Raw genomic sequence first — 72,089 nt, forward strand, 5'->3', positions numbered from 1 at the left:
GATTCAGTGATGGTAGTGCCATCACTGAATGAAGGGGTGATGGTTGGATTCTCTCTTGTTGGAGATTGTCATTGCTTGACACTTGTCTGGTGCGAATGTTACTTGCCACTTGTCAGCCCAAGCTGGATATTGGCCAGGTCTTGCTGCATTTGGACATGGACTGCTTCAGTATCTGAGGAGTCATGAATGGTGCTGAACATTGTGCAATCATCAGCAAACATCCCCACTTCTGACCTTGTGATGGAAGGTCATTGATGAAGCAGTTGAAGATGGTTGGGCCGAGGACACTACCCTGAGGAACTCCTGCAGTGATGTCCTGGAGCTGAGATGACTGACCTCCAACAACCACAACCATCTTCCTTTGTGCTAGGTATGAATCAAACCAGTGGAGAGCTTTCCCTCTAATTCGCATTGACTCCAGTTTTGCTAGGGCTCTTTCGTGCCACACTCAGTCAAATGTTGCCTTGAGGTCAAGGCAGTCACTCTCACCACACCTCGGGAGTTCAGCTCTTTTGTCCATGTTTGAAGCAAGGCTGTAATGAGGACAGGAACCGAATGGCCCTGGCGGTACCCAAACTGAGCCACAGGGTGCAGGTTATTGTTAAGCAAGTGCCGCTTGATAGCACTGTTGATGACTCCTTCCATTACTTTACTGATAATGGAGAGTGGACTAATGGGGCAGTAATTGGCCAGGTTGGATTTGTTCTGCTTTTTGTGTACTGGACATACCTGGGCAATTTCCTACATTTTCTGGTAGGTGCCAGTGTTGTAGCTGCACTGGAATAGCTTGGCTAGGGGTGTGACAAGCTCTGGAGCACAAGTCTTCAGTACTATTGCCAGAATATTGTCAGGGTCCTTTGCACTATCCAGTGCCTTCAGCTGAATCGAGTTGGCTGAAGACTGGCATCTGTGATGCTGGGGAACCTCTGGAGGAGGCCAAGATGGATCATCCACTCTGCATTTCTGGCTGAAGATTGTAGCAAATACTTCAGCCTTAACTTTTGCACTGATGTGCTGGGCTCACCCATCATTGAGGATAGGGGTATTTGTGGAGCCTCCTCCTCCAGTGAGTTGTTTAATTGTCCATCACCATTCATGAGTGGATGTGGCAGGACTGCAGAGCTTAGATCTGATCCGTTGGTTGTGGGATCGCTTAGCTCTATCACTTGCTGCTTTTGCTGTTTGGCATGCAAGAAGTCCTGTGTTATAGCTTCACCAGATTGACACCTCATCTTTAGGTATGCCTGGTGCTGCTCCTGGCATGCCCTCCTGCACTCTTCATTGAATGAAGGTTTATCCCCTGGCTTGATGGTAATGGTAGAGTGGGGCATTTGCCAGGCCATCAGGTTACAGATTGTGTTCGAGTGCAATTCTGCTGCTGCTGATGGCCCACAGCGTCTCATGAATGCCCAGTTTTGAGTTGCTAGATCTGTTTGAAATCTATTCCATTTAGTATGGTGGTAGTGCCACACAACACGACGGAGAGTATCTTAGATGTGAAGGTGGGACTTCATCTCCACAACCACTGTGCAGTGGTCACTCCTACCAATACTGTCATGGACAGATGCATCTGCAACAGGTAGGTTGGTGAGGATGAGGGCAAGTATGTTTTTCTCTCTTATTGGTTCCCTCACCACCGGCAGCAGACCTAGTCTAGCAGCTATGTCACTTAGGACTCAGCCAGCTCGGTGAGTAGCAGTGCTACCGAGCCACTCTTGGTGATGGACGTTGATGGACGGTCCCCTACCCAGAATACATTCTGTGCCCTTGTCACCCTCAGTGCTTCCTCCAAGTGGTGTTCAACATGGAGGAGCGCTGATTCACCAGCTGAGGGAGGGCGGTACGTGGTAATCAGCAGGAGGTTTCCTTGCCCATGTTTGATCTGATTCCATGGGACTTCACTGGGTTCGGAGTCAATGTTGAGGACTCCCAGGGCAACTTCCTCCCCACTGTATACCATTGTGCTGCCACTCCTGTTGTGTCTGTCCTGCTGGTGGGACAGGGCATACCCCGGGACGGTGATGGTGGTGTCTGAGACATTATCTGTAAGATGTGATTCCATGAGGATGACAATGTCAGGCTGTTGCTTGACTAGTCTGTGAGACAGCTCTCCCAATTTTGGCATTAGCACCTGAGGACTTTGGAAGGTCAACAGGGCTAAGATTGCCGTTGTCGTTTCCAGTGCCTAGGTCGATGCTGGGTGGTCCGTTCAGTTTCATTCCTTTTTTATGACTTTATAGCAGTTTGATAGTACTGATTGGCTTGCTAGGCCATTTTAGAGGGCATTTAAGAGTCAACCACATTGCTTTTAGTTTGGAATCACATGTAGGCCAGGCCAGACCAGGTAAGGATGACAGATTTCTTTCCCTAAAGGACATTAATGATCCAGATGGATTTTTACAACAATCGACAATGGTTTCATGATCATCATTAGATTTTTTATTGAATTCAAATTCCACCATCTGCCATGGAGGGATTCAAACCCAGCTCCCTAGAATATTACCCTGGGTCTCTGGAATACTAGTCCAGTGACAATACCACTACGCCAACACCTCCCCACTTGTTCCCATCAATCGCAGCATAGAATTTGAATGGTAAATATTGCCATGTGGTTTTACTTCTTGTTCTGCCTGGTTTCTGTCAGGCAGATGGTGTTAACAGCCCCAACCTAATGTGAAATCACCCTGCTGGCACCATGAATAAATGAGTTGTATCACAAGTAATTTTTAGAGCATTGCATTTTTAAGATATTTTCTTAATGTTTTGAATGAATGTTTTAACAATATAAAACATTTTAGAAATAAAGTGTAGCATTTAATATAAAACCAGAAAAGTGCTGGAAGAGCTCAGGTCTGGCAGCATCTGTGGAGAGAGAAACAGAGCCAACATTTCGAGCCCAATATGACTCTACTTCGGAACTCATTCTTCAGTTCTTCTTTTCACTTTCTCATCCAAAATCAAACTCCCAAATTTTCTAATGAAGATGGAAAGATGCCTGAGCACCCATTAGAGAAGGAGGATATTGCAAAGGCCAGAAAATCAATATTAAAGAACAAAGTCCCAAAAGAAGCCAGCTCCCTGATTGAGTTCTACGTCTATCGGGATTAAAAGTGTTTTGGAGGATGCATAGCAAAACAGTCAAGTGACAAGCCCGATTCAATTGGCATTGATCTAATTAATACCAAGAAAGGACTTGGATGCATTAAGCTGAATCTGTACAATGCATCTGTAAATTTGGAACATCAACTGGTTATTAAGAAAATTTAATTTGGATCACATTGGTTTGGATGGTTTTGCCAGAATAACACCGACATTTTTATGTTATTTAATAAACTTTACTCTCTTTATGAGTGAACTACAAAATATCTCCACTGAAAGCAAGTCCAGCTTTCTTAAAAAGGTACACTGTTGTAAATGCAGTTCTGACTTGATTTAAGCTCTTTGTGGGTGCATTTAAACACTTGATTCAAACTTTAATAGGTAGGAATGCAAAATGGCCACTCAATCTGTTAAGGACATCCACATACGAATACAGAAACTTACGAGTTAGGAGCGGGAGTAGGCCATACAGCCCCTCGAGCCTGCTCCACCATTCAATAAAATCATGGCTGATCTGATTGTGGCCTCAGCTCCATATTCCTAACTACCCCGATAACCTTTGACTCCGTATTTTTTCAAGAATCTATCTACCACTGTCTTACAAATATTCATTGACCCTGCCTCCACTGCTCTCTGGGGAAGGGTGTCCCAAAGATTCATGACCCTCTGAGAAAAAAAATTCTTCTCATCTCCATTTTAAATGGGAGATCCCTTAATTTTAAACTATGTCCTCTAGTTCTAGTCTGTCCCACAAGGGGAAACATTCTTTCTGCATCCACCCTGTCAAGTCCCCTCAGGCCCCTATGGGCAGAATATTGCACTTATTGGACTGGCATGCGCCCGGCCTGAATGAGAGTAAAATGATGCGCGATGATGTCGAGTGAGCATCCCGATGTCATTGCGCACTCGCGCGATATTCCGGTCAGTGGGTGCACACAGGAGTCGGCAGCGCATCCGTGACAATAAACAGGCCTATTGAGTTCTGCAATCCATTTCAACTTAAGTAATATGCTGCTTTTCTTTTCTCCTACCAAAGTGTACAAGTTCACATTTTCCCACATCATACTCCGTCTGCCAATTTCTTGCCCACTCATTTAACCTATCTGTCTTGCTCTGTTAGACGTGCTGGGCAGAATTTTCCCTCCCGGGACTAAATCCCACAGCAGGGGTGGTTTGGGGAATGTTTCCCGATGTGGGGATTGCTGTGAATTCGTGCCATATCGCTCAGTCCCGGACTCATTAAACATATACTGGGGGCTTTGCGACGTATCGCATGGAGGGGTGGGCTGGATGGCTTGCACCCTGCCATCATATCTGGGCGCCATTTTAAAAAGGCATCTGGACATAACTGACCCACCATGAAGAAAGAAGATGGACCTTCTGAAGGAAGAAGATGGGCCTCCAGAAGCACTGTAAAACTGGAAGATGGGCCTCCTTGAAGTCGCTGTGGCTGGAAGATCCATCTGGAAGATGCTCCCCCCATCCACTACTGTGTTTTCCAGGGTCCATGGTCGCTGGAGGCCTCCATCCCAAACTCCGGAGGCAACCCCAGGTCTTCCTCAGGTAATTGCCGATACTTACCCTGCCCAATCAAAAGACAGGAAATTACAGGCCGATTAGCCTGACCTCGGTCGTTGGTAAGATTTTAGAGTCCATTATTAAGGATGAGATTTCAGAATACTTGGAAGTACATGGTAAAATAGGGCAAAGTCAGCGTGGTTTCATCAAGGGGAGGTCATGCCTGACAAATCTGTTAGAATTCTTTGAGGAGGTAACAAGCAGGTTAGACATAGCAGAGCCAATGGATGTTATCTACTTGGACTTCCAGAAGGCCTTTGACAAGGTGCCACACAGGAGGCTGATCAGTAAGATAAGAGCCCATGGTGTTAGAGGCAAGGTGCTAGCATGGATAGAAGATTGGCTGTCTGGCAGGAAGCAGAGAGTGGGGATAAGGGGGTCCTTCTCAGGATGGCGGCCGGTGACTAGTGGAGTTCTGCAAGGGTCAGTGTTGGGATCACAACTTTTCACTTTATACATTAATGATGTAGATGAAGAAACTGAGGGCATTCTGGCTAAGTTTGCAGATGATACAAAGATAGGTGGAAGGACAGGAAGTATTGAAGAGGTGGGGAGGCTGCAGAAGGATTTGGACAGGTTAGGAGAACGGGCAAAGAAGTGGCAGATGGAATACAACATGGGGAGGTGTGAGGTCATGCACTTTGGTAGGAAGAATAGAGGCATAGACTATTTTCTAAATGGGGAGAGAATTCAGAAATCTGGAGTGCAAAGGGACTTTGGAGTCCTAGTCCAGGATTCTCTTAAGGTTAACTTGCAGGTTGAGTTGGTAGTTAGGAAGGCAAATGCAATGTTGGCATTTATTTTGAGAGGACTAGAATATAAAAGCAGGGTGTGCTGCTGAGGCTTTATAAGGCTCTGGTCAGACCACATTTAGAATACTGTGAGAAATTTTGGGCCCCGTATCTCAGGAAGGATGTGTTAGCCCTGGAGAGGGTCCAGTGGAGGTTCACGAGAATGATCCCAGGAATGAAAGGATTAACATATGAGGAACGTTTGAGGACTCTGGGTCTATACTCGATGGAGTTTAGAAGGATGAGGGGGGATCTGATTGAAACTTACAGAATACTGAAAGGCCTGGATAGAGTGGGTGTGGGGAAGATGTTTCCATTAGTAGGAGAGACTAGGACCAGAGGGCACAGCCTCAGAGTAAAGGGAAGACCTTTTAGAACAGAGATGAGGAGAAACTTCTTTAGTCAGAGAATGGTGAATCTATGAAAATCATTGTCACAGAAGGCTGTGGAGACCAGGTCATTGAGTGTATTTAAGACCAAGATAAATAGGTTCTTGACTGGTAAGGGGATCAAAGGTTATGGGAAGAAGGTGGGATAATGGGGTTGAGAAACCTATCAGCCATGATTGGATGGCGGAGCAGACTCGATGGGCTGAAGGGCCTAATTTTTGCTCCTATTTCTTATGGTCTTATGTTACACACCATGTTGGTCCAGGCGTGTTCTAGTCTTATGTGATTTCCCACTGGCAGTGCAGGCAATTGGGTGTGGGGGGAGAGGGTGCTTTGGTGATTCTAGTCAGGCCTTCATCTGCATCCCATTAGCGGGTTTGAGATTGGTTTCACACTGGCCTCTGGTAGGAATTGCAACCCACCGTTACGGCCGGGAGCAAAAAAATCTCGCTATCGTTTTATGCTGGTGTGAAACTGATTTTTGGAGCTCCTGCCACACTGTAACGCCCCCACCCCCGCCATTAAACTCGCCATGGGGTGGGGGGCATGGGAAAATTCCACCCATTATGTCCTCTTCACAACCTACTTTCCAACCTATCTTTGCGTCATCAGCAAATTTAGCAACCATTTAGCAACTTCCTCCAAGTCACTGATATAAATTGTAAATAGTTGAGGCCCCAGCACTGATTCCTGTGGCACTCCAATCATTACACCTTGTCAACGCAAAAATGGTCCATTTATCCTTACTCTCTGCTTTCTTTTAGCTGACAAAACCTCTACCCATGCTAGTATATTACCCTCTACACCATGAGCTCTTATTTTGCATAGCAACCTTTGATGTGGTACCTTGCCAAATGCCTTCTAATAATCTAAGTACGTCACATCCACAGGTCCATTTATTCACGTTATTTGCTACATCCTCAAAGAACTCCAATAAATTTGTTAAAAATGCTTTGCATGTCACAAAACCATGTTGACTCTGCTTGATTGCACTGAGATTTTCTAAGTGCTCCTTAATAATATATTCCAGCAATTTCCCTACAACAGACGTTACGCTAACTGGCATATAGTTCTTTACTTTGTGCCTCCTTCCTTTCTTGAATAGAGGAGTCACATTCATTATTTTCCAATCTGATGGGATCTTTCCACAATCTGGGGAATTTTGGAAAATTAAAACCAATGCATCTACTATCTTAGCAGCCACTCCTTTTAAGACCCTAGGATGAAGTCCATCAGGAATCATGACCCGGGATTTGTTAGCCTTTAGTTCTAATAATTTTCTCAATAACCTTTCCCTGGTGATTGTAATTGTTATAAATTCCTCTCTCCCTTTCACCTCCTGATTCACAATTATTTCTGTATCCCCTACAATGAAGACAGATGCAAAATATCTGTTCAGTTTATCTGCCATTTCCTTATTTTCCTTTACTAATTCCGCCTACTCACTCTCTAGAGGACCAACACTCACTTAACTTACTCTTTTCCTTTTCAAATACCTGTAGAAACTACTACTGTTCTTATATTTCTAACCGGCTTTCTCTCATACTCTCATTTCACCCGCCTTATTAATCTTTCGGTCATTCTTTACTGTTCTTTATATTCTGTCCAATCTTCTGATCTGCTCATCTTTGTGGAATTATACATTTTTTCTTACAATTTGATACTATTGTTAACTTCTTCAGTTCTTTAGTTCAGTCCCATCTTTTTTGGTCAATAAATGGAGACTATGCAAATCAATTTGCTTCACCTCCCTCCCCTGCCTTTGATTCAGATTCATATCTGTCTACTCCTTATTGGATTCAGAATTGGTTTCAAATTCACCTGATCTACAAGGGCTGATCATGAGCTCTTAACACTGTGGCAGTCAGAGGATAACTCTTAAGGCACTGCAAGACCCTGCAGTGTTGTGAACTGTTGTGATTATATAATACAAAGTAAATTTGTTTGGATTACATATATGAGAAAATAAAACTATATGGATTTCAACAGAAGCTTTCTGTATTTCCAAATCCATCTTTTACAAGGGCTTTTTGCTGACTGTTTGAATCCCTCCATTCCACCCTGCCACTGTACTGAAACAGCTCTTATCAAAGTCATAAATAATATTCTAGGCAGAATTTTGCCCTTGGCGGGCATGCGGGCTCCATCGGCTCGGCGGTGGGCGGACAGCTGACCCCCGCCACCAAAACGGGGCCCGCCGCCATTTTGAGTGGGCGGTCCAATTAAGGCCCACCCAGCGGCCTGCCTGACAGGAAGCTCTATGCGCTTCCTGTGCGGGGGGGAGAGGAGGGAATCCCCAGCTGTCAAATTGCGCTCTTTCGTGCATGCATGTGAAAGAGAGCACTGCTCCCTGAGACCAAGTGCTGTCTTAGGGAGATCAGAGACAGTCTAAAAAACTTAAAAAATAGAAAAATAAAAATATTATTAACATGTCCCCCTCACGTGACAATGTCACACGAGATGGGACATGTTAATAAATATAACATTACATTTATTAAAGTTTTTAAAAAGGAACATGAAACCCCATCCCACCAGTGGATGGGGTTTCATGTATTATCAGAAGCCCGCTGGGGCTCTGGCCTGCCCGCCAGCCTTAAGGTTGGACAGGCAAGGTCTTTAATTACTTTAAATACCCTGTCAATGGCCTCAATTGGCCATTGACAGGTTGGCGGGCGGACAGCTGATTTCACTGTCCACCCACCTTCCTAAAAATTTAAAGGGACCCGGATGACGTTGGGGGTTCCTCCTGACGTCATCCCGCGTCATTTTCCTGTCGGCAAATGGGCCCCACCTCCAAATCGCTGATGGGAAATTTCTGGCCTCTATGTCTGTGACAAAAGCAAACTTTCCCTCCTTGTCCTTACGAACCTGTCTGTAACCTGTGACTTGGTTGGCCAGGCCACCCTCCTCCAACACCTCTCCACTGCCACCCAGTTGGGTGCAACCGCACTTACCTGGTTCCATCATTATCCATCCAATCATAACCAAAAAATCGCTTAGAACCATAGAATGGTTACAGCACAGAAGAAGGCCATTCGGCCTTTCATACCTGTGCTTGCTCACTGAGGAAGCAATTCACCAAGTGCCACTCCCCTGCACATTCTTCCTTTTAGATAATAATTCCCTCTTGAATGCCTTGATTGAATCTGCCTCCAGCACTCTCTCAGGAATTGCATTCCAGACCCTGACCACCCGCTATGTAAGAAAGATATTTTTCAAGCTGCCATGCTTCTTGGCCAATTGTGTTAAATCTGTACCGTCTGATTCGCGATCCATCTGCCAATGGGATTTGTTTCTCCATATATACTCCGACAGGACCCCCATGTTTTTGAATGCTTCTTCAAATCTCCTAAAAACCTTCTCTCCTCCAAGGAAATCAGTCCCAACTTCTCCAATCTTTCAACGTAACTGGAATTCCTCATCCCTGGAATGAATGCCTACATCCTCTCTAATGCCTTCATATCCTTCCTAAAGTATAATGCCCAGAACTAGACTCTTGACTTCTCCTTTGTTGCTAAATTATCAGACTATTTATCCAACATCCAGTACTGGATGAGTACTTTCAGCAAATATTGCGAAGGCTGAAGTTATTTTTCTCGGCACTCGCTTCAAACTCCATTCCCTAGCTGCTGACTCCATCCATTTCCTTGGCAACAGTCTGAGATTAAGCCATTCTGTTTGCAACCTTCATGTCACATTTGATCCTGAGATGAGTTTCTGACCTCATATTTGTGCCAGCACTAAGGCTGCCTATTTCCACCTTTGTTACTTCGCTTGACTTTGCCCCCATCTCTTTTCACCTACTGCAGAAACCTACCTTGGCTACTTCCAGCCTAAATAATTCCAATGCATTCCTGGCTGGTCCGCCACATTGTACCCTTCATAAACTTGAGGTCTTTGAAAACTCTGTTGCCCGTGACTTAACTTGCAGTAATTCCCGTTCCCCTATCACCCCTGTGCTCATTGACCTGGCCGACATTGCAACTGGTCAAACAACAGGCTGAATTTTATGTGCCCCCACTGGGTGCGCTTTTGGCGGGGGAATGGGGCAATGTAAAATAGGGCAGCTGCCTAGCCCACCGCCTTCCCACCCACCCCCAAGATCATCCCCATGACACGGTAGGTGTACGAGCACTGAATTGACAGCCTGCCTGCCATATGGAAATAAATAATTAAAGGTCAACTGAGCTTGTTAATGAGCCAATTGACCCCAATAATAGACTGCTAATGCCAAAATATGGCTGGTGTGGGCGGGCGGAAGGGTGTAGGCAGGCCATTTTTAAAAAAGTTTTTAAAAAGAGCAGGAAGGAAGGCAGGCAGTACTATCTTGGGTGGGGGGGTTGCCCTTTCGCATTGGGAGGGGCAACCCCCCCTAAAATAGAACCCCTCTTTCTTTCTATCCACCTGCTGTTCAAAACCCACCACCACCACCTGTCCGTCCCCTTCCCTAAGCTGGCCAAACCCTCCCCGGCAAATATCCCAGACTAATCTCACTCTGGGATGCATTGGGCCTTCTTTTTGGGACTGTGCAGTGTATACTAATGGTCTTTGGCAACTACGGAGACTGCGATTGGCCGGCAGCTGCTGAGGGCAAGACCTCCTCCCCAGCGAGGGGCGGGAGTCTCGCTCTCTTTCAATTTAGCCTGCCCTCAGCGTGTTATGGCTGCAGGGTGGGCTGGCATGTGGCAATTCCACATCTAGCTGACTTTCCTTCTGGGGAGGCAAGCAGCCTGCTCTCTCCCCTCCCCAGTAAACCCAGCGTCTTGATTTTAAAATTTTCATCCTTGTTTTCAAATCCCTCCATGGCCTCACCCCTGCCAATCTTTGTAATTTCCTTCAGCCCCGCAATACCCAATATATCTGCACTCCTCTCATCCTGTCCTCTTGTACGTTCCCAATTTTAATTGGTCCATTATGGGTGACTGTGCCTTCAGTTGTCTAGGTCTCAAACCCCCTCCCTATATCTCTCTGCCTCTCTGCCACACTCTCCTTCTTTAATACACTTCTTAAAACCTACTTCTTTGCCCAAGGTTTTGGTCATCTGACCTAAATATGTCCTTATGTGGCTCAGTGCCATGCTTTATTTTGTAATGCTCCTGTGAAGTGCCTTGGGACATTTCATTACGTTAAAGGTGTTAAATAAATGTAAGTTGTTGTTTTCTGTTCCCTTCCTGGACTTCTCTGTCACATTTCCTGGTCAAGTGAAACCATTCTCATCAGCTTAGCAGAGTTTTATTCTGTAGCTTATCTAGCATGACACAAACCTTCAAGTTGGAACCTTGAGTGACCTTTCATGCCGGTGCAGGTTGTGGAAGAGGAGAGATAGGCTGAGGGACTTCTCTGCTGTTAGAGAGATTCTCACTGGGGTTCAGCAGCCCTGGTCTTTCAAGGGACAACTAGTCAGTGTTTCTGCTCCTCTACGGGATTCCTGCAAAACAGCCAATGCTCCGATTGCTAGTTTTGCTGGTCAGACTTCACCTGGGTGTTAACTGAGTGTGAAATCTTCCCCTTCATAGAAGTCATGGAATTGATATAAAGAGTCTAACTCTATGACTGTTTCTCTTCACTCAAAGTAATTCAGCCATCCCACTTCAGGGGTAAAATGATGAAGGTGTTCACCCTTTCGATATAAGGTAGCAATTATCACTTTCTTGATGCATGTATTCATTGCAGCCAGCCCCACGCAGAAGGGTCTCCAGGACTGGCTCACAAGGATGCACTGGCATGGAACCTTTACACTTTGACAACCTTCACTTCTGTAGGAACAGCTGTTCTTGATCCTGGTGTAGACAGTAGCTGGCACAACCCAGCCAGTCTGCCATATGATGTAGAGATAGTGAGAAGGTGTTTCTCTGACACTTCAGCTGCAGTTCCTAGTGTTGCGATTTCTATTCCAATTTCTGTCAAGAAAGCCTTGGTTGTTGATGGACCTAAATTGTTCGGACATGAGAACTTCTCTTTGGCCAGAATTTTGCTGTCATCTGGCGAGCCTGGGAGCAGGTGGGAAATGGTCTGTCGCCCGCGATCGGACCCCGACCGCGATTTCACGCTGGTGGGCCAGATAAGGCCTATCCACCGTGAAACGTGGCTCTGCACTGGCCAGGAAGGGCTGAGCAGAGCCGGGAACCTGTTGGCCGCTGGGTCCCATAGCGACCCGGTGACAGGTTTAAAAACAGCTCAGGCAGCCCCTGGAAGGCTGCCATGGGAGGGTGTCTCCTGCACTCTCGCTATGGATTTGAGTTCAGTTGGACATGGCAGGTGGGAGGGCAGGTCAGTTGGACACTCAGCCCCCTGTTTTTCTGATGAGTGCCTCGTCATCCTACTGGAGGAGGTGGCTGCCAGGAGGGACATCTTTGTCTCTAGAGATGGGAGGAGGAGGCCGCCGCGCCTCACCAAGAGGGTGTGGGAGTAGGTGGCAGCAATTGTGAGCGGCCATGATGTGGTGCAGCGCACATGGGTCCAGTGCCAGAAGCGCTTCAATGACCTGCTGCACTCAGGGAGGATGAGTACTATGCTGTATGGGTCAGTGTGTTCAATTGTTTTGGGCTGGCTATCCCCCCATTGGTCCTCAGAGTTGCCAGAGTCTGAGTGCCAACTGTCAATGATGCCAGAGCTGGCCAAGTGGGTGAGCCCTGGTTGATTGGACTGAGTGCCTTGCAGCTTGAGGACTATGACCCAGATGTGCCCTGCCAGGTGCTCCTCAGCTGGGGTTGGCCAGGTTGCAATGGGGCTGCAGGTAGAGAGTGGACTAATCAATGCTCCTCTGTTGTTTCAAGAGAAGATGGGCCAAAACTATATTGAAAGATCGCGTACCGGCAGAGGCCCTGATAGCCTCTTAATCCTGTCCAGATACGAGCTGGAGACCCTGCATCCACCTTGTGCAACCGGGCATGGGGAGGCAGCGATGCCTGGCAAAGGTAAGAGTGCAATGCACAGAGGTGAGACTTTCGTATTGTGCAACCATTCTAGTGTAGTCTCTTCATTGAAGTGAGCCTTGAGCCTGAACTCCCCATTGATCATTGGAAGATGAGGGCACCATGATGCAGATCTCCATGGTCTCATCTGGGTGCCTGGCATGCACAGTGACAGTGTGATGACTTTAACTAATGACATGTCCTTGTTCTTCCTTTTAGGTTCACCAGTAAATGTGCACTCTGTGGACTCCAAAGAGCCACCCCTGACACCAGAGGACCGCTGAGCTCCTGTTGCACCTGCATCATGCCCGGTCTCCAAAGCAGGCTTCAGCATAGATACCAGCACCTCAGAGGCCATTAGATTGGCAGTTAGTATCTCCGTGCACATTGGTGAGGGAAACTCACACAGGTTTGAGATGCAGGCGGAGGCAGAGAGTGCCCAGGGCTCTGGCAGTCCGTGGACTGCTGGGGATCAGGACGATGCTCAGTCAGAGGCTGATGATGAGCCTCTGGAGTCATCCATTAGGTGGCAGATGCTGGATGTCCAGCAGGTTGTGTGGGAGGATCTGGCGCAGATCCATGAGAGTCTGCGTGCAATGGTCTCTGTGATGGAGAAATCCATGTGGAGCATCAGCACTACGTTGACTGTCATGACTGAGCACACTGCCTCCTCCATTGAGAGAGTGGGAACTCTCATGGAGACGCAGCCCCAGGAACAGAATCAGGGGTTCCTGGAGTTGCGCTCAGACTTGCAAGCCCTCACACAAGCACTGAACTCAGGTGGTCGGTGTCAGTGTGGGAGATGGATGAGGCATCCAGTACCCCAGCTAGGTTCCCGTCCATCAATGGTGAGCAGGGAGTCCAGAGTGACCTTAAATTGGCACACGAGCTGCTTGTCGTCTCTGCTGGTTCTTCTCAGGGCGCTCTGGATGACAGCAGCAGCTCCTCGGCCCTCTGCCAGTGACCATGGCATCTGATGAGGCTGCAATTATTAGGGAAATGCCAGCTGTGGCACTGGCCACTCCCTCCCTGGCAGGGCAAGCACAGGCTCCACTGGCTAGAGGTCAACCGCCAAGGTCATCAAGACCAACAAGACAGCACAGTCAGCAGGCTGCCTCAAATGCTGGTGCTAGTGAGGTAGGAGCACCTAGGCTTAGCACTCGCAAACGTTGTTAAAGGCACAATGAGCACAAGAGGGACAAGTTCATTTATGCCTACTTTAGGTATACTGGTCTGGAATTGAAGACCAGAAACATTTATGTAAACATTATTGAACTGTCAGAATAAGATAAATTGTGTTTTTGTCATCATGGCCAGAGCTAGAGTGTGCTTCACTTTTTTACTTCATTGGTGTGGGGAATGCCAGTATGTAATGCTGGATGCAGAAGGCTTTGAACTTTATTGCACAGGCACTGAGTGTTCTTTGTGTTCAAAGGAAAGGGTTCTTTCAGGCATCTGGGATGGAAGCAGCAGCCCTGGCATGCTGTTGAAGCTCATCTTTGGTAGGCTAGCTGAAAGAGCATTGGATCAAGGCATCCCTGGTTTCCTTGCTTTCCCTGCAGCTTACCAAGGTCTGGCTCCATGCCCTCAGCATTCTCTTCACCATGCTCACCTTCAGCCTTACTACTGGACTCATCATCTGTGGTCTGTGTAGCAGTATCAAGATCCCCTTCCTCCAGTGGATCCCCTCTTGCCAGTGCCAGATTGTGGAGAGTGCAGCATGCAACCACTATCAGTGACACCTGCTCTGGGGGGTATTGTGGTGCTCCATCTGAACTGTCCAGGCATCGGAAGCGCATCTTGAGAAGACTTATGGTCCTCTCTACCACCGTCCTTGAGGAGACATGACCCATATTGGACCCATATTCTCTGCCTCTGTTCTTGGCTGGCGGAGAGGTGTCATGACCCACCTCTTCAACAGATAGCCCTTATCACCCAGCAGCCATCCATCCAGTTGGGCTGGACCGCTGAAGAGCCTCAGCACCTGGGAATGTCTCAGGATGGACGTGTCATGGGAGCTGCCAGGGTGTCTTGCACAGACTTGCAGAATTTGCATCCTTTGGTCACACACTACCTGCACGTTCATGGAGTGGAATCATGTCCTGTTGACGGAGGCACTCGGCTGACCCGCTGGCGCCTTGATGACCACATGTGTATAATCAATTGCAACCTGGATGCGGGGAAACCTAGCAAATGCTGCAAAGTCTCTGGCTCGCTCAGCCTGGTTGGCCTCATCCGTATGGTAAAGAATAAAGGTCTGGACCTGCCTGAACAGAGCTTCTGTCACCAGCTTGATGCAACTGTGGACAGCTGATTGGGAGACTCCACACAGATCCCCCACTGACCCCTGGAAAGAGCCGGAGGCATAGAAGTTGAGGGCCACTGTGACCTTCAGAGCCACTAGCATGGGGTGTCCACCCACACAGTCAGAGTGATCTCAGGCCCAATCATCTGGCAAATGGAGGTGCCGATCTCCATTGAAAGGTGGAACCTGCTTCATCATTGCACCTTGGACATATTGAGGTTGCTGCATTGCTGCCTGAAACCCTGGCAGCAGGATAGTGCCATCTTCTGTGGCCCCTTCTACCTTGGGCTTCCTGCTGGCCCTGCGCCCCTTGTGCCTGCGCCTCTCCTCCCACAAGTCCCTCCCCTAGAAGCTATATTGGGCACCTGGCCTCTTCTTCCTTCTGCCCCTCTCTTCCTCCTCAGGGGAGGTGCCTCCAGCGGAGACCACAATCCCATTACCTGGGTAACAGAAGGCTGCCTGACACCTGGAAGGTTCCATACAGTCTAAATTCCCAAAAGGCCTTGCTGACACCAATAAGTCCTGAAAGGAAGCCTGGAAAGGCTAAGAATGAAGCCCCGAACAGAGATGGGACTGCCAAGTACCAATAAGCGCCAGCAGCAAACTATCCGCAAAACTCCTCATGATTCACACTGGCAAAGCTGCTGACCTTTTTTACCCTGCCCCGTGGATGAGGTTTTTGAAAATGTTGGCTGTCTGCCTGCCTGTTTTACCCATGTGATGAGTGCGAAATGGCATGGGCAAGGAAAAATTGCTGGCATTTGGACTGTTAAGGTCTTTAAGTGGCTTGTTAATTAATGGCAGGCGCGGTGCTGGCACCCGCATGGGCCTGCTGATCGAAATATTACGTGAGTGTGCGATGACGTCGGGACGCTCACCCGATGTCATTGTGCACAATTTTACACCCAATCAGGTCGGGCACGCGTCCGCCCGCAGGTCGTAAGATTCGGCCCTTTATTTCAATTGGACAGCACCTTTGGACACCTCTAAAGTATAGCCCTGTCCTCACTTCTTTGTATAATGACACAGCAAACTAAATAGAAGCTAGAACTAATAAAGACAAGCCAGTGAGCTTCAAGAGATGGCACTGCACCCTGGATGTGACTTGGACTGTGGGCAGAAACTCACCAGTGTCTGGAAATCTGTTAAAATCATTATAAGCCAGACTTACATGAGTTTTCTCTGGTCTGAGGGTGCTGATAGAATGGGTCTCCAAAATGCTTAACAAGCTCCAAAGTTAAAATTAGCTGTGGAGTTCCTTCTGTGCTTGAAGACTCAATTTCCTGACATTCAACAGCTGTGCATCAGGTCCTGTCAGAAGTGTGGTGCCTTGGGCGTTTAGGATCTATGCTGTAATTAGATATAAAAGAAAGAAATTGCATTTATATAGCTCCCTTCATGACTTTGGATAGACACAAATCACTTTACAGTCAATATGAAGTACTGTTTGAAAGTGTAGTCTCTTTTACAGGAATTGCAAAGGTAGGTTACTCAGTGTGAAAGCGTTAATTGGAGAGCAGATACATTGAATAAAGAATAGTTCTGTGAGGATTGTTTCAGTTATTAGACCCAGGAACCCAAAGCACTTATGTTCAACATAGATAAAAATAGAAAGTGATGCAGGGCCAAGGTTACCATTGATTTGTTCAGATAAGGAAATAAAGGCAAATTTAGAAATCACAGCTGTTTGGCTGGATTAATCAATTTATACATTTACTGTGCATAGAATTGCAGCTTCTTCCTATTGTTAGAGATATAACTTCACTTGACTACAAATACTGAAACATGAAGACGATATTCGATAATTGTCTTTTGCCAATGAAAAGATCATGTAACAATTGAAATGATGCAACATGAAACGGAAAAAGGTATGTGAAGCTTGTTACTGTGTAACAAATATTAATTTGTACTTACTTTCCAGCCATTTCTTCACAGATATTAGCTGCTTATATTTTTTTGTTGTTCATTTATCACTGGATGTGAACATCCAATGTTCATTATTCCACATCGCTGATTGCCTTTTTCGGGCACTAAAGGTTTGCAGCTGCCATTTCATGAGGAAACATGAGATTATTGGTGAGAAAGTAACATGTAAAAGCAACATGTGCCAGGCTGAAAATCCCTGGGCTACCTTAAGTGATGGATGTGAGGTACAATAGAATCTGCAGCTACTTAGGGCTAGCATTTGGAGTGATTATGGAAATGCATGGGCATGGAACCATTCAACTAATATTAGCTTTGGGATGCATTCACTCTTACATAAGTTACAGCTTGTTTTAATGTGCCTGCCACCGGGAAGCATATACTGTAGTCTATTATCTTATTCAACCTTGAACTGCTCTTCTAACATTTGATTGATGTGTAGGTGTAATCTGCCATCATGGAGCGATAAATTTTATTGCGCGTACTGCATCATCTTCTCTTTACCTGTTTTATTTCTGAATGTCTTCATGGTCTGTGTGCTGCTGAATCCTGCTCTCAATCATTTTCTTTCTGTCACATTCTTCCTGTTTTTGTTTTCTTCCCTCTTCTGCCTTATCTTCTCCTCAGCTCCCCCTCAGTGTGTGTGCCATCATGTTTACCTCCAAAATACATGGCTGGGGGTGCAGGGGTTGGTTAGCAGAGGGGGAAATAAGGGATGGGGAGCAAGTTTTGGGCCTGTTGGGGTATTGTGGTGAGTGTCAGCTGCCAAAGACCTCCACCACCTACCAGCCTCCTCTCCGAACACCACCAATATGAGAAGTGAGCTATTTTAACTCCCAGGCATTATTTACATCCGGTTGATCAGCTGCCCTCCCCAAAATGGCAGTGTCCCCTTGGGTAGGGGATGGTGATGGAAGAGGCCCAGATTTTCCTTGTGAGGTTCAGAGAGGGACTCCACTGCTCTGGGCCCTGGCAAAGAAAAGTTTATGATTTACCTTCTGGGTTTAATTCTTCCCACTGGATGGGTGAGGCCCTATAGTGGTTGTCCAGTTCAGCCGGAGGATAAAATACCATCGGCATCCAACGACAGCATGGGACCCCAATTTACATATAAACAATTTTGCGTTTGAAGCTGCCTGCATTGGAAAAACAAGTGCTACTTATGGTGGCACTGCAAGTCCCAATCAGAATGGAGATGATAGAGCAATTCCCTGCCTGAAAACTGCACTGGTCTCAGTGACTGGGATTCATTTTACTTCAGAATTTGTAACTAGCCTCCACTCAGTGAATTTTGATGGAGAAATAGGTCTGCTTTGATTGGGAGACTTTGCTGTAGTTCTGTTGGATGTTATTCATAGAGACTATTTAAATAGACTCTGTTTGCCGTGACTCCTGCCATGAGCCCTCCCTCATTCTTTTTCAAAATGTATTCCTTCTTGGGATGTGGGTGCCACTGCCAAGGCCAGCATTTGTGCCATCCCTAATTGCCTTTGAACTGAGTGTCTTGTTAGGCCATTTCAGGGGGCAGTTAAGAGTCAACCACGTTGCTGTGGGTTTGGAGTCACATGTAGGCCAGACCAGGTAAGGATGGCGGTTTTCCTACATTAGTGAACAAGATGGGCTTTTGCAACACTGATAGTTCCATGGGGGAGAATTTTTGGCTCAGCGAGTGGGGGCAGGGCCCGCTCGCCGAGGTGTAAAATGACACGGGGCGATGATGGGTGTGTCTCCTGACATCACCGTGTGTCACTTAGGTTTTCAATTCAGCGGGCACGCAGCCTCAGGGAGATTTCTGTGCTCTTTCACACGCATGCATGAAAAAGTGCACACCCGACTCAGGGAAGCCCCCCTCCCGCACAGGGAGTGCACAGCGCTTCCTGGCGGGCCTTAACTGGCTCACCCACATAAAGTGGTGGCGTGGACCTGATTGGAGGGAAAATTCTCTCAGTAGTTACCAGTACTGACACTAACTTTCAATTGTAGATATAGCTACCGAGGCGGGATTTGAACCCTGTCCCCAGAGCATTAACCAGGGCCTCTGGATTACTAGCCCAAAGACATGACCACCATCCCCCATGATCTGATTGACTGGTGTCAATGTTCATTTTGTAAATAAAAAGTGCAATTAAGTTGGCAGGAGATGATAATTGAGTGGAACAGAATGGTGTGGATTTGGATGTAATTTTAACAGCCACCGTAAAGCATTAAAATCCCCCCCTTAGGTCCAGAGAGGTCATGGATAAAAGGCCACAGTAATGATTTCAGGTGAAGTAACATTGTCCATGGATAACATCTGGTCAGTCTGAAACAGAGAGCAAAGACATTGGGTGGGATTGTCAATGGACTTTTGGCTGGGTCACTGAATCTCCCGTGGCAAATCCCGCCATGACAGGGCCAGAAAATCCCAGCCATTGTTACTGATATTTCACAGTCTATTCATAAGCAGAATATACACTTAACATCATTCCCATACCCACCTCTTAGGCCCAATTTTATTTCTGTCTAAGTGAATGGGCTTTGGGTGAGTTTAAATCTCAGCATTTATATTCTGAAGTTTAGGATAGAATCTTTGGCCTCAATATTTACTGAGGCACGTGTTCAAGAAGGGAGGAGGATGAGTTATTTACAGGAAGCGTAGAAATATAGGTTTCCCTGAATACCCTGCAGCTTTATAGCATCCCTGTGGGTCAGGAGGAGCATGAGGGGGAACACTCAGGAAAGACATCGACCAGCTCTCTGTAGGTTGCAGATGACCTCTGCCACCGGGCGTGACCACTGACCTCTCCCTTCCAACCAATCGATGCCTCTCTCTGTCTAGCCAATCACTGTCAATCTCAGCACCTCAAGCACCGATACCTCCCTCCCAGCCAGGATCACAGCTATCCTCTATTCCCCAATTATCTGAGGTTGGCTTCAAGTGTCTCATGGCTGAGGCCTCTTGCTGCTGGTGTCCACTCCTGATCTTAACCAGGCTGTCAATCTGGCTAACTGCCTAGCAGGAAATGAGAGAAAAAAGGTGATTGAGGTTGTTCTGTTAAATTCATCAGGACCACCACATCCCTGGGATTTCCTGCTTCCTCAGCTATTTCTGGACTCCCTCTGCACCCTCCCTGTAAACTTTGGGGCCCATAGAATCACAAAGTACGGAAAGTGATCATTCAGCCCATTGTGTCTGTGCATTATGTCTTTGAAATAGTTTTTCAATTATTTCCACTTGTCTGCTCTTTCCCTGTCACCCTGCAAGTATTTATGCAACTCACCTTTAGAAGTTACTACTTGATCTGCTTCCATCATCCTTTTAGATAGTGCTTCCCAGATCATAACAAATCATTGCATAAAACAAAAATTCTTCTCATTTCTCCTCTGGTTCTTTTGCCAATTATCTTAAATCTGTCCCCCCTGGTTATCTTTAGTAAATGGGGGATGATTTAACACACTCATGCTCTGTGAAGATGCATATATTATAGCCTAGGTGCAAGCACGGGAGTTAATTATTCTCTTCACATGCCTGGATCCTAATCTCACCATCAGGTGATTAATTTAGACTACAGACTCCACCAGCGCAAGCCCACGATATATCAGGCAACCTAATAATAGGATTAAAGAGGACTGAGGCAACTTTAATGTCTGCAGGCTGAGGGCTCATCTGCAAAGGTATCCTGACCTGTGGATGATGTCCATTGATTGCCCAAGGAAAGGCAGTTAGCATTTTCTGAAATCTTCAGATTTTTTTCCAAAATCAGTGCAAAGTCATATATAAGGTCTACTACTGGGCACTTTGAAATGAGCATAAGGGAGAAAGAAATGAGGCAAGAGGGTCCAATTTGCATAGTTGTGCCTTCCTTGAGTATAACTGTTCCTTGTGGGGATTCCTGGGCAACCTAAAAGGAGTAAAGACCAATTGTGAAGTGTCTCCCTCTCCTTTTTTTCTCTGCTTTGCACCTGGTAACTGAATGTACCCTCACCATGTGAAAAGAAAGGAAGATTAATCATGTGATGTTTAACTATGTTTCTTCACTTTTAATTGTGGGGAGATGGCAGCGTAGTGGTAATGGTACTGGGTTAGTAATGTAGAGGCTCAGGCCAATGTTGTGTGGACATGGGTTCAAATCCACCCCCTCCATGGAAGCTTGCAGAGTCCGATTAATAAAATCCAGAATTGAAAAGATGACTATGATAGCTATCATCAATTATCATTAAAAACCCATCTGCCACAGGAAACTCTGCCATCCTTTCCTGCTCTGGCCTGCATATGACTCCAGATCCACAGCAATGTGGTTGACACTTAACTGTCCTTTGAAATACTGGGCAATTAGGGATGGGCAACATGCTGTCTTTGCCAGTGATTCTGTGAAAGGATAAAGGAGAAAAAAAAAATCACAAATGAAGCTTGTACAAAATCTGAACCTTGACAGGTCAATAGCTTTTAAAAAAAGGTACTTGTGTAAGGAAGTCATTCATGAATAAAAATGCTACTGAATTATGCTACAATTACTTCAAAACATATGGAGCAAATATAATGCAGGCCGCAGTAAGGGGAAATTAAAAAAAAGCAGAATTATAGTTGGTCCTGCTGCTCGTAAGATTTTGATCATGATCTTGCGCCTATGATTGAAGCAAGTGCAAGAAACTTCAATTCTTTAGTCTTCTGATAGGGGTTGAGTCTATGTTTATACAATTGTAGAAACATCCAGCCCTGTAGAAGACCATTCAGTGTGTCATGCCAGTACTAGCCCTTTGAAAGACCAGTTATGCTTTGTCCCACATCCCTGCTTTTTGTCTGTAACCTCATCCTCGAGTATCTGAACAATTCCTTTCTAAAATTATTTATGGAATCAACTTCCACCACCTTCCCAGAAAGAATCTTCCAGATCCTGACAACTCTGAGTGAAAAAAAAAACTTCTCCTCATCTTCCATCTAGATTTTTTGCCAATAATTTCGTATCTATGATCTCTGGTTATCGAACCATTTACCAGAAGGACTATTTTTTGCCTACCTACTCTAGCAAAGCCTCTCATCATTTTGAAAACCTTTGTTAACTCACCTCTTTACCTTCCCTGTTCTAAGGAAAACAGTCCTAATGTCTCCTCATAACTGAAGAATTTTATCCTGGGAGCTTCCTGGTAAACTTCCCCTTCACCTTTTCTAATAGCTTTACATTATTCCTGAGGTGTGGTGCCCAGAATAGTCCACAATACTCCAACTGAGGCCTAAGCAATAATTAATAAAGTTCAAAATAATCTCTTTGCTTTTCCTATTCCTATTTTTCTATTCCTCAATTTATAAATCCAAGTAGTCCATTTTTTAACCACTTTACCAATTGCCCTGTTGCTTTAGTCATTTGTGTATACGGACACCAAGGTCTCTCTGCTCATATACACTTTTCAAAATCATCCTTTTATGATATACTGTCTTTCCATATTAGTCCTCCCAAAGTGCATCACCTTACACTTCTCTGCTTGAAAACCGTCTGGTATGCTTCTAGTCCTTTGGTGGTACAGAACTTGAGTGTTGCTGTAAAAAGAGACATGTTGAAGCTTTTTGTCTTGCACTCATCAGGACACCATTGTTATTCTTGCCATTGATAATGTCCTGATGAATGCAAGACGAGAAGCTTTGACATGTCTCTTTTTTCAACAATGCTAAGCTTCTGTCCATTTGACCATCCTGTGTCATCATGTAGCCTATCAGTATCCTCATCACCAGTATGCCAAGTTCCATATCATGTACAAATTTTTGATGCTTCTCTGTCCTGCTGCCAGGATCTCCCAGACCCACCAAAAGTCAATGGTCTTTTGGCTGGCCCGCTGCATCCCCTATGGAGGGTCCTGCCACGGCAAGGCCGGAAATTCCCGGCCTATGTTGCTTATAATGAATGCATGGTTATAGTGGGCATAGCCCAGAAACAGAGCAAATGATTGAGGAAATTTTCATGTACTGATGTCTTGGTGCTAAACTGGCAAAAATTAGGTATGACCCAAATGTCCCCTCAGCTATGATTTTTCCAATCAAGCTCAACACCATCCAGTACAAGGCAGCTTGTCTGATTAGCACCCCATCCACTATTTTAAACATTCACTCCCTCCACCACCAATGCACAGTGGCAGCAGTGTTTACCATCTACAAGATGCACTGCAGCAACTCACCAAGGCTCCTTTGATGGCACCTTCCAAACCCACGATCTCTAACGCCTAGAAGGGCAAGGGCAGCAGATGCATGGGAACACCACCACCTGCGAGTTCCCCTCCAAGCCACACACCATCCTGACTTGGAACTATATTGCCGTTCCTTCACTGTCTCTGGGTCAAAATCCTGGAACTCCCTCCCAAACAGCACTGTGAGTGTGCCCACACCACAGGGACTGCAACGACTCAAGAAGGTGGCTCACCACCACCTTGTCAAGGGCAATTAGGGATGGGCAATAAATGCTGACCTAGCCAGCAATGCCCAGGTCCTGTGAAAGAATAAAAAAAGTCTGTTCAATCTTTTCCACCATAGCAGAAATGATAAAATGTTTTGCTGAATTGAAAATATATATCTATATAGCTATCTAATGCATTTACACCTGACTGAGACTGGTGTATCTAATATCCAGTGGGCCCACAAATCTACAACTGTCCTTTTGACAATAGCTGATTACTGCTGCAGGGTGGGTGTATATGTCTTGCCAGTTCTGTTTTGTAGACCATAAAATGTCCCAGGGTGGAATTGTTCTATGCAAGTGTGGCAAAATTTCATTATGATTTATGGTCTAGGGTTAATTATTTTGTGATACCTTTAGGCTTCAAGTCACCCCTACATAAAAATGGTCACAGGCTGCACTTGATATGAATGTAATGCAGCACCGATAAATGCTTCCCATTTAACTCTTAACTTACCTGGGAGAATGTAGAATACAGCAGTCTACCAAGAAAGCAAAATGCTTCAGTTAAAATCGTATATAGGATATTTCATAGGACCATATGGTACAAGAAGTGGCAATATGGGCCATTGTGCCTGTTCTGGTTCAAAGGTGGAGCTGTCCAATAGAAACACAGAGGCAGGGGTGGGCCATTGAGCACCTACAGCCAGTTCTGCCATTCAATTAAATCAGGCCTGACCAGTGACCCAACTCCATACACTTGCCATCAGAACTGTTCTGATGAAAGGTCATTAACCTGAAACGTTAACTCTGTTTCTCTCTCCACAGATACCTCCTGACCTGCTGAGTATTTCCAGCATTCGTAATCTTTTGCTTTTACATATACTTGTCTTTGCCCCACACTCCTTGATAAGTCTAGTTAATAAAAATCTATCAATTTCAGGTTTAAAATTTACAATTGACCTTGCATCAACAGCTGTTTAGAGAATTCCAAAATTCTACTGCGCTTTAGAAACCATAGAAAAGTTACAGCACAGAAAGAGGCCATTCAGTCCTTTGTGTCTGTGCCAGCTGAAAAAACTAGCCGCCCATTCTAATCCCACCTTCCAGCATCTGGTCTGTAGCCTTGCAGGTTACAGCACTTCAGGTGTGTAGATGTGTTACCTAGCTTCACTCTTGAAAGACAGGGCTTTAATTTTTAGGCCTTTATATCCTTTAACCTTAGCTTCCCCAACCACTAGAAATAGTTTCTCTCTATCTACCCTATCAATTCTGCTTAATATTTTGAAAATTCCAATTAAATCACCCCTTAACCTTCTAAGTCCCAGGCTGCATAACCCTAGTATGAATAATCACACCTTTGGAGTCCAGTTATCATTCTAGTAAATCTATACTCCACTCTTTTCAAGGCCAGTTATTTTTAGCTTCTTCATCAATGACCTTCGCTCCAACATAAGGTTAAGAGTGATTGCACAATGTTCAGCACCATTTGCGACTCCTCCGATACTGAAGCAGTCCATGTCCAAATGCAGCCAGACCTGGACAATATCAAGGCTTGGGCTGACAAACGGCAAGCAACATTTGCGCCACAGAAGTGCCAGGGGATGACCATCTCCGGCAAGAGAGAATCTAACAAAAATAAATTGATGTACCGGACAGGTTTCTACTTGAAACAGATAACTTTATTACAGACAGCTTAACAGAAGCTACATACTTGAACCAGGTCTTCGACTAGATTACCTGCACTTAAGGCTCATTGGTCAGAATGTCCAAGAACAATCACGTGACCCCTGATAGGCAGCAGGAAAGGCTATAACTTCAATCACTACATTTCCTCCCCCTTTAGTTTGTTACAGTTTCTATGTACAGAGAATATTTGAATATCCCACAAGATATACATATATACAAGTCAAAAGTTCTGTTGAAGGGTCATGAGGACTCGAAACGTCAACTCTTATCTTCTCAGCCGATGCTGCCAGACCTGCTGAGTTTTTCCAGGTAATTCTGTTTTTGTTTTGGATATATACAAGTCAGGTGATTAAATGAGGTAGTTTGCTTATTTGGTTAGAGCGGCATAGCTCTACCACTTGAGGTTCTTCCACTGGATTTACATGATCAGGTATTGCAGCATCAGACACATCATTAGAAAGTGGCAGTTGAGGGTTTGGCAACTCTACACAGACATTGGGAATGTCTATTCTAGGTTGTGTGTCACCTCAGGGATTAATGGTTTGATGTTAACCACGGGGGAATAGCTGGTTGTTGGAATGTCTCTCTATTCCTAAAATAATCCCCATGTTTTCAAACAATTCAGTCTTCCATTTCCACCTGGAAGGACAAGGGACCAGTTTCTGAGACAATTGTACCAGGAACCCAATAAGGTCCACTTCCAAAATTCCACACAAAAACTGTGTCTCCCACAGTAAATCTTTGAGCTTTGCTACGAATAACACGATTCAAGTTTTGATTACACTGATTCTTCTCTGCCTTCCCCTCTAAGTTTAGAAACACCAGACTTAACCTTGAACATTGGCAACATTTCATCAAGAATTCAGACGGCATTGAACCCATTGTCGAATGTGACTTTGTACAATAATTGATAAGAAAGTGGAAAAGTCGGGTTTCTAGAGTACCTTCTGATAACCTCTTCATTCCAGATTTGAAAGTTTGCACAGCTGTCTTAGCTAAACCATTTGATGAGGGATGCTATGGTGCTGTTTTAATATTTCTGATTCCATTTAAACTCTTGAATCTCTGAAACTCTGTACTGGCAAAGACTGTACCATTATCAGCAACGATGGCTTCCGATAGGCTGTATATGCTAAAACATTGATGCAGCTTTTCAATAGTTGCGTTCGAGGTCGGTGATCTGATTTTATAACCGTCCATCAATTTAGAATGTGCTTCTATGAACAATAAAAACATGATACCTAAGAATGGTCCTACATAATCAATATGTAGTTTAGCTAGGGTTGACCAGGCCACTCCCATAGATGTAGTGGCGCTAAAACAGGCAACTTCTGTCATTGCTGACAAAGGAGACAGTGCTTGACCATGCTTTCAATGCCACTGTCAATGCTGGCCACCAGACGTAGCTTCATGCAAACATTTTCATCTTCGAAATGCCTGGATGCACACTGTGAAGCTCTGTCAAAAATGGTTCTCTTCCTTGCGAAGGGACGACAACTCTTGATCCCCACAAGAAGATTCGATCTTGACAATTAACTCTGTTTTTTGGGTATGCAATGGTCTCATCTCTTCAGATACAGATGAATTTGATCACCCCTGCAAGGTCTTGAACTTTTGACAAAATTAGATCTCTGTTCATCCAATTCCTAATTTGCTTTATGCACACAGGCAAAGAGTCCAATAAATTCAGTACAAGCACAACATCTTGTGGAACTGGAGCATATACAATGCTATCTGGTAACAGGAGACAACCAAGTGTGTCCGCATTCGCAATATGCAAGCCAGGACAGTGCTTAAAGGTATAGTCATATGTAGATAATATCAAAGCCCAACACTGAATTCTTGCTGATGCTATTGGCGGAATCCTCACTCAATAAACCTATTAATGGTTTATGATCTGACTCAATGGTGAATTGTCATCCGTGGAGGTACTGATGGAATTTTTTCACTCCAAATATCAGCAATAAACCTTTCTTTTCTAGCTGGGAATAACCCCTTCTCACCTGCGGAGAGAATTCTGGAGACTTAGCCAACTGGCCTTTCTGATCCATCTTCCATCCTATGTGATAACACAGCTCCCACACCATAAGGAGATGCATCCCATGTTAATACCAATTCTTTTGATGGGTCCTAATGTACCAGTAAACATGATGACTGTAATAGCTTCATTTTTTCACATAGGCTTCTTGTTGCGAATTCCATGACCAACGATGATTCTTTTTTAACAATAAATGTAATGGTGCTGACACTGTTGACAGGTTTGGCAAGAAGTGGCTATAATAATTGATCAAACCCAGAATAGACTTGAGTTCAGTTACACTAGACAGAGAGGGCACCTCTTTGATTGCCCTAACTTTCTCTTCTACCGGATGCAAATGATAATCCAAAGGGTAGACGAGTGTGTTGATACAGGCCTTTGTGCATGTTGATGATTACATATCCTCTAGACGTGCTGTCCAGCTCTAGCTCTTGGAATGCATGGCTCATGTCCAGCTTGGTATAGGATTTGCCTCCAGCTAGCTTTGTATATGAGTCGTCTTTCCTCCGGATAGAATATTTATCTAGTTTGGATGCCATGTTCACGGTCAATTTATAGTCCCCACAAATTTGGGTCAGGTTTCACTACTGGGTGCTGCGCATTCTGAAAATTGGACTGGTTGGATGATGCCCAGCTTTTCTAAATGGCACAATTCTGCATCCACCTTCTCCTTAAGGGCATAAGGCACAAGTCTGGACTTAAAGAAATGGGATGCCGCCTCTGAGTCTACATATATTTTTGCTTGCAAGCTTTTTAACTTTTCTAATTCTTCACAATACTCTGCTTTATTTCCTTAACAGTTCAGGAACTCTTCCTGTTCTCAAGTGAAGTATTTCAGACCAGTTGAGCTTAATTTTCCATAACCAGTCTCGCCCCAGAAGACTAGGTCCTTCACCTTTCACTGTGATCACTGGAAGCTGGGCTGTCTGTTGCCCAAAGGACACAGGTGATGTCCTTTATCTGTATGGATTCTCCAGTGTATGTCATAAATTTAACAGTTGTATGCTCCAGATTCAGTGGCTGGGTACCTTCATTTAGGTACTAATATGTGTGCTTTCCCATAAATGTGGTTGAGGCTCCCATATCTACCTCCATTATTAATGCCTTCCCATTCGCTTGGATCGTGATTGTAATGGGTTCGGATTTTACAGCTGTGACATTGTACAGGGAACAGATGTCGATGTTGGCAGCTTCAGGATCTGTTATATTACTCACTTCAACCATTTTGGTCTGCTGCCTTATGGGCTGATTCGATTTCACTCTGCGTTGCTTTATTACGTAGCCCTTTCTTATGGCAGTAACGGCATTCTGCCTCCTTGAATGTGCAGGTGTCCAGCATGTATCACCCCCACATAACAAACTAACCTTCGAGTTGCTGCTGAAATGCTTCCATTAGGGTTTTTTGCTTTTTTAGCAGCAGAGATTGCCTCTCGCTTCTCTGCTGCGTCTCTGGTTTTTACGCCATGCCCAGTGGTTAGGTTCCTGGCCCACATGAAGAACAGTGCCATCTTATACATTCAGAAAGGCCTGGGAGTCTCTCACAGCACTTTCCATGGCTCATGCTATTTCTATGGTGCGCTTCAAATCAGTGTTGATCTCTGTGAGCCAATGGCGCTGAATGGCGTCATCATGAGCTCCATGAACATATCATTGATTGTGTCTCTGAAGTTGCAGCTCTCAGTCAATTGCTTCAACTTTGCTACATAGGTTGCGATGGACTCTCCCCAGGCCCTTACTCTGGAGTTAAACTTAAACCCCTGCATTATTAAGGACAGCTGTGGCTGGTAATGTGTTTTCATGAGGTCCACTAATTCATTAAAGGACTTAGAATTGGGTGCATTCAGGGCCGTCAGGCTGCAGCGTATGTCTTGCTACCACATACACTCAAAAGGATTATTTTCTGCTTCTCCTCTTCGGTAATTTTGTTTCCCACAAAATTAAAACCAAGGTGCTCTACACACTAGCTCCAGTCTTCCATAGTCGCGTCATAAGGATCGATTCTGCCAAAGGGTGGCATGACTGGTAAGTATTCTTTTCTTTTTCTAAGATGTGATGTACTATATTCACAAGGCGAGGTGCAGCGTGGGACTATTTTATCCTCGTCACCAAATGTAATGACTTGACGCACCGGACAGATTTCTACTTAAAATGGATAAACTTTATAACAGAGAGCTTTTCAGGTGCTACATGCTTGAACCAGGTTCTCGGCTAGAAAGCCACACACCCCCTCCCAGATTACCCATGCTGAGGGCTCATTGATTGGAGTCTCCGAGAACAATCACATGATCCCTGGTAGGCAGTAGGAAAGACTCTACCTTCAGTCACTACACTAACCATCAGCCCCTGACATTCAATGGCATTACCATCACTGAATCCCCCACTATCAATATACTAAGGATTACCGTTGACCAGAAAATGAACTGGACAACCTTATAAATATTGTATCTACAAGTGTAGGTCAGAGGCTAGGAATCCGGCAATGAGTAACTCTTCTCCTGACTCCCCGAAGACTGTCCACAATCTACAAGGCACAAGTCAGAAGTGTGATGGAATACTCTCCACTTGCCTGGATGAGTGCACCTCCAACAAAACATAAGAAGCTGAACACCATCCAGGACAAAGCAGCCCACTTGACTGGCACCCCATCCACAAATATTCACTCCCTCCACCACCGACGCACTGTAGCAGCAGTGTGTACCACCTACAAGATGCACTGCAGGAACTGACCAAGCTTCCTTAGACAGTACCTTCCAAACCCACGAGCACTACCATCTAGAAGGACAAAGGCAACAGACACATGGGAGCATCACCGCCTGGAAATTCCCCTCCAAGCAACTCTCCATCCTGACTTGGAAATATATTGCCATTCCTTCACTGTTGCTAGGTCAAAATCCTGGAACTCCCAACCCAGCAGCACTGTGGGTGTACCTACACCACATGGACTACTGCAGTTCAAGAAGGCAGTTCACCACCATATTCTCGAGGGCAATTAGGATGGCTAATATATGCCGGCCCAGCCAGCGATGCCCCATCCCATGAATGAATAAAAAAAACCACTCCACTCCCTCCAAGGCCAATATGTAATTCTTAATCTGTGATCCCAGAGCTGATCACAGTTTTCTATGTGTTGTCTAACCAGGACTTTGTAAAGCTGTAGCATAACATAGAACCATAGAACAGAATTTTACTGATCTGCAAGAGGTGGGACCCCACACTGCTTTGGAGCACCCCTTGGTAAATATAGGTGGCCTCCCAGCAGCAACCAGGGGGAGATTGTTTTTATAAGGAAAGAGGAGGTTGCAGGCATGGAAGGCAGCCCTCAGGCCCCTGCAGTTTCTAAAGAGGGGGTTCCCATCCAGCAATCTGCCTCCGACATGTTTTTAGTTTTTCTTTCCTTGAGCCCTGTCTCAATAATGCCCACCACTTCTGGCAGTGATGTTAAGATTTCTGATTTACTGGCCCTCTGATTGAGCTGCAGCCATCTTGAGGACTGCAATAGGCTACAACCCCGGCAGGGGCTATTTAATTAACTGCTGCTCTCAGCATTGAGGGAGGGGTGTTCCACCAATGTCGGCACCTCAACAGTTTTGATAAAATCCTGGCCATAGAGCAACCACAGCACAGGAGGCCATTTAGTCCACTGAGTCCATGTTGATTCCCTGTAGAGCAATTAAGCCAGTCCTGTTCTCTTTCTTTGTGCCTGTAAACCTGCAAAGATTATTTCCTTCAAATGCCTATCCAATTTCGTATGAAATCACTGATCTTCTCTGCTTTTATAGGCAGCAAGTTCTGGCCTATTGCCACTTGCAGTGTAAAACTTCCCACCTCCCTTGCATCTCTTGCCTAAAACTTTAAACCTGTATGCCCCTATCCTTGTATTCTAATTCTGCAGATACAAAAGACCAGCATTTCATCAACGTTTTAACTTTTTCTCTACACTTCTGTGACATTGAACCCCTAAGCCCCTTTGAACCTCCACTGCTTCCAACTTTTCACCACTTAGAAAGCACTTTGTTATATCCTTATATCCAAAGTGGATGATCTCACTCTAGCCAACACTGAATTCTATTTTCCACAGCTTTGCCAATTCATTTGACCTATTAATATCGCTTTGTAATTTTATACTTTAATCTACACTGCTTACAATGCTGCATGTCTTTGCATTATCAGCAAACGAAGATACATAGTTTTCTATCCCATCCCCTAAAATGTTAATAAATACAATGAATAGTGGAGGCCTTACAGAGATCCTTGTGTGATACTATTAGTCTTACATAGGATTTCTTTCCTCATGACAACCAGATCACAAAGGCTTGTCTCTGGGCAGAAGTTTAGTATGACCACTATTTCCCCACTCCCCCGCCATCCGGATTACTCTATTTCACCTTAAGTTGAAGGAGACATTTTAAAACACAACTGCCTTGCAAGGCCTTGTATTTGTAACAACAGGGAGAAGTATTTCTGTTCTTAGATTCTCTGCCTTGCTATCAATTCATTAAGTATCATCCAGGAAATGATTGCAAACTTGAAAATGACACACAGTCTTGGTTATCATATTTACAACAGGTTAATTTCCCATTAATTTTCTAAAAGCATTTTATCTGTAATTACTATGGGATTGTCTGCAATAAACTGAACAGTCCCAGTACAATAACACTAGTTGGATTAGAACCTGCATAAAATAATATAAAGCACATGGGTTACGTCCCTTCAGCCATGAACTAAACTCAATTTAGATTTTCCAATTACTGTGTTGCAACATCAACGGATTTATCTCTTAAACAGTGACAGTGGGTATGAACCCGACCTAATGAATAGCATGCCATTGTAATAGTTTTCATTGAATGAAACCATCCACAATATCTTTAGCTGAGGAGATTATTGTTTCTGGGAAAATTGCTTACTAGAGACATGAAGGAAGAGTCACATCTGGTGTGCAAACATATTTGGCCTTCCTTCAATTCCTCTACTTGGTGGAAAGCTAAATGAGAGATTCTATCAGAAGTAATCTGAGCAAGAAATTCATTAAAAAAGTAAAGCATTTGATCCACACAAGGTGCTTTGGAAAGTCTATTTGCATAGAATTTTCATTTATTAAATCTACATGTCATGTGTATATTGTACCTCCTGCTTTCACCCTGCAGGGATATGTTAAATATGTTGAAACATTTGAAAAATTAAAAGATAAAGTTATTATAGAAGTTCTCAGGGACTAAGGAATAATTTTAATGTACAGTGGAGATATTAAATATTTTGCATTGTCTTTTACAAATAACGAGGAAATGAGGTGTACTCAAGAGGGATAGAGAGCAATTTCTAGCTGTAACTGTTGGTTAGGAAAGGGTAGCAGAATTGAACAGTAATTTGCATTTAAAAAGCTCTTTCAACGGGAAGAACATACCAAGGCGTTTCACAGATGCATAATTCAGAAATAGTCAGCAAGCTGAAGAGGGAGGTACTGGAAAAGTGACCCAAAGTTTGGTTGAAGACATAGGTTTCAAATAGAATCTTCAAGGAGAAAGAAGAATGGAGAGGTTTAGAAAGCTCATCCAAAGTATGAAGCCAAAGTGGCCGCAGGTGTAATTGCTAATTGGCAGAATGCACAAGACGTTGATGCCAGAGGCAGTTCAGCGGTGGTGTCTGGTACAGAGAAAGTCACTTTTAAACTTGAGACACTTGGGGATCTAGTTTGAATATAAAGCATGAAGGATGGGCAGTGGTCAAGTGGGATGGTGTGAAATAGAATTTAATTCACTGATATAATTCCAATTTAATGATAACAGAATGATCACCATTTCTCATATAAATCCCTGTTTGGTTTATTATTCAGCAACCACAAGACTGTTAATGTTACAGCTGGTGAACCTTTATTTTGATTATTTTATGCTGACCAAGAGAACAGAGTGCTAAAAGTAAAAGCTCATTGAGCAGAAAAATCCTTTGCAATGAAGAGTCTAGCTGAATTTTTATTTTGATAATAAAGCTAAAAGACCATATTTAGTTTGAGCAATTGGTACAATGCTGATGCAAAGATAAAGTCCCCTGACATTACTGAGAGCTGGAATGTATCCCACCACAGTACTGCCCAATGGATTAGTAGGGGATGCAACTCTAGGGCTGCTAATTGTGATTGGGCATATTGCTGGATGTGTCATCATCTGACCTTCTACCTTGAATCCCCTGCCCCTACATTCCAGTCTTGGTTGCCAAACATGTCCATACTGGCAGTGCACCATAAGACCATAAGACTATAAGACATAGGAGCAGAAATTAGGCCAATCGAGACTGCTCCACCATTCAATCATGGCTGTTAAGTTTCTCAACCCCATTCTCCCACCTTCTCTCTGTAACCTTTGATCCCCTTACCATCTTCCTAGCCAATTGGAAAATAAATAGGCTCTTCAGCCTATTTGGATGGTTCTTGACTGTCAATAAAACAACCTATTATCCTATATCTAATATTTTGATAACTAATAAACAAATCTGTTCAAAGAAAATAAAAAAAAAACACTTTCTTATTGCCCCTATGAATGTTGCACTGTTGGAGCTGCTGTCTTTTGGATCAGACATTAAATGGAGGTCTCATCTGCTCTCCCTGGCAAGAGATCTCGTGGCAATGTTTTGAAGAAGAGCAGGGTAGTTATTCCTAATGTCATGTCAAGTATTTATTCCTCAATCAACATCACAAAAACAGATTTTCTGATCACTATTGTGTTGCTGTTCATGGTTCCTTGCTGTGATGAAAATTAGTTTCTGTGCTACCTATATTACAGCAATGACTTCACTTGATTTGGTAAAACGCTCTGGGATTTCTAGGGGTTGTGAAAGGCACTATATAAATGCAAGTCTTTCTTTCTTTTTGGATACTTACTTCTGATCCACGACCTTCAAACTTAAGTGGCACTGGGAAAAGTACACACAAACAAAGTATAATGGATTTTTCTGCACCTATTTTATTAGCCAAAGTTCCGGCATATTAGAGAGGTAACGCTTGGGGCTGTCACATAGGGAGTGTATTTGGAAAAACTGTCTAGCTTTAGTGAGGAGGACACAAAGAGGCAGAAAAAGAATATAGACAGATTAAGTGAGTTTGCAAAATGACAAAGGATGGAGTTTATTGTGGAGAAGTGTGAGGTAATTTACTTTGGTAGTAAGTATAGAAAAACAGGATTATTTTAAAAGGCATGAAACTTTTAAGTGTTGATTTTCAGAGAGATTTGGGTGTACTCTTAAAAGGAGCATAGAAATTTAGCATGCAGGTAAGGCAAGCAACTAAGGATTGGAGTGTAAGAATGAGGATATCTTGCTACAATTGTATTGGGCTTTGATGAGTTCACACCTGGAGTACAATGCGCAGTTTTGGTCTCCACTTCTAAGGAAGGATATACTTGCCCGGGACGTAGTATGGCAAAGGTTCACGAGATTGATTCCTGGGTTCAGAGGGTTGTCCAATGATGAGAGCTGAGTAAATTGGGCCTATACTCTCTGGAGTTTGGAATAATGTGAGGTGACCTCATTGAAACATAGAAAATTCTGAAGCTGCTTGACAGGGTTGACACTGAGAGGTTGTTTCCCCTGGATGGGGAATCTAGAACACTGGGCACGGCCTCAGGATAAGCGATCAATCATTTAGGTATGATGGGGAAGACAAGCTGTCCATGGTGTCCTGGCTTCCGACATTGGAGAGGGGCTGGAAGCCAGGCCCTGCCCACTGCAGGGCATTCCCTGTGGGGCATTGGGTCACTGCCGGCAGAGGTTGTTGACCTGGAAAGACTTCGGGCAGGGAACACAGTCAGTCCTGTGGGTTCAAGGGGCCATGAGAAGAGGGGGATCCCCTTTGTGTCTGGGAGACAAGGTAATCTGAGTTACCTGGTCATGGGAAATCAGCAGTAGGAGCTTCACCAACTGAATTGTGCTACCCACCTGATTAGGGATCTAAACTCTTGGCAGTATCCTGGTAGATCTGGATTGTCGGCCATGAATATCCATTGTAAATAGTACATTGTTCTAAGTTAATTTTTCCATTAATGTTTATAAAGATTTGATGCCAATGGAATAAATGCCCTCTTATCTTATAATCTTTGTGCTGATTGTGTGCTTGAAGCTCACATTATGTAGGGACTGAGATGAGGTGGAATTTCTTCACCCAAACTGTTGTGACATTCCTTTCTTTCATACAATTAAGGTTAAGATCATTGGATTTTTGATCTCTCTTAGACATGATGAGGATTGGCTGACAGCCCAGACAGCCATTATGCTTGCTGAAACACCTGCATCCAAGAAAAAACATTCTTTGCTTGACAGATCAGTCCCTCTGACTTCTGCTGTCAATTTCATAATATTTGTTGACATAAGTAAATGGTTTCAAGTTGTTGTGATTTTTTTATTGATACTTTAAAAGGTCTAGATGATTAAAACTTTATTGCCTTCTAAGTGAAATGACTTTTTTACACATACTAGAAATTATGAATGAATTGCTTTTTTAAAACTTTTCTTCATACATCCTACTGTCACTATAGGGTTCATTGGTTCTATACAGTGTATAGTGGGTAAATGGGCATGAAAGTGCCATAGATAGGCATAGCAGCATGAGATGTCATGAGAGATTGGGTCAAAGGACAGAGGTTGGCATGGGGTGTAGGAAGTAGGGAGGTAGGGCAAAGCTTGGCATTGGTGCTATGTGGCACCATAGGGGTGGATAGAAGGGCAGAGCTTGGCATGATGGACATGAGGGACCATAGGAGGTGGGTGGGTGGCAGACTAGGGTTCATGACTCCTCTGAGGGGCCGTGAACCATGGCTCTTTGAAAACCTGGCTCGACTCCATGGGGAGAATTTTCTCCCTGTAGGAGGAGGTTGTGTGGGACAGGCGGGGGTGGGCACAGGCGCTGTCCCAGGCGCGAACCTGATTGGCGCCCCCCAATCAGGTCCACGCCACCATTTTACGTGGGCGGACCAATTAAGGCTGAGCGCTCCCTATTGCAGAGATAGTTATGTCCTACCCCTCTGCAATTTTCATGGGGAAGAATTTTCGGGTCGGCGAGCAGGGGCGGGGTTCGCTTGCCGATTCGTAAAATGACGCATAGTGATATTGAGCAAGGCATCCCGACGTCACCGCGTGTCATTTAGATTTTCAGTTGGGCGGGTGCCTCAGGGAGATTAGTTTAAACATGTAAATAAAGAAATTAAAAAATGTTAAAACATGTCCCCCATGTGACAGCGTCACTTGAGCTGGGGCATGTTTATCAAATGTTTGAAATTTTTAAATTTAATTAATAAACCCTTCATGAAACCTCATCCCACCTATTTCATGGAAAATATGAAGGCCGCCTGGGCTCCTCACCTGCCCGCCAACCTTAAGGTTGGACCGGCAGCATTCTTAATAACTTTAATTACTTTCTTAATGGCCTTAATAGGCCATTGATGGTTCGGTGGGTGCGCAGCTGACGCGGCAGCGCGCCCGCCGAACTGAAAATCTAAATGATGCCTGCTCAACATCACCGCGCATCATTTTATGAATCGGCGAGCGAGCCCCATCCCTGCTCGCCGACCCGAAAATTCTTCCCCATGAAAATTGCAGGGGGTAGGACACACCTATCTCTGCAATAGAGCCGGCCAGGCTGAGAGTGCCAGATGCAGTCTTTTGGCAGGAACAAGACCACACCCTTTAAAGGGCCTCCCAAAATTCACACAGTCCAGGAATGGGGTTGAGAATCCTAGAATCCGGAACTGCCCAACATTTTTAAATTGCTCCCGAGTCATCCTGACTCAGTGAAAATCCAAGCCATTGTTGGCGATTAGCAGAAAGGATTGGAAATCAGGAGGCGAAAGGTAACAAGGAATAGAAACATAGAAACTAGGAGCAGGAGTAGGCCATTCAGCCCTTCGAGCCTGCTCTGCCATTCATTATGATCATGGCTGATCATCCAACTCAATAGCCTGCTCCCGCTTTCTCCCTATATCCTTTGATCCCTTTCGCTCAAGAGCTATATCTAACTCCTTCTTGAAAACATACAATGTTTTGGCCTCAACTACTTTCTGTGGTAGCGAATTCCACAGGCTCACTGGGTGAAGAAATTTCTCCTCATCTCAGTCCTAAATCGTCTACCCCATATACTCAGACTGTGACCCCTGGTTCTGGACTCCCCCACCATCGGGAACATGCTTCCTACAGTTACCCTGTCTAGTTCTGTTAGAATTTTATAAGTTTCTATGAGATCCCCCCTCATTCTTCTGAACACCAGTGAATATAATCCTAATTGACTCAATCTCTCCTCATATGTCAGTCCCGCCACCCCAGGAATCAGTCAGGTAAACCTTCACTGCACTGCCTCTATAGCAAGTACATCTTCCTCAGATAAGGAGACCAAAACTGCACACAATGTTTCAGGTGTGGTCTCCCCAAGGCCCTGTACAATTGCAACAAGACATCCCTGCTCCTGTACTCCAATCCTCTGGCTACGAAGGCCAATATTTGCCTTCTTTACTGCCTGCTGTACCTGCATGCTTACCTTCAGCAACTGTTGTACAAGGACACCCTGGTCTCATTGTACATTCCCCTCTCTCAATTTATAGCCATTTAGATAATAATCTGCCTTCTTGTTTTTGCTACCAAAGTGGATAACCTCACGTTTATCGATATTATACTGCATTTGCCATGCATTTGCCCACTCACTCAGCTTGTCCAAATCACACTGAAGCATCTCTGCATTCTCCTCACAGCTCACCCTCCCACCCAGCTTTGTGTCATCAATAAATTTGGAGATATTACATTTAATTCCCTCATCTAAATCATTAATATATATTGTGAATAACTGGGGTCCCAGCACTGATCCCTGCGGTACCCCACTATTCACTGCCTCCCATTCGGAAAAAGACCCGTTTATTCCTGCTCTTTGTTTTCTGTCTGCTAACCAGTTTTCTATCTATTTCAATACACTACCACCAATCCCATGCGCTTTAATTTTACACGCCAATCTCTTATGTGGGACTTTGTCGAAAGTCAAAATAAACCACATCCACTGGCTCCCCCTCACCAACTCTGCTAGTTACATCCTTGAAAAATTCCAGTAGATTTGGCAAGTATGATTTCCCTTTCATAAATCCATGTTGACTCTGTCTGATTCCGTCACTGTTTTCCACATGCTCAGCTAGTAAATTTTTTAGAATGGACTCTAGAATTTTCCCCACTACTGACATCAGGTTGACTGGTCTATAATTCTGTTTTCTCTCTGCCTCCCTTTTTCATAGTGAGTGTTGGTTATGTAGCAGCCAAATAGAAGACAATAAACAAGAATGCAGGCCATCTTGCTAACACAGCATTCTGCTGAGATTTTGGCTACCTTCAAGCCCTAACCTGCTCCCTCCTCCTTCCCCAGAAACACAGGCACTCCCATTCCACATTGACAGTTTGGAAAATGTCTTTTCCAATTGTATGCACCTCTTTTCAGACATCTGCTTAGAAACCATTATTGTGATGTAGTGGATTGATGCTTTAAGTGCTTGTATGACCTTCCTCTGCATGCTATTTTACATAGATTGCATAGAATTTCCAGCACAGAAGCAGGCCATTTGGCCCAACTGGTCCATGACAGTGTTTATGCCTCCTCCTTTTCTCCCTAATGTATTTATCTAGCTTCCCCTTATATAGATCTATGTTCTTTACCTCAGTGGTGAGCCCCACTCCTAAGAGACATGTTAACCTATTCATGATAAAATAACAAGCAGCATGTTAAGCATTCAGCATGAACATGAACAGCCATTTCGAGGCCACAGAGTTTATTTATCCATCACTCTGCCGTTGCTTGTTTAAAAGTAAAAAGGTCTAAGCAGAACATCCATATTCCTTCACAGATTAAAGGAAATACAATAGGTCAATGATTTTGACCAAGCTTGGAGTTTAACGGTTTCTGAATCATATTGTCACATCAGGTACATTATAAACCTCAATATGAATAAATGCGTGAAACAGTCTGCATGCAAACTCTGAGATGAAACATGCTAGATTAATATGCAATGGGTACAAGGCTTTGCTTTGGCTTAGTTTTGATTGTACAAACCTCCTCATTTAAATTTCTAATAATAAAACTCTGACATTTGTACAACACCATCAAAGTAATTTTGCAGTAAATTAAACTAATTATCTGCCATAAATCAATGATTCGCGTCACCACCAACACCGTCACTGCTGGAATATGAAGAGAGAGGCAGGTCTAATTAGTTGGCCTGGAACTGGCGACGTGAGAGCACATAAATAGCTGACTGTTTACCACTGTCAGCTGCGTTGTCTCAAGCTGTTATCAGGTGAAATTTGCTGAGCATATCTAATTGACTCATGAACAGAAATCGAGAAAAAAAGCTTTTGTTAAATTGAGATTGAGTGAAATGTAAAAAGTGCTGGACAGTAACCAATCTTGCAAGTCTAAGCACAAGCGCTTGTGTGAAACACCTTTAAAAATAAGCTGAGTAAGTAATTGATTAGGAACACGGGGATGGAAAATCCACCAGATGGGCTAAGCTGGGGTACATTGAAAAAACTTCCATTTGTGTAGCACCTTTCACAACCTCAGGGTGTTTCAAAACTCTTTAAAGACAATTGATTACTTTGGGTGGAATCATCCCAGAGTCCCGAAAGGCAAAAAGACTGCAGCCCCCTCCCCTGGTTTAAAGACGTGTCCTTCAAGCACCTTTTGGACACTGTGGAGGCCCACCGTGATGTCCTCTACCCCCGCGCTGGCCGCAGGGTGGGCAGAAACATCAGTAACCCCACAAAGGAGGCAGTGGCAGCGGTGCTCAGTGCCAATGCCCTTCAAAAGAGGACAGCCACCCAGTGCCGCAAGAGGATGAATGATCTCCTTTGTTCTGCCAGGGTAAGTCACTCTCCTCATCACTCTCAACTCACACACTCATGAACCTTTCACACATCCACAGGGCCCTCACTCATTGCCAGTTCATGGGACATCACCATTCACTCTGTTACACACACCTTCATTATCCTCATTCTGTCTGTGTGCCCACTCACCACCCACACTTGCCAGGCATGCTTATCATTTGGCCTGGCAGGCGTCCTGCTTACTCTCTCTCCATCTCTATTCATGCAGGACAAGCTGGCACACAACAAGAGAGAGAGGTCATAGACCGGTGGAGGAATGCCTGAAATCAAGGTCCTCACGGACTTTGAAAAGACAGTCATCCAGCGATGATCTGGACCAGTCCAGTGCTAACGGTGAGGTCAGCGGTGCTCCACCAAGTGACGGTCTAGCAGGGCAACATCCATCAGACAACCATGCTGTGTGGCAATGCAGCCTCTTCAGCCTGTGGAGATGGAGCTGCTGACGTCACAGGAATAGAAGACTCGGGGCCCTCGGATACTCCTAGGTAGGAGGATCAGCAGATGCACAGTCCAGGGCCGTCCACCCAGGTGGATCAGGGAGTGTCTGGCCTATCTGAATCCCCTCTTCCTGTGACCTCAGCAGCTCCAGCTCCACAGACTGAGGAGGCTGTCACTGCCACACAGCAGGACCTCAAAAGCAGGCCAGAGCCCTCCGAGTCTTGGCCCTCCAAAGGACACCCACCAAGGTCATCAGAGACAGGATGTAGCAGTCAGCAGGCTGCCTCCACCTCTGTTGTGGATGTCGGGGGAGCACCAAAGGAGTGGCAGGGTTAGGATGGTTAAGAAGATGTAGTTGCACAGCCTGGGTATGGGTGTTAGTCACTTACACATTATACTCACAGTTGTAAATAAACTCCCAAGAACATCTCCCTGCCTCTGGCTCCTTGTTCTAATGAGCAGTTTTTGTGTCACTCAAATGTGAAACCTTTCTGCACAAGATAAAGGCAGGTGTCTCAGTCCAGGGCCTCTTCCCTGTGCCTGTTGCAGCCTTCAAGCCAAAGAGATGATCCAGCCTCACACTCCCTGAAAACATTACTGATGCCTGCACCTCGACAATGCTGGTCATTGCTGCCAGGATATCATGGGTAGGCATCACTGTGTTCCCTCATTCTCTCTGTATGCTCTCAGTACCTTTAAGATGGGGCTGGCCCCCACCTCTGTGACCAGTGATAATAAAAAGAGAAAATGCTGGAAAAACTCAGCAGGCCTGGCAGTGTCTGTGGAGAAATAAACAGAGTTAACATTTAGAGTCCGTATGAATCTTCCTCAGACGAGTAACGCCGTCTTCCTGAAGGGGTCAGGTGCTGAAGATTGACAAAGCATCAGATGCATTTAAAGTTTCATGGTTGTAGCTCTATCATATGACCCTGATCACAGAGTGTAAGTGAGCTGCCCTCGGCCAGACAGGAGTAAGACGTTCACAGAGGCTATGTGAAGATCTATGTAGTATCCTTACTGCATGTCGTCATCATCCTCCTGGAATTGAGGGACCATTAGGACCTCCTCTGCATCTCCATGACAGGAGAATTCTCACAGAGAGCATTTGTGCTACCATAAGCCAGACTGGAGTTAAACATTCACAGATGCAATGTGAGGATCTATGGGGTCACCTCACGACATGTTGTCATCATCCTCCACAAATCTAGCCTCCTGAGCACACCCGCCTTGTCTGGCCAGTGCGATGGCCTCATCACCTTTATCGTCGCCTTCGAGTACCTTCTCACCCTCATCCCCGTCGATGACCTCCAGCTCCTCCATCTCCTCATCAGCCAGCTCCTCTCCCCATTTCATCACCAAGCTGTAAAGGGACGTGCAGATGACAGTGATGCATGACACCCCATGAAAACCTCTGTGGACTGTATTGCAAGGCTCCACCAGACTGGTCCAGGCACCGGAACTTCATCTTCAGCATCCCGATGGTTTGCTCCACCAAGTTGCGAGCTGCAGCATGAGCCTCATTATACCTTCACTCTGCTATATTCTGAGGTCGCTGCATGGGTGTCATCAGCCACATCCTCTGTGGGTAGTCCTTGTTCCCGAGGAGTCATCCCTGCAGCCATTGTGGACCCTGGAAGATGTCAGTGACTGACTGAGGATGTAGGAGGCGTGGATGATCCCTGGAAACCGAGAGCAGACCTGCGGGATGCATTTCTAGTGGTCACACTCCAACTACACATTCAGTGAGTGAAATCCCTTGCAGTTGACATGGTTGTCCTCTTATTATGATGGAGATCTGAGTTTTTTTTTGGAATTGCACCATTTCTTTTTACACGTGGGTGCAGTTGATGGCACCCTGCACCTGTGGGAAACTCGAGATCTGCGAAAATCCAATCGCTTTTGCATCCTGGCGTTCCTGTTCCCAAGTGAAATGCACAAAGTTATGTGCCTTAGTGAAGATGGCATCCGTGACCTCATGGGTGCATTTGTGTGTGGAGGCTTGCGGTATCCCACAGAGGTCACGTGTGGAGCCCGCAAAGGAGCCACTGATGTAAAAATTGAGCATCATGGTCACTTTCACAGCCACGGGCAGTGGATGCGCTCCATGTCCTGGTGGCACCAAATCCTGCAGTAGCTGGCAGGTGTGACCGACCAGTTCCCTAGACATGCGGAGTTTTCGGTGACACTGCTTCTCGATCATCTGCAGGAATGAACGGCGGTGCCTATAGGCCCTGGGTCTAGTTAGACGCCATCCAGCGTTGGCTCGCTGTTGCTCATCAGCGGTGTGTGCAGCCACCCATTTTCCTGAAGGTGTTGCTCCTCCCTCTGCACAGACAGGTACCTCCGTCGCTCTCTTCTCCATTGTTTCTGCTCTCTGTATGCCACCAGGTATGCAGCTAAATCACCAGGCTCCATGCCCCGATGTACTCCTCCTGCAGGATGAAAGAGAGAGATGCATGGGTTAGCTTGGGTGTACTAAGAACCTCTCTTGGTTAAGCATGAAGACCCCTAAACGCATCCCAGAGAGTGCTAGCCACCACTTGGATGGCCAGAGATCAGTGTGCTGCATGGCTGCCCGAAACCCCACCCTTCTCCGCCCCACTCCACCTGACCGATTGGCGGCAGCTTTGCCTATTGGACTGCATGCTGTGCTCTCAGCTCAGGTGCAGACATTCTCCTAACCCGCACAGCAAGGCTGAACTGTTAGCTTGAACCATGGGGGAGACTGATCCAAACCGGGATGATGACATTGCAAGGGGCTGTGAGAGTCTCCACCATGGAGTGACTGCTCCATGGCCAGTTTTAGCAAGAAGATTGTACAACGTGCCCTGTCATCCAACTATTCTGCAGTCCACTAAAACGGTCATTAGTTTGCAGTCTGTGCCCGAGGGGTGAAAAGCCCTGGAACACTTGGCAGCACTTTGATGCCTCTGCATTGCTTGAGTGGGCAGATAAGCTAGAAGCCTGATTCCATGCATGTCAATGTAGTTGTGTCTGAACAGTCTCAGCTGCGGATGAATGGTCACTTTATACAAGACTTCCCTGATACGAAGCAACTTCCCATGCTTGTGCGCTACATTCAACAACAGGGCAGCCATTGCCCCCTCCCAAGACGTCTCACCTGCAGTGCAGCCCTTGACCCCACCCCACCAACTCATCTCAACCGCAGTGCAGTACTTGCTTCCCCCCACAGCTTGCCTCAACTGCAGGACAGCCTTGCCATCCCCCCACCTTCATCATGTCCCCTCAACTGCTGTGCAGTCCTTGCCCCCGACCAACGTGCCTCATTCTTGAAGTCCAACAGGCAGCCCTCGTGAGCGCTGTTCAACGTTACTATGCATTCACCTCCGAGTTCCCCTCAAAGCACAGCCCGCCAAGTACATGCCTTATATATGCAGATGATCCCTGGTTGGGCATGATTACAACTTATAATGCAGATATAACAACTTATATGCAACTTATATTACAAAAAGGTTCTCAATGTCTGAAGGCAGGAAACATGGTCTGCCATTGATGGGCAGAGCAGGCGATTGCAAACTGGTTTCACAACATCGTGAAACTGATTTTTGGCCCTCTCGCCATATTGTTCGCTCACACTGCCAAACATGCCTGATGCCAGCGGGCATGGAAAATTCTGTCCTTTGGAAATGTAGTCACTATTGTAATCTTAAGGAAATACATTTTTTGGGCGATGGGTGTCACTAGCAAGGCCAGCATTTTTTGCCTATTGCTAGTTGCCATTGAGAAGGTGATGGTGAACCATCTTGAACTCCTGCAGCCCTTATGGTTAAGGTACTCTCACAATGCTACTGAGCAGGGGGTTCAAGGATTTTGACCCAGTGATGATGAAGGAATGTGATGTATACCCATGTCAGGTTGGTGCATGACTTGAAGGGAGCTTGAGGGTATGGTGAGATCAGAAACACAGCTTTGAATTTTGCCCATAGGAAGGTCTCTCAAACAGCAATGAGAGACATGACCAGATAATCAGTTCCTTTTTAGTGCTGTGGGTGAAGGGTGACCAGCACAAAGTGGGAGAACCTGACAGTTCTTCTTGGAAATAGTGCTGTGGAATCTCTCACATCCAAGTATGAGGGCAGTCAGGGCCTTGATGCTATAATGCATCTACATCTCTATTTCGTGATTTACATGGACATATCCTGTGTGGCAAGCAGGCACCTCAGAGTGAATGATGTAGATTGTAAGGCTGAATACATTTTGGAGTTTTATTTGAGTTCTTTGGAGAGGCAGGGAGAAATCTTGTGCATCTTCTCTGCTGGAAATTTAAATAAATTGTGTGTGCTCCATGCTTGACATAAATTGTATAAGGACAATAAAAGGAAAACTTTGAAGTACCTTTCTTGTGCCATGTTTTTTCATATTTACACAAACTAAGTCACCCTAACTAAATCTCCACTGCCCGCAGATAGATATCTTGCATCCAGCAACATGTAGGTGCATCCTAAATAATTTATAGAACCACGTCTAATAACTTGTGATGTGTATGATGTGCAGCCCAGTAGAATCTAGCTGACAATTTTCTATCTTGTGCTTTTTGGGAGGCCATGGATTTTCTCTTCAAGGTGAGAGAAAGAAAGACTTTGGTGCCTTTCACTATCTCAGGACCTCCCAAAGCGCTTTACACCCAATGGAGTATTTTTCAACTGCAATCACTGTTGTGGGGGTTGTTTTGTGATGCAGCGGGTAGCGTTCCTAACTAGAAATCATGGAAATCATGTGAGAATCAAGAGTGCTGTATTTAGTGAGGCCATCGAATAGGTTCTCAAACTGCAGCCCGTGAAACATTGCCCCTGGGGTCAGAGTTCAATATTTCTAAGGTCAGACACACCACATGCTTGAGCACATCTTGATCCTGTGCGATAATATAAAATGAATGACTTCCATTGAAGTTGTGAGAGATGTGAAATGGACTGCCAACTTGCTATCACCTACTCTACACTATCACACAAAATGGCCCCAGTGTCTTAAATTCTGTGATAAAAACAAAAAAACTGCGGATGCTGGAAATCCAAAACAAAAACAGAATTACCTGGAAAAAGTCAGCAGGTCTGGCAGCATCGGCGGAGAAGAAAAGAGTTGACGTTTCGAGTCCTCATGACCCTTCGACAGAACTTGAGTTCGCGTCTAAGAAAGAGTTGAAATATAAGCTGGTTTAAGGTGTGTGGGGGGGGTGGAGAGTGAGAGAGAGAGAGAAGTGGAGGGGGTTGGTGTGGTTGTTGGTGACATCTTTTGATGATCTGCTTCTATCACTGCTTGTTTGTCCCTACAACCACATCAACCCCCTCTACTTCTCTCTCTCTCTCTCTCTCCGCCCCCCCCCCACCCATCTTAAACCAGCTTATATTTCAACTCTTTCTTGGACTCAAACTCAAGTTCTGTCGAAGGGTCATGAGGACTCGAAACGTCAGCTCTTGAATTCTGTGCTGTTTTGGCTGCACCTATTGCTTTAATAGCACAATGACTTCTGCTGCTGTGTTCAAGCGAACGTTGTAATGTTAGAGCTATTTTTCTGCTTTCAGCTGGCATTTCTTTTCGGGAATTAGGATGTGGTCTCCAGGCTCAATATTTTCATGGGAGCCCCATGCACTAAAAAGTTTAATAATCTCCGCAGCATTGGCCTGAATTTTTCATTCGGTGGGTCCGTGCGATCGGCGGGAAATGGGTTTCCGCCCACGATTGGCCTCCGACTACGATTTCACGCTGGCTGGTCAATTAACAGCCTGCCAGTGTGAAACGCACGCTGAGAAATGGTCGTCGTTGCCGGGGTGGAGGTTGGGAGGAGGGCAGGTGCCAACGCCTAACGGAGGGTGTGGGTGAGCACTTCTAGTGAGCTCCCCGAAGGCAGACAGGGAGCTGCAGACCTCCACAGGATTAACGAAATAACAAAAATGCTGCAAAATATGCCCATGCAGCAGAATTAAGTACCTGAAAGCAAACCTCATTAAAAAAAACAGTCCCCAGATATTTCTTTTCATTTTGTTTCCCCATGGAGATTTCACCCCACCCCGGATCGAGGTTTGAGCACAAAATGGCACTCTCTTGCACGTTGGACGGAAAGCCCCAGCCAAAAAAGGGCAGGAAAATGCAATACTCTGCTGAGAAGTGGGAAGCAGCCACTGCTAGCAGACAAATAAAAAGGAATACTTAGCAGCAAAAATAAGGAATAATGGCAACAGGGGTGGAAACAGACAACCTTAAAATGATTGGCAGTTTAAAAAAATCGAATGTTTTTATTGTCATCGAAACAGACATATTATAAGACAGTGCAAGGAAAGAATCAGGCAGACTTTCAAACAAAAGAAAAAACCCCTTGAGATCTACAGTGTAGAAGAGCCTGAAGCAATAAATTCAGATATTTATTCATTATTTAATTTGATGGTTGGAAAAACAGAACCAATATATGTAACAGTGAAGGTGATGACAGACCGATTAGAATGAAAGTGGATACAGGAGCTTCCACTACTGTGATTGGTGAACACACCTTCAAATGTCTGAATTATGGTGAATATAAATTAAATTTGGAAGAAACTGATGCCAATTTAAAAACTTACATGAGTGAAGACATCCAAATCAAAGGCATAAGCAGAGTTACTGTCCATTATGGAAGCCGATCGGTAAAGCTACCCTTGATGGTAGCAGATGAGCGGCCAAGTCTCCTTGGACGAAACTTGCTAAAGGAGATTAGGTTAAAATGGGCTGAAATTTTTTAGCTGAGAGCAAGGGGGTTACATGAGCTACTACAAAAATATGCCTCAGTCTTCAAGGATGAACTTCAGAAGATCCAGGGGCCACAAGCAAAAATTTATGTGGATCCAGAGGCAACCCCCTGATTCATAAAGGCAAGACCAGTACCTTATGCACTTCGGGAGGAGGTCTGCACCAAACTGGACCGATTAGAGAAACAAGGCATTATACAACCTGTGCAGTTCTCAGAATGGGCAGCACCAATAGTCCCTGTCCTTAAACCTGATCAAAGCGTTTGAATTTGTGGAGATTACAAATTTACAGTTAATAAAGTGGCTAAGCTGGACAGACACCCCATACCAAAAATTGAAGACCAATGTGCTAAGCTGGCAGATGGGACCGCCTGCACAAAGCTTAATATGAGTTACGTTTCTCAACAATTATAGTTAGAGAAAGCCTCCCAGGAAGTTGACACAATTAATACTCACAAAGAGCTGTACCAATATACCCGTTTGCCTTTCAGATCTCCTCAGCTTGCGCCATATTCCAGCGAACAATGGAAAGTTTACTGCAGGGACTGCCCGCGTTGTAGTTTATTTAGATGACTCACTGAAAAGGAGCATTTGGCAAACTTAGAAGAAGTCTTAAAATGTTCCTTGCAGGCTGGAATTCATTTAAAAAAGAAAAGTGCACATTCCAAATGAGGGAGGTAATCTATTTGGGTCACTGGGTAGATTCACAGGACCTCCACCCAGTTGAGGAAAAAGTGAGGAGGCACCTGCACAAAAGAACACCTCCGAGCTCAAATCATTTTTAGGAATGAACAATTATTATGGCCGTTTCTTACCCAATTTGCTGACAGAACTAGTACCTCTGCATTACCTACTCAAGAAGAACCAACATTGGTCTTGGGAGACAACACAGAAAGGAACTTTCATAAAGGTAAAAATATTGTTGCACTCGTCCAACCTACTAGTACGTTATTACCAGAGGAAAGAACTGGTGTTGACATGTGATGCATCTCCCTATGGAGTGGGAGCAGTGCTCTCCCACTGAATGGATGATGGCACGGATGTCTCAAGAATGCTTACCACAGTGGAAAAGGGATACTCACAGATAGAAAAAGAAAGCCTGTCAAGAAATTTCACCAGTATATACACGGCCATCATTTCACTATCATTTCAGACCACATGCCATTGCTAAGATTATTCAGTGAGGACAAGGCTGTTCCACCCATAGCCTCAGCAAGAATACAAAGATGGGTGTTGATCCTGGCAGTGTATGAGTATACTTTCATCCGCAGGCCTGGAAGTCAAATTGCAAATGCAGATGCACTGAGTCATTTACCCTTACAAGAAAAAGATGAGGATGTCCCAGTTCCTCAAGAACTTGTTTTGTTGTTGAATTTCTTAGATTCATCACCGGTATATGTTAGACAGATCAGAGACTGGACAAGTCATGACCCAGTCTTATCCAAAGTACGAGTTCTTCATGGTTGGTCACAAGAGCAGGTATCTGATGAAATGAAACCGTACTTTCACAGAAGACATGAAATAACCAGCCAGGATGGCATCTTATTGTGGGGAGCATGAGTGATAGTTCCTCCAAAGGGAAGAGAGCCATTGTTAATTGAACTATATAGTGCACATCCAGGAATTTCCCGAATGAAGACCATAGCACACAGCTATCTATGGTGGCCTGAGATGGATGGAGAAATAGAGAACTTAGTGAAGAATTGTATGCAGTGTCAGTAAGTTCAAAAGTTGCCTTCAACAGCTCCGTTACACCCTTGGGAGTGGTCAGGAAGGCCATGGGTACGATTACATTTTGACAATGTAAAACCTTTCATGGGAACAATGTTTCTGCTCATTGTTGATGCACATTCAAAAAGATTGAACATATATGAGGTAAAGTCACCAATATCTTCTGTTACAATTGAGAAGCTACGTCAAAGTTTTGTCATTCATGGGCTACCAGAAATGGCCGTATCTGATAATGGCATGGCATTTATGAGTGCTGAGTTTCAGCGGTTTATCAGCCTCAACGGTATCACTCATATAAAAACTTTACTGTACCACCCTTCTTCAAATGAACTGGCCGAAAGAGCAGTTCAACCATTCAAGGCTGACATGAAGAAATTAACCGGGGATTCCATAGCAACTAAGCTAGCGCACCTTCTTTTTCATAATAGGACTACACCTCACACAACAACAGGTGTCACACCCGCAGAATTATGGTGAAACACTGTCTCAGGGCGAGATTGAGCTTAATAATGCCAAATTTAGAGGGGGAGCTGGAAAGGAGTCAGGGGAATGAGAAAGCTAGACACAACTGGCATAGTCATAACAAGAAATTTACCATAAGAGATACAATATATGTGAAGAACTTTGGAGAAGGACCAAAGTGGTTACCGGGTGAAATAGTGCAATGACTGGACCTATATCCCACCACATGAAGGTGGAAGACTGAGTCATATGGAGACATGTGGATCATCTAAAGAAGAAATAACAAATCCCCAAGAAATGATTGCACCACAGTTCATGACCTAGTCAACGTTTCCTGATGAGAGAACTCAACCGAGTACAGATGTGTCAGATGTGTCAGTTGTTTCTGCAAGAGTTGAAGAAACAGATTTGCAGGTGCCCGCTGAAGAACCTGATGTTCAGACAACTCCAGAAAAAGAGGTTCCTGACAAAGCATCTGAGACATTCTACACACATAAGGAAACCCCCAGAAAGACTGAATTTGTAAATTACTTATTTCTGAAAATAATTTGCCATTTTGAGAAAATTGTACTTGTAAATGTAAAATGTGTTTCCGAGTAAAGGGGGAGGGATGTAGTAATTATGGCTTTATGTAATATGTAATACACCTTTAGGAAGGATGTTATGAAGGAAGGTCACATGAGCTTATGTAACCAATGGAGTAGTGCGGGCTACCTCTGTAGTCAGTAGTCTGAGTTAGGAAGCAGGAGACAGGGTTTGAGTTGAAAGCACACAAGTGTAGCTGCTCAGTATCTTTGTAAATAAACAGAATGTGTTACACCTAAGAACTGTTTGCTGCTCAACTCTGACTATTGTGCCAATTCAGCCATCCCAAAACAAGCATGCAACCTGGATCACTAAGTCCCAACAAAGTGGTGACCAGGACCAATACATAAGTTGTCCATGTCTTACTACAGCATGTGCTGAGGGTGTGGATTTGGTAGAGTCACAATTTGGTGTTCTCAGTCAGGTTGCTGTCATTCTGCATTCACTTACGCAGCTTGGGCATAACAGCTGCAGCTTTTGTGAGGTGTGTGCAGATTTCAGCATCAAGTGACAGATTGCTGGTGATTGTGGAGCCGAGATATGTGAAGCTATCAACAACGTCCAGCATCACATTGTCAATGCTGTTGGATGGTGGAATCGCAACATTCTGGGCCTTGATATTGGTTTTCCTGATGCTGATGGTCAAATCAAACTCTTTACAGGCCTAAGAAAGTCTATCCATTTGAAGCTGAAGGTATTCCTCGGCATGGAATGCTGGCGCAGCATTGTTAGCGTAGAGCAACTCTCCAATGGGGGCTTAGTGCACCTTTGTTTTGGATATAGGTGCACAAGACAGAACACCTTTCCAGCAGTTTCCAGCAGATCTCAAAGGGTTTTGGTGCCTCCCTGTCATAGCTGATCTTACCCATCAGGCTGTCTGGCAAAAAGAGTTCACATTGAGCAGCTTCAGTGGGAAGCTAATTTCCTCCAGCAGATTAAATGGATTGCCTCTGCTCCCATGGCCAAATGACTTGGTGAGATCAATGAAAGCAATATATAACGGTCTCCTTTGTTTGTGCTATTTGTCTTGCAGCTGTTGGACCGAGAGGATCAGGTCAATTATGGATCCTCCAGTTCTGAAACCGCACTGGGATTTAGAATAGATGCATTCAGCCAGGAGCTGTAGCCTGACAAGGGCAAGTGCTTTTCCCATGATGCTCATCAGGGAGTTGCCTCAGTAGTTTTGCAATCACTGCAGTCACCCATGTTCTTGTACAGGGTCACAATCTTTGCATCACGCATATCCGTGGTACTCCCTCCTCCTTCCGGCAGAGTTGGAGAAGTTTGTGCAGATGCCGCAGGAGTGTCGTTTTCCCAAGCTTTATGAGTTCATGTGCTATAGCGTCAGTATCTGGAGCTTTGCCCATGGCAAGTAATTCAATAGCTTTGCCAAGCTCCTCCGCTATGGGTTTGATATCCGGCTCTGCCCTGACAGATAGGCTTTCTATCTTGTCCAGAGCTTCCTTGGTGATAGTGTTTTCCCGAGAGTGTAACTCAAGGTAGTGCTCCATCCAGCTCTCCAATTGTTTATCGCAGTTGGTGATGACCTCTCCTGCCTTTGTTTTCACTGGAGCCTTTTCCTTTGTTGATGCACCTTTTGCTTTTTTGATCCCTTCATACATGCCCTTAGCATTCCCTGTGTTGAAGGAAATCTGGGGCAGAATTTTATGTTCCCCAGCCAGCGGGTTTGTAGGTGGGGGAGTGGGTGGCTGTAAAATTTCTCGGCTGGCCTTCCCACACCGTTCCTGCCCGTCCCGATCTCTCCGCAATTTTATGCTGGGACGGGCGTGACCTATAGGTCAGCCCGCCTACCCTTGCCCCATTTGAGGCCCTTAAGTGGCCAATTATTGACCACTTAAGGGCCATTTCCCACCTGTGAGAGGAGGTCAGGGGCACAAGGGGAAGCCCGAAAAGTTACCCTGTTCAGGCCTTGGGCAGTACTTGGGGTGGGGGTGCCTCCATCAGAAGCTTCCTTTTTACATCAGGTGTCCCCCAAAAGGACTGGCCTCTGCAGTCCCTCCCTCCACCCCCACCTCCTCCCCGGCCCCTCCGCCAACACCCCCACCCCACTTTGCCCACTTCCCTGCGCCTCACCTTGTCATCCTGTTCTGAGGACCTCCACCCTTACCTGGTCCTGGAATCCCAGGAGTTCGGCTTTGGGGACTGCTTGCAGTCCCAGTCCTGTCCACTGCAGCTTCTGGCGCTGCAGCGACTAGAGAGTTGCTGGCCAATCAGATTTGCTGGCAGCTCTCTGAGGTGGGACTTCCTCCTGGGAGAGGGGTAGAAGTCCCGCCTCCATCCAATTAACCCTTGTTGGAGTGTCTGCGGGGAAGTGTTCTCCACCATCCTAAAGATCCTAGCTCTGACAAAATTGTTAGCAGTTGTAATTGGCCCACTACCTGGCTGTCTGTTGGACTTTATTTCGAGTGGCTCTTAGTGCATTCTTCTCATTCAGATCTCTTTTGTAATTAATGAGAGAAGACCACTTAGCTTCAATGGCAGGTTATATCGCTATGTTCTTAGCCTTGAACCAGTCAGTCTTTTTCCACTCTTGCTTTCCATATGTTGAGAGTGCGGTATTGTAGATTGTGTCTCTAAGTATGGTCTATTTCGCTTCTGCACTCTGTCTGGGAATGTTGGAGAGCATCTGATCAATTGAGTCGATGAACTGTTGTTTTTTTTAATCTGGGTAGGCACTATGGCTGATGTTGATATGAGGATGGCATTTCTGTTTTGAATGAAAAGCTTCAAGGGTTGTATTTTAACCCTGGTGCACAGCAAGGACTGATCTGTATCACAGTCAGCATCATGGTAGCTGTGTGTGTTGGGAATGTTGAGTTACGGTTAGTGATGATCAGGCCCAGTGGGTGCCAGTGCCCTGATCTTGGATGTTTACAATATTTACAATGCATAAACAGGCCATTTGGCCTATCAGATTTATTCTGGTGTTAATTCTGCATGTAAGCCTCCTCCCACCCCTCTTCATCTCACCCTATTCGCATAAGCTTTGGCTCCTTTCACCCTCACGCTTATCTAGTTTCCCCTTGAATGTACATAAGCTAGTAACTCAACAACTCGCTGTGGCAGTGAGTTGCATATTCTAATCATTCTTTCTGAGTAAAGAACTTTCTCCTCAGGTTTCCTATTGGATTTCTTAGTGCCCACCTTATATTTAAGGATGCCTAGTCCTGGTCTCCCCACGAGTCGAAACATTTTCTCCACTTTTACTCTATCAAATCCTTACATAATCTTGATGATATCTGTCAGGTGACCCCACAGTCTTCTATTTACTAGAGTAAAAATCTATTCAATATATCCTGATAGATATAACCTTTCACTCTGGTAACCTTCCAGTCAATTTGTTTTGCATCTTCTCTGGTGCCATGACATCCGTTTTATAATAACGTGACCAGAACCATGCACACGACCCCAAGCATGGTCCAAGCAACTGTCTATACAAGTTTAATGTAATTTCTCACCTTTTCAATTCGATCCCTCTTGAAATGAACCCAAGTGCTGTGTTTGCTAGTTTGAAATGACCCCAGCTCAATTCACTTGTGATTTGACACAGCTGCCAGTTTGATAATCTAATTCTTCACAGGCTAGGTTTGAAGTGACAGTTTTAATTTTCAATTGAGCCAGTGAAGCGAGAATCATATTTGGATTTGTGCCCCTCATGACATTATACCTTGTGCCCTTTGGCCCGTAGTCAAGTCTCTTTATTTCCCATGTCAGAACTCATGAAATGTAGGTTCTTTGTAGCAGAACACAATGCAATTGGCTTCATTAACAGCACTGGTGGTTAGTGACTATATACCATAAAATGCTACGAATATAAGGTAAGGAATTATATCAACCATTTTCAATTACAACAGAGAAGCGAAGTAGGCAAAATTGATTAGAAAGTTCATTGGAAAACTAGATGTAAAAAGCCAGGGAGATTAAATATGAAGACAGAGATGGAAAAATGATATTGGCCCAGAGTTTGCAGGTAGCAGCGATCAAATGGCCTTTCATGACTTAACAGTTATTGGGAGCCATTAAATGCAGCAGCTTCTACAGAGCACCTGTGTTATTTATGAATAAGGCAAGCAACAGCCAGTCTCCTTTACCAATCATATGGAAGAATCCTCACTGACCCAAGCAGAATTGAAACCAGGAAGTGTCACTAAGAATATTTAATTTAATGTAAATAACATATGAAAAGCGAAACAATGGGAGGGAATGAAAGATGGGGTTAAGAGATGGAGATACAAGTCAAAAATAAAAGAGTGAAAAAAGCTCCAACATTAATTAAAGCTTGAAGGAATGAGACTGCACACTTTTATGTAAGTAAATTTTCAGTGCCAGAGAGGTTGTTTGGCATTAATTAAGACTTAAAATGCTGTTAGAAATTTGCTGATGCTTGAATGAACAAGCCCTAATTTTTCTGCTGTGATTAATAGGTAAGTATAGCAACTTCACATTCTTACACAGATTTCAATGCCGAGTCTAGTGGCGAGGTGCTGGTGTAAATAAACTTATGGAGGAGTAAGATAAATTGGACAGCAACTTCTGGATTTTCAATATGTACTGTAATTTTGTGGACACTCAGCAGTTACTGACCTCATTACAGCCTTGGTCCAAACATGGAAAAAGGGGCTGAACACAAGAGGTGAGATGAGAGTGACTGTCTTTAACATCAAGGCAGCATTTGATGGAGTATGGCATCAAAAAGACACAACAAAATTGAAGTAAATAGGAATCAAGGGGATAATTCTCCACTGGTTGAGGTCATGCCTGGCACAAAGAAAAATAGTTGTGGTTGTTGGAGACCAATCATCTTAATCCCAGGACACCACTGCAGGAGTTCCTCAGGGTAGTCCATGCCCGAATTATTCAGCTTTTTCATCAATGACCTCCTCAGTTCAGAAGTGAGGAAGCAATCCGTGTCCATTTGCAGGAAGATTTGCACAACATTCAAGCTTAGGCTAATGGTGGCAAGTAACATTCATGCCACACAAGTGCCAAGTAACGACCATCTCCAACAAAAGATAATCCAGCCATCTCCCCTTGAAATTCAATGGCATTATCATCACTGAATTCCCCACCGTCGATGTCTGGGGGTTACCATTGACCAGAAACCTAACTGGAGAAGCTTTATAATTACTGTGGCTACAGGAGCAGGTCAGAGGCTGGGAATTCTGTGGTGAGTAACTTATCTTCTGATTCCCCAAAGCCTGTCCACCATCTACAAGGCACAAGTCAGGAGTGTGATGGAATACTCTCCACTTGCCTGGATGAGTGCAGCACCAACAACACTCATCAAGCTCGACACCATCGAAGACAAAACAGCCGGCTTGATCGACATCCCATCCACCACCTTAAATATTCACTCCCTCCATCACTGATGCACTTTAGCAGCAGTGTGCACCACATACAAGATGAACTGCAGGAATTCACCAAGGCTCCTTAGGCAGCACCTTCCAAACCCACGACCACTACCATCTAGAAGGACAAGGACAGCAGGTAAATGGTAACACCCCCACCTGGAAGTTCCCCTCCAAGTCACTCACCAGCCTGACTTGGAAATATATCGCCATTCCTTCACTGTCGCTGGGTCAAAATCCTGGAACTCCCTTCCTAACAGCCCTGTGGGTGTACCTATACCTCATGGACTGCAGCGGTTCAAGAAGGCAGCTCACCACCACCTTCTCAAGGGCAGCTAGGGATGGGCAATAAATGTTGGCCCAGCCAGAGAAGCCCAAGTCCCTTGAATAAATATAAACAACACAAGTATGACTTGAGATGAATCTTCTCACTCTTCCATACTTTAAACAAAGGATTATTTCCTCATCACGTTGAATAAAAATGAAACATCATGCGGTAAATGCCAATTATTCTAAAGTAAAGTTGAACTTTTTTTGTGGCTGTGGAGGGCAACTCTTATGTTACGTCATTTTTGAGGGGGAAGAAAATCAAGAAGCCTCATTAAATTCTTTGTTTCTGGTGCAGAAATGCTGTTGGAGTCACACGGAGTTCCAAAATCAGGTAGAATACATAAAAGCACCTTTAATTAATGATGTGAATAATGGATTTCCCCTCATAGCTAAAGACATGACAGTTCATTAAGATTCTAACTATGAACACTCATGCTGTGCATGAATAAGATGCCAAAATGTTCCAATTATGGATAAAACTGAATCAGAGTGATAGCATGTTTTTTTTTACATACAAGCACAATCGAACACATTTAAAGGGAAAAGGCCACTTGATAGTGAAAGCTGGTCACTTATTCAGGCTATTACTCCAAATAATTTTTCTACTGCTGGAAATTAATATCAACATTAATGTAATAGCACCTATTATAAACCAGACTGTGGCAGCAGTTTGAAGATTGCAACATTACTGGCTGAGCAACTGACTAATTAGCTGTGATGTTCTATATGTGAAGGTCAAATTTTCATTCCGGGGGAAGGGGTGAATTGGGACTTGGATCCGCTGTTTTAGGATTGTCCTGGAAACTTCAGGAATTGCTGATTAATTGCTGGGACACTGCCGCAAGCAACCTAGGAGAAAAATAATAAAGTCTTTTTTTTAGGTTAAAAAAATCCTTTCATTTTCTTTGAACATTTGCATTTTATTTCAATTTATGAGAAAGGTTCCAGGGATGAGGGACTTCAGTCATGTGGATAGCCTGGAGAAGCTGGGGTTGTTCTCCTTAGGGAAGGGGAGGTTGAGAGGGGATTGGATAGAAAAGCTCAACATCATGGACGATGTAGGCAGGGCATACAGAGAGAAACTAGTCCCATTGGCAATTAAGGACATCCCGACAAGGGGCAGGATTTTTGAGTCATTGTGCGGGGTTGGGCCCGATACACCGACGCGTAAAATGACACGCGATGGTGTCAAGTGTGTGTCCCGGTGTCATTGTGCTGTATTGCGATGTTTTGTTCAGCGGGCGCGCGCTAGAGTCAGCTGCGGGCCCAACGATACGCTAACGGCCTATTAAGGCCATTAAGGAAGTAATTAAGGCCAAGCAGCCTTCACGTTTTTTAGGAAACCTCATCCACGAACGGGATGAGGTTTCCTAAAGCCTTTATTAATTTAATAAGAAGTTTTTCCTAAATATAAAAACATGCAGATGCATGATGGGACATGTTTAAATAAGTTTTTAATCTATGTATTTAATATTTTCAGTAGTGATTCAATCTCCCTGAGGCAGCTCCGTGCCTCAGGGAGATTGAAGTGCTCTATGGCGTGCACACACAAAATAGCACTGGCCCTGACTCTCTCTCTCCTCCCCCTGCCTGCACAGGTAGTGCTGAGCACTACAGCTCGTGTTCTTACGCTGTGCGGGCCTTAATTGGTCCGCCCGCGTAAAATGGCAGCATGGAGGTGATCGCGGGTGGCGATCGGCTCCGAACCTGCCCTGCCCGCTCCCGCCAAGCCAGCCTGCCTCCTGAAAAATTCAGATCAAGGTTACCATGTTGAGACCTGGGCGTACCACTAAATTACCTCTGCACTTTAGAGACTCATAGATTCACCAGTCCTATATACTTGTTTAATGATAAGTAAACAGGAACATATATTGTAAATAGTTATATTTCGTGGGGAGCAGTAGAGGCGAAGCATCGTTAAAAAGAAAGCGGGATGTTGTAATATGCCTTTAAGGGATAGCAGCACACTGTCACTTTAGGGGAAGTGTGTCATGTGACCCAGCCTTAGTTTCACTTCAGCCTTGAGCAGAACATAAGGAAGCATTTTCCAGTCAGCGAGCAGGAGTGGGACCTACTCGCCGACACGTAAAATGATACATGGTGATGTTGGGCGTATCGTAAGACCGCCCAGGTGGCCTTCACATTTTTCATGAAACCTCATCCACGGGTAGGATGAGGTTTCATGAAGGGTTTATTAATTAAATAAAAATTTTTGAAAAAGTTAATGGGCATGCCTTAGCTCATGTGACAGTTCCACACGCGGAGACACGTCCTTAAATTTTTTTTTCCTTTATTAAGTTTTTCTGAGCTTAAACCAATCTGCCTGAGGCACCTCTGTGAATGAGTGCAGTCCCTGACTCAGGGAACCCACACCCCCTCCTCCCCCTGCCTACACAGGGAGCGCACAGTGCTTCCGGGTGTGGTCTCTTCGCGTCCATCCTCATCCCTGCCCACTACCCACCCCCCCCCCCCCCCCCGGTGGGGGGAAATTTCTGCCCATTTCTGCTGCTGATGTCCTTAAGCTTTCTATCCATGTAAATGACTGCTTGCTATTTCACTCTGTCTGTTGACATAAGCCTGGGGGGTACCATTATATGATTAGTGCAGCACGACTGATTTCACAATCTATCATTTTCACAGTGGGATGCCTGTCAATTCACAGTTTGATTGACAGCTCCAAGTGCTGAAGAAGTCTTTGAAGTTGGGCTATGAATGCAAATGTTTGTTTTTATAAGGGCTTAAAGGAAGTTATGTGCAGTGAATGGAATCATCAATAGGAACTTAAGAACTTTATTTAATCTCATTTTGGGTCCTGAGGTCTACACATTGCGGATACTGGGTGAGTTGGCATGGATGATATAAGGGCTAAAAGTGGGGGAATGGGTTGGCATGAGATGGCACTAATTTGGCATAGGGGTTATAAAGGGCCATGGAGTTGATAGAGGGGCATATTTTGGAACTGAGGGTATGAGCGGCCATGGGCAGTGGTTGGGGGACATGAGGAGGCATGTGGGTGGGTTGAGGGGGTGTGAGGGATGAGGGCTGGAGGGCTGTTTTTTGTTTTATTCTTCTTTTTACAGTCTTGAAACACCAATGTGGACCTTTTCCACAGCCCAAATTGGCACTCAGCAGCCCCTGTGGCTGCCTCTGAACTCCTTCTGGGGCCAGCGGACCCAACTCCCATTTCACCCCTTCCCCAGGGCAAAACTTTGACCATATTGGGCACTTTCTCCTGGGTCAGATTTGGAGAGCCGGAAATTATCCAAACTCTGCACTCTCAACCCGGGAGTGAAAATTCAGCCCTTAGACTTGCATTACTAGAATTTTCTATTGTATAACCCTTTCAATTTGGGACCACTGACAGGTTCAGTACAATTGGCTTCAATAAAAAGGGTGAGAGAAATAAAATGGCCATTTTTTTAACTTTCTCACACAAAGTCAAGAACTTGCCTTGTGACCCTGGCCCAGAACCTGCAGGGATGGCAATCACAGCCTTTCAGCTTCAGACTTGGCAAAAATAGTGGCTTATGTCCCATGAAAGATATGTTTAAAAAGGGAAAAATAAGTGCTTGCTCATACTTGGGGACGTAAGAGATTTATGAATTGTTAATTGGATGACCTTTCCATGTTGAGGCAAAATCATAAACTATTGACTGGGCTGTAAAAGCATTGATGAATATGTCCAAGGATACAATGGTTCACACACATGTCATGAGATTCTGGTTTATGATTACACATATTTGGGTATAAAGTTGATATCAACAGATACTCTGTCACAAGTTCGAGTCTGACTAGGCATTTGAACAGATCAATGTTTCCAATTAGGAACTAAGGCAGGTGTGGGTGTAATTTTTGAAAGCATCCAACTACAACAATTTGCATTTATATAACACCATTAATGTATTAACATGTCCTAAGGCTCTTCACGGGAACTTTATTGGGCACCAAGCCACATAAGGAGATCAACATTAAGCCACTTTGGGAAGATGGCCAAAAACTTGGAAAGAGAACTGAAGAGGCAGGGAGGTTTAGGAATAAAATCCAAATCTTAGGCCTAAGCAACTGAAGGCAGTCACCAATAGCTGAGCAATAAAAATTGGGAATGTGAAAGGGGTCAGCAATAGATAAGATATCTTGGATGGTTGTGGGGCTGAAGGAGATTACAGAGATTCATAGGGCTGAGGATATGGGAGGATTCGAAAACAAGGACGAGAATCTTATAATTTGGGTGCTGGTTGACTGGGAGCTACAGTAGAAGTGATAGGTGAACAAGACTTGACACAAGTAAGAGCAAGGACAGTATAGTTTTGGATGACCACAAATGTACAAAGGGCAGAATAAGGGGACCTGGCCAGGAGTACATTGGAACAGTCAGGCCTAGAAGTAACAAAGGAATGTAAGAAGAAATTAAGCTGAGGGGTGGAGTGAGGGAATGTTAAACATGTGAAAACAGGCCATCTTAGTGTTGGTGCGAATATGTTGTTAGAAGCTCATTGCAGGACCATATATGCCACCAAGATTGTGAACAGAAGGAGTTCAGCCTCAGGCAGTTGCCAGGGAGAGGGATTGAGTTTGTAGCCAGAGAAGTGCATTTGTTGTGGAGGTTAAAGACAATAGCTTTGGTCTTCTCAATATTTAGTTGGAGGAAATTTCTGCTCATCCAGCACTGGATGTCACACAAGCAGTCTGACAATTTAGCAACAATGGAGGGTTCGAGGTAGGTGGAGGTGAGCTTGGTGTTATCAGGGTACATGGTATTGTGCTGGTGTTGATTACAGCACACGTCTGTTGAGGAAGTCTTTGTAGCCTTCGTGATGTTAACAATATATCTTTATTAACTACTTGTAACTATGTACAAGTACATAGTAAAGGCCACAGGCATGGAGCTATCTCCTTCTTAGGTTGTAACACGTCTCTGGCCAACACCACACGAATGCTCGGCCTATGTCATATGCCTCCTTATATCAGTGTGTAGGCGGTACAGTACTCAGTCCCACATTAACCCTGTATGTACCAGATCCTTCTACTACATATGCGAAACTAATGCTGCAATTTTGGCTGATGTCACTGAGGGGCAGCAGGTAGATGAGAGATAGGAGGGTGTCATGGATCAATCCTTGGAGGATACCAGAGGTCATGGTGTGGGGCTAGGAAGAGAAGCCATTGCAGGTAATGCTCTGGCTACAATCTCATCCAACTAGATAGCAGTTAGAGGTTATCTGCTGCAGATTTTTTTAAAGCAATTCTCTTTGGAGATTAGAAGGATGGTCTTCCTCTATGTAATCCCTGCTGAATGAGTGGAGGACTCCACCCAGTTTATCTGACCCAGGCTATTTGCATGGAGCCCTTTCAATGTATAGCCCATTTCTTCTGGGAGTGGAGCAACATCGCTGTAGACCTGCAGTTGCAACCCTGACCATCAAGAGCAGGGCCACAGCCTGAAAGTCCCTAGGCTCAAGGATCCTGGTGAGAGGGGGCATTCCACTTGTGCTGACCTTTGAGGTTCTTCCAGGGCTCCAATAGATTCCTCTATATGGTCTTGTGTAAACCTCAATATTTGACCTTTAGGGGTGGCCTCCTCCCCATTTGGCTGCCCCCAGGCACACAGGGGAAAAGGGAGGTGTCATGTTTGGGAATCCCTTCTCTAACCTCATCTGGACCCTTCCGTAGCCCTGCACTTAATGCAGTGGTTTTGGGCAGGGGGCAGTGGGGATATCTGTTGAAAAAGGTCTAATACCCCCATGTCCTCTTCCTTCCAGCTGATCATTTTTTCAGGTACTGTAGAAAGAAGAGAAATCCACCCTGAGATTTGTGGCCTGATGTTAGAGGAGTGAGTCGAGGAATGGTCATTAAATTCAAAGATGGAGAGCAGGCTGATTCCATGCTGGTTCTGGCAGATGAACAGATGGCATATTTTGAAGGGCACTTGGATGTCTCTTGTTACATCAATGCACCCTGACATTCTGGATAGGATGTGTGGTATGGGATTTGCAAATGTAGCAACTGTCATACCAGCAAAGCCAGACTTGAAGAAACAGCTTAAAGGTAATGCAGAGACAAGGACTAACTGAGCTGAGTGTGGCAGGAAATCAGTAGGCTTATTTTGAGTTGAAAGGAAAGGCATTGTCTAATGATTGTGGATTATTTCTTTTGATAATGAGATCTCACTCCACTGACTGAAATTACATCACAAGTTGTGCTCATGTGGCTTTTGAAGTTTGTTAAAAACAAAATAATTTTATATAATGGGCCACAATTCTCACCCAATTTGCAAAATGTTACAGGGAACGTGGGTTTACTGACTTTGCAAGTAGCATTAAACACCCATTGAGTAATAGGCAGACATGAAGAGCAGAAAAGCCCATAATGAATTTGCTGAAACATTCAGAAGATCTGGATTTACCATCAGCAATTGTGCTATTGGAGAATAGCTGCATTGTAATTATTCATCATAGAGCAATTGAAAGCAAGGTTTCCAGGTTTGACAGCAAAGTGTATCTAATCAACTTCCAAGAGAAGGATAAGGATTACAAGTGCTATCAGATGAAAAGCAATAATTAGAATCATATTCAGAATGCTATCAAATAAGTGAAAGCCAAAAGATTTGAGTGATCATTTCATAAAGATCAAGGAAATATTGTAAAGGGATGCAACAAAACACCGACTGAATAACAAAGACTAATGGTAAAGAAATGCTGGAGTTTAAATTTAAAATGATCAAGCTTGTTCCATAGGCCTTAGATATGGATGCAAATGATAACTGTGGTTGAGCTCTTGTGTTTCTCCAATTCTGCCCTCTCATGGCTTCTTTGATATTCTTCACCTCACTGTTGGTGGCCGGGCCTTCAGTTTTCTAGGCTCTAAACTCTGGAATTGCCTCTATAAACCACTCCGTCTCTTTCCCCTTTTTAAAAGATGCTTCTTAAAACCCTATCTCTTTGTCCAAGCTTTTGGTCACCTGTCCTAGCTTCTCCTTATGCTGTTCAGTGTCAGCTTTAGCTTAATAATGCTCCTGTGAAGACCCTTGGGGAGTTTTGCCATGTTAAATGCATTTCATAAATGCAAGGGAGTGCTGGTTAGCTAGGTGTGGATCAGATTACTGCTGACAGCATGCGGTTCGACCTCTGTTCTGGCTGAGGTAGACATGGGGTCTGCCTCCTTGCCCAACCATAGCGAAAAAACTCATGGTGCTTTGCCATGGCTCAGCGAACAATCGGCAAGAGCTTGCCTTCGGGCAGGGAAACTCGAGAAAAAAGTATAAATGCAAGTTTTTCTGAGAAGATGAGCATTTATTGGGTTGCTGTCATCTGGAAAATGAATCAACATTGTTGTATCAAAGGCCTTATTATTTATTTTAACGTTTATGTCACAAAACCTGACAGGTACAACAAAATTTCTTCGAAAGTGGAGGACGTAGGGTTTAGGTGTAATGTAAGTAATGGTCAGCAGGGGGAGTGCTAGGTCAATGGAAATGTGTTGGAATCCATTTTGAGACGAGGAATTGCAAATATTCATTGGCCGATAGTGGAAAGCTAAAAAAGCTGCTGCCAAACAAGGGAATAAAGCTACGTTCCAGACAGCTCACAGCTCCAAGCTCCTCACGATGATTTTTTTAGTCAGGTTCTCAACTCTGAGATCCCAGAAGGAAAAAAAAACAGTTCGGACCAGTACCCTCATTTCCCAGTTTTACTGGTGTTACATTTTAAGGTATGCAAGATCAGTTTAGACCAGTATTCTTATTTCCCAGTCTTTACTATTTATTCCTCTTGGGATTGTTCTGGAGTTGGCAAGAATTAAAAAGGTTAATCTTCTGGGCAAAAGAAAAACCGTAATAGAGACATTGATCCCTATCAGCACCTCCCTCTCTCCATCCCTTTCTCTCTCCAACCCTCCCTCACCAAAACCAGAATTGGCAGCAGCAGCTGGAGCAACAGCAGCAGCTGCTGCCTTCTCCTCAGCCACATGCCCGCTCCACAGCGCAGAGGTGATCGATGCTGAGATCCAGCTGGAAGGAGGGCCTACAGGCCAAGGGTCAGCTTTGTCGATATGTGTGAGCGCCAATGCATCACAAGGCTCAGGCATTCATGGTAGGTTGTTGCTGACATCTGCAGTCTCCTAAGACCTCCTTCCCAGTAGACCAGATGGGCACCATTGTCGGTGGCCTTCGAGGTGCCTGTTTCTGGAGGACTGCTCCCCCATCGCCCAGGCTCTGCCTAGCTTGCCAAGTCCTGTGCTTTCCTTTTCCAGAAGGGAAGAGAGCAGGGAGGTGTGAGTGTTGGAAATGGGTTGTGTGGAGAGGAGGGAAGGACAACATTTGAGGAAGGTGGGTGTGAGGCATGAGTACGTGAGAGTAATAGGCTGAGGGTGAGGGTGAGTGTTGGCTGGTCAGATGGGGGATGTGAGAGAGGAATGGAGTGGAGCTGCAAGGTGTGTTGATCTGAGGTTTGTGCAGTGGAGTATTCTGGTAAAGTCAGAGTGTGATGCTTAGCCACCTTTCCGCTCTCTTGAGGTCCTGGATCCTCTTGATGCACTTTCTCCAGGTTGGATGGACCGCAGTCCTGCTTCCTCAGCCACTTCCATCCATGCCTGCTTGTTGGAGTGGTTGTGCTCTTCCTCCTGTCCTAGGGTGAGGTTACTCCCTGCCCAGACAAAATGTCTATTTTTGTCACACATTTGCCAAATGACAGTAATCTCATCTTTTCTGTAGTGATGACTTTCCTGAATCTAACCACAGAATGAAGGATAATCTGACAGATTTAATGACTTATCGTGCAATGTGTAGGTGCAGGAGGAATGAAAGCAGACGTTGCTAAAGAGGAATCATTCAGCAGAAGCTGCAACACTGTCAGTTTGCTCTATAAACTGATTACCGTGTCTGTGTCTGTCAATCACTCCATTTTTCATCTGGAATGCATAAGCGTCATTCATTTCTCCTCTGTTCAAAAAGGCAACTTGGTATTTTGAGCGTTAAAATACTTTATTACTTTCTTATTGGATGAACCTTAACAAAGGGACATCAATAACAACAACTTGCATTTCTATGGCACTTTTAACGTAATGAAACATCCCAAGGTGCTTCACAGGGGCGCTCCAAAGCTAAGCTTGACACTGAGCCACACAATGGACAGGTGACCAAAAACTTGGCTGAACGTTTTAAGAAGCGTCCTAAAGGAGGAAAAGAGATGGAGTTTTCCTGACTCAGTCCCTGCCAGAATAGCGGGACCGTTTTTGGATTGGAAAACTGTTTCATCAATGGGCGTGCTTTGCCAAGGTTCTTTCCCAAAACAACGGTATTAGCAACTCACCTCCACGTTTTTCAGCCAATCAGGGAGGCCAGGCAGGATGACGCATACGTTCTGTCAAAGGATTTCCAATTAAAGGGGCTGCCACGTGAGGTACAAGGGCTCGCTAGCACCTGGGTTTCTAAGGCTGCAGCAAAGGGGAGGAGAGCTGACAAGGTTGTGCCCCCGATTCTCTCACCCTTACCCGGAGACCGTGCTGTTGAAGTTGAGGGGCTGAGGTGAGATGAGCTCTCCCAAGGACAGGAGGTGGAAGCCAGCCTCTCCAACCAAGAAGGCATGGATGGAAGTGGCCAAGGAAGTCAGTAGCAGGAGGAGTGTGGTACGTCTATGCTGGAGACAATGCACCAAGAGGATAACCTCAAATGGGTGGGAAAGGCGAGTGGTGTAACACTGGCAGGTGTGTCACGCATGCTTTAAAAGGGTGTTTCCCAAAAGCGCCTGTGAACAACGTATTTGTGTGTGTGTACATTTTCTTACCCACTCTCTCTCTTTTCCTGGGTTGAAGCTCTTGTCTGCTTCTCTGAAGATGTTTCTCAAGATGGATCTCTGTGTTATGGCCATAAGCAGCTATCCCTGCCTTTTCTATCCTTTCTTTGTAAGTGAGCCACGATGGCCACTGGCTCAACAATGCCAAATCATGTTCTAAATAAGGAAATAGTTAGCCCAGTCCTGGGGCCTTTCTTAGCCATTGTCTGTTTCAGGACTCACTGAATTCCAAACGTCTTTTGTGAATCCTCTTGAGATAAACATTGTCTGGTCCACATGGTAAGGGTGGAATCCACAAGAGAAGTCATGTGACCATCAGAATCCTTGGGAGGAATTTTACATCCTGTTGCAGTGGGGGCATGGTTATAGAATGCGGTGAGCCATTGAAAAGTTCCTTGACTTCAGTGGGACCATAAAATCCGTCCATCATAAAATTCTGCCCCATATTTCTGTTTTTTTTTATAAATCAGTACAAGGTTTTTAAAGGTAACCTTAAAATATAGTTGCTTTCGAAATTCATTAAGCTGATATGAAAGCCCTGTTGTGACAAGTGCCAAACCCCACACTCTGACTTTCCCAGCTTTCTCCTGCACAACACTCTTCAGGTCAACACATCTTGCAGCTCAACTCACGTCTTTCTCTCCATGCACCTCTTCACATCTCCATCCGAGCAGCAAACACTCACTTTCATCGTCATCCCCCTCGCACCCATGACCCGCACTCCCTCTCCACAAATGGTGTCCTTCCCTCCTCTCCATTTCTAACGCTGCCCCCTCTCTGCCTTCTCTGGTTGCAGGAGGAAAGAGATCCTACAACCTGAAAGGAGGCTGATAACCTCTAAAATAGAGTTGTTGTTGTTGTTGCTTCTCTTGTTTCTAGTCGGAGATGAAAGGTGGAGCTGCATATGCTGCTCCTGTGCTGTGGTGAAAGCTGAGAGCAGGGAAGTGCAGCTGAAAGCGAGTGGTGCTTGTTGTAAAATACCTTTAAGAGATTGCAGCTTGACATCACTAGAAGGGAAGTGTGTCATGCGATCTAGTTTTAGTTTTCCTTTTGCTTTCAGCAGTGCACACAGATCTGATGTTTTCAAGCTTTATATCCATGTATTTCTGTTCACGTACCTAGTCTGAATAAATGAATCCACAATATGTTTATCCAATCCCTTATGAGTGATTGGTGCCTTTATATCATTACAAAAACACAACAGCGCTAGTCAGATGAAGTGCCTTCCAAAAAAGTTACAATCACCTGTCAAGCAGTGAAAGAAGAAATGCCTAGAACAGCAGCCTCCCTGCTGGACATGGCCGGAGCTCTTCCTAGCTTGTCAGTGTCACTAAAGAAGCTCTTCCCGCTGTGCACTCATCTTGGCGACTCTGACGTGTTGCTACAGGTAGGTAAATCCAAATTGAGGGTTAAAGAGTACTTAAGTACCTGAATTATTTACTTACATATGAATTAGGAGCAGTAGTAGGCCACTCAGCCCCTCAAGCCTGCTCTGCCATTCAATAAAATCATGGCTGATCTGATTGTAACCTAACTCCACATTTCCATCTACCCCCGATAACCTTTCACCCCCTTGCTTATCAAACATCTATCCAGCTCCACCTTAAAAATATTCAAAGACTCTGCTTCCATTGCCTTTTGAGGAAGAGAGTTCCAAAATTTCTCACGATCCCCTGAGAGAAAACATTTCTCTTCATCTCCCTCTTAAATGGGCGACCCCTTATTTTAAACAGTGACCCTTAGCTCTAGAGCACCCACAAAAGGAAAATCTCCACATTCACCCTGTCAAGAACCCTCAGGATCTTATAAAAGCTCCATGAGTTTTTATTTTCTGCAATAATCTTTGATGTGGCACCTTATCAAATGCTTTCTGGAAACCCAAGAATGGTATATCCAGCCGTTTCCCTTTATCCACAGCTTTTTCAAAGAACTCCAATAAATTGGTTAAACATGATTTCCCTCAAACAGATCTGTGGGAGTTTTCCACTCTTCAACCCTATTACAGTGAAACCCAGAGGAGGACTGAATATTGTCAGGATCCCGACTCAATGTCCCTCTCAGAGAATTTATCCCTCTGTACAGACGCAAACTTCTTTCCCTTACCTGAGAACCTCTTCCCCACGCACCACCCCCCTGACCCCATGCCTGAGAGCCAGAGAGGCAGAGAGAAGTGGCAATTCCAGATCTTAGGGATTTGGCAGCTGTGGCTTGACTGCACAAAGAGGAGCAATTAAATTTGGGGATACTCAGGAGGCTGTAGCTTAATGAGCACAGATACCTCAGTGGGTTTTGGAGCTGGAGGGGTTTACAGAGATAGAGAAGGGAAAGCCATGAAGGGATTCAAAAACAAGGATGAGAATTTTAAAAGGACAAGACATGTACATGAGAATGATCAGACATAAAACAAGATTTTACTTTTCCTCAGTGAAGCGCATTAAAATGATACCTTTAGGATCTATTTTAAAACACTTCTGTACCCGTTCTATAAAGCATTTGGGGAATTAAAAAGTTCAGTTAATTACAGAACAAAATAACCCAGATTCTGCAGTAGGCAAGGACAAACTTGAGTATGTCATTACTTAAATGTACTAACTTTATAGGTTTATTGATCTCACCATACTCCTGTTGGGTTAAAGTGCAGAATGCCACTATCCCAAAAGAAAATGTATTATTAGTCTCACAGTTGCAAGTTTTCAGATAGATTTCAGACAGGAACGAACATTCTTGTGGCTTTACGGCAATGGCTGTGTTGGCCTCTTAGCATGGAAAACCACAGTCAAGATAATTCAATGGTTTTATATGTATATGTGTATTTATGTATGTATATTATATCTGGCTGTACATAGATATATATCTATATGTATATGTATAAATATATATATATATATATATAAACATACACACACACATTTTACTATAAATATCAGGTAATATACCGAATATTAAATTGGAGATACTAAAGCAGCCAGAATTAGATTCAAATTACACTGACTTCAATGAAAGTCCATTTCAATAGTCCAAAAGCACCTGTTTTATGCTATCTCTCAAAGCCAAGATTACCCCTATTCTCCACCACCTGTCCAACAGCGTGCACAACAGGGATATGCAAATTGGATTTTTTTTCTCTGATTTTACTTATGCTGGATCCAATACCCATGACATCATTATGCCCAAGCCATAAGCAACTGAACCTTTCCACTAAAATGAACTAGATTGGTCTTCTCTTGGTAAAGTGACAAAAATCCAAATTGGCTCAATTGAGCAATGTGGATTTACTTTTGCAGCCCACTGGCATTCCAATGGATAAGGACCCACTATCCCGGCTCACATGACTACCATGTAATTCACAATAGAGTTCCTTGTTGTAATAGTGGCAGCCAGGAGCTGATTATCTCTAACCTGAGCTAAAATAAGAAAATGATGTTACATTTTTGCACTAATTCTCAAATTGCTGGCAGGTCCAAAAAAATTGCTTGATTTGCAACTTGTGCACTCAATGGCGTAATAAACTCTCAATACAAAGTTACTGATAAAGCTACTGAATTGTCAGGGTTAGCTTTATGACAGTACTGTAGTATTCATGCTAAATAGCCATGTTCAGTTGCTTCATCAATGACCTCCATCTATTACAAGATCAGGACTCGAGCTTTTCACTGACATTTCCTTTTTGACATGTTCAGCTCTTATAATAATGAGGCAACATACGCCAGCCTCTACCAGAATTTGGACATCTATCCAAATGGCAGGTAACATTCTCACCACATAAATTCTCTAGCTCAAGAAAGATAAATCCCAGCCATTTCCCTCTGGCCTTTAATGGGACCCTCACAAAGCCTTCCACTATCAATGGGTGGAATCATCCCAGATTTGCACTAAGTGTAGTGGCGGGCGGCTAAAACAACATTTTACCTCTGGCCGTGATGGTGGGTTTTCACGCCATATCGTTACAAACCCTCTGCATTAAATATGCTTTCCCTGGGTACTCGCCGTTTCGATGGCAGGCGGGATCTGATTTGCCTGCCAAGCCGTCACCTCTCCACTTCTTCACGGCAGGCACCACATTTAAAGTACAGCCGTGCTCAGTGCTTCCAGCCCAGGACTGCAGCAAAGAAGACATGGCCCTGAAAGGCAAAAAGACTGCAGCCCTCGAGCATCTTTTGGATGCCTTGGAGGCCCGCTGTGATGTTCCCTCCCCCCAGCTCTGGCCGTAGGAGGGGCAGCTACATTACCACTCTGGCTTGGTAGGCAGTGGCAGTGGGGATCAGTGCCAATGCTGCACAGAAGAGGTTGGCCAAGCAATGCAGATAGAGGATGAAGGATCTCATCCGTGCTGCCAGGGTAAGGCAACCATCTCATCACTCTAAACTCACACACTCAAGCCCATCACGTATTCACTGACATCTCACTCACTGCCAGCTCAAGGGATATCACCACCCATTCTCACACACGTACCCTCACATCTCCATCTGGCCTCCTCCTCTGGAGACTGCCACCTCAGGCATCATCATCTTGAAGCCACTTGCACAGATCAACATCTGCCCCCACACACACCCTGGGTTACCTATAGCTCTCGTCCTGCAGCCTCTTCCCTTGCCTGAAGCCACTTCTCCCCCTTCCCCAATCAAGACCTTGCCCTGCAGCCATTGAAAAGCCACCCACATATGCTTGTTCTGGCAAGTAGAGATCTACCCATGAGCACCCCTAAAATGTGGTGCTGTCTGTGAAGCCTGGCGCTGATGACTGCAAGTACTGACCGAAGCAAGGCAGGCAAACAAACCTTGAAATCCCGAGTGAAGTACAACCCGCCAAGTGCACGCCTTATATAAGCTGTTGTGAAACATGTCGGCGTGTTTTCCCGCCGATGTGGGTGGGCAATCCAGTGAGGGTGGGGGTTGATTCCAGCGGGCTGGCCTTATAATGAAATGCTGATGTATTTCAATGAGGTTCTTGACATCTGATGGCGGGAAACATGGCCCGCCATCGGTGGGCTGAGCGGACAATCGCAAACTGGTTTCATGATGTTGTGAAACCGATATTTGGCCTTCCCGCCATATTGTCAGCTCAAGCCACTGAACACACCTGATGCTGGCGGGCACAGAAAATCCAAGCCAATATTTTGGGGATGACCACTGACTAGAAGCTTAACTGTACCTGCCATATTGTTACCAGGCTAGAAGAACAGGGTACAGGATTGCTCCTCTTAACTCCTCAACACCATTACAAGGCTCTAAGATTTAATCCACCCTAATAAATTCATCACAATACAATTTCCTCCAAAAGCAATTCACTTGAAAATATTTAACTTTTCTTGCCTGCATTCTTATTCCACTGTCCATTGAATTGGAACTTTGGGCTAAATTTTAGGGGGTGTTTGCGGACGGGTTGGGAGATGGGAGGGCTGGCAAAATGGCAGGGGAAGGCAACGGGAGGAGAGCCTGACCTCTGCCTACTGCCATGCCACAGTGCCTGCGGTGGGAAAGTTGCATGCCTACCGGGAGGCCAATTGAGCCATTTTTAAGTGGACAATAAAGGGCTGCATCCTGCAGGACTTGGCCATTACTGGTGAAATTCAGCTTTTATTTTTAAAATTGGGTCTTCATCTGCCAAAAAGCATGTCCAAATGTCAACTTCTCAGTCTGTTGAAAATCTAATGGCTAGATAGTGAAATCAATCTTTGGCACATAAAAATATGCTACTGCTGGGACACATAATTTACTCACATGCCACTAAGCCTGATCTTGACTGGACATGTAAATTTAGTTTAAAAAAAAAGTATTTTTTATGAATTGTTGGCTAGTCCTCAACTGAAGTATTGTGTCCAGTTCTGAGCACTGCACTTTAGGAATAATATCTTGGCCTTGGGAATTCTTTAGTTATGCAGAGAGACTGGAGATTAGACAGTGAAGTTGTTCTCCTCAGGGCGGAGAAGGTTAAGAGGAGATTTGATAGAGGTGTTCCAAATTATGAGGGGCTTTGATAGAATAGATGGGGAGAAGATGTTTTGACTGGCACCTGCCCACCACAGGTAAATAAATAATTAAAGGAACTCTCTTCTCGAGGCTTCTCATGCTGCTAACTCATTGGTTTACATAGATCATGTGACCTTACAACACAGGCTTATTCTTAAAGCTACAGTCCTACATTTATCAGAACCATAACTACTACAGCAGGACATTAGTAAACTTGCAGGATAGACAAATGAAGTTCAATACAGATAAATGTGAGGGAGTACATTTCTGGTAGGAAGAATAGGGAGGCCACTTATCATTTGGAAAGTGCAAGTCCAGGTGGGAGAAAGAAACAAAGGGATTTCGGAGTACAAGTACATCAATCACTAAATTTGCACCACAGGTTAGCAAGACCATAAACGATACACATCAAGATCTCTTTTCTCTTGAGAAAATGCTGAAGGTGGCCTAATAAAGGTTTTTTTTTATATTATGAAAGGTTTTGATAGAGCGGATTACAGAGAGAATGTTTTCTCTTGTAGGGAAGAACGTAACTAGGGACTATCAACATAAGATAGTCACCAAGAAATCCAACAAGGAATTCAGAAGGAACCTCTTTACCCAAAGAGTGGTAAGAATGTAGAACTTGCTACCACAGGGGGTTATTGAAGTGAATGACATGATGTATTTAAGGGAAAGTCAGAGAAGCATATGCGGGAGAA

Source organism: Carcharodon carcharias, chromosome 4 (assembly GCF_017639515.1).
Source record: "Carcharodon carcharias isolate sCarCar2 chromosome 4, sCarCar2.pri, whole genome shotgun sequence".
NCBI classification, from domain to species: domain Eukaryota; kingdom Metazoa; phylum Chordata; class Chondrichthyes; order Lamniformes; family Lamnidae; genus Carcharodon; species Carcharodon carcharias.